At 35.8% G+C, this 72,089-nt stretch overlaps 1 protein-coding gene across 1 annotated transcript; it reads left to right on the forward strand.

Annotated features, from left to right (window-relative positions):
• Positions 1-14,925: 14,925 nt before the first annotated feature.
• LOC101889491 (myophilin) lies at positions 14,926-35,556 on the forward strand. The gene is made up of 3 exons (XM_005187230.4): positions 14,926-15,064; positions 34,611-34,931; positions 35,005-35,556. The coding sequence occupies exons 1-3, from the start codon at positions 15,059-15,061 to the stop codon at positions 35,185-35,187; spliced, it is 510 nt and encodes a 169-aa protein (XP_005187287.1). The 5' UTR covers positions 14,926-15,058; the 3' UTR covers positions 35,188-35,556.
• The last annotated feature ends 36,533 nt before the right edge of the window (positions 35,557-72,089 follow it).

Raw genomic sequence — 72,089 nt, forward strand, 5'->3', positions numbered from 1 at the left:
TTCTGGAAGGTTCTCAATAAAATGCTTTTGTACGCTTGTAAACAATATTTTGAGCTGTCACTGGAATAACAGCTGTCGGACGAGTGGCTTAGAAATGATAGCAGCCTGCATTTGGTTGCAGTTTTTTCATGTCACCCAGTAGACATGTAAATTCCGATAGAATGCTGTCAAATACTTTGCACTATTGGCGATATCGCACCTGTCAGATTGTATTTTCGGAATTTTCGAAACATTTTTTTTTTAATGCCTGCATGCAAAAATTAGTGATGTTCGTCGTCCGTTGTTTTTTTTTTTTATTTTTCGCTCATTTTCAATGAAGCATTTTTTGTTTATTTTATTTTGAAAATTTAGTGCGAAAACAAAAACAAAACCCCCAAAAAAATAAACAAACAAAATATTTGAAATTTAGTTTTAGTTAGTTATCTTCTGTGGATATAAACTTGCAATTTCATTCACACCTTCACACGTCCTCTGTGGCGATGAGATTTGTTTGTTTATTTATTTAGTTTGGTGTTCGCATCTGAGCGCGTATGTATGTGTGTGTGCGTGTTTGGGCATTTTTATTTGGTGGCTGCGGTGATTTTGATTTCACACACAATGTTTTTGTTTTTTTATTTCTAATTTAATTTCACATAAAATTGTTAATTAAATTTAGACTAAATTAAAACATCTGTCGGCATTTTTTGGCAAGTGTCATTGCAGCCATTTGTCAGCAAAAGTGAGAGGCTTTTAAGACCAAAAAAATGAAAATCGATAACACTTGCCACAAAAATCAAGGTCGCCATACAATTTATATTATTTATTATCAAGGAATAAACATATTTATGTGTTTGGTCATAGCCATTACCCACTGTCTGTCTGCCAGTACCCCCCAGTGGGACCATCACGCCAGCCAGCATCAAAGTCAACCACCTACAAGAAGCAGGCGTTGGCTGATATAGACTCATGACCCCAAACTGATATAGCCAAATGTAGATCACCCACATCACTTGCTCGCACACACACACCCGTACGTACACATAAACTCTACAGCGTGTGTATGTATCTCGGGCGCTGCTAATGAGCGAACAGATTGGACACGTAACCAATGAATGCTACAAATAAAACACTTTCATCGTCATTTGCTTTCGTATGTTTTTGTTTTTCGTATTTTGTTGCTTGAATTTTGTTCGTTTCATTATTTCGAGAATAAATTTAGATGATGGCAACACAACCGAAATGCTGTGCGTTCCGTTTTTTGTAGCTGTGGGTGATTTTGTCGTATTTGTGTACCCTACAGGAGCATGATATATTGTAAGAACGTCGTGGCAAGTAAAATATATTTTCTTTAATTGGAACACAACACCTGTTCTCATATTCCCACCCCAAAGAGAGGTTTTAAGTTTGTCTTTCTATTTGACAGATGTAGATGGAGTAGGTTGCGAAGGAATGGGCCAATATTGTCCATTTCGTATCGGACCTAAATAAATATTATGTAAATATCGCGACATGCCAGGTTTGGACTGTATCGACTACTTTCTTCACATTATTTGAGATATGTGATAATTTTTAGAAAATCTTAAAATATGAGTGAGGTACCAGATATAGTCAATCGAATTATTCCGAAGCATTCTTCATCTAATACTACTAAAAATATTGGTATGAGAAAAATTACAAAAAAAAAAAAAAAAAAAATCGAACATTTATATCCAATTTATGCGAAATCATAAATTCCATATTTATCTTAAGTTTCTGGTTGAGAGAGAAAGTGTTGAAAATTGTGACCCTTTGTGGGCGAGGTACCAGAAGGGGTTCGCAGCTATATATACCATCTTCACAACAGATTATTATTTCGTTTTCCTTGAGAGTTTTTAAAAATCTTGAACCCTATGTGAGGGAGGTACTATAACCAACGGTCCGATCTATACCATGTTTATAACAGACCTTGCGTTGATGGAAATATTGAGATGTACCAAGTCTGTATGGAATCGGATGTTAATTTCGAGATTTATGAGCTTCATCGATATTCAAAATGTTGATCCTTTGTGGGGAAGGTACCAGAAGAAGTGGACCGATATATTCCATCTTCACACCAGACTCTGGGTTAATAAAAATATTGTGATGTGTGTAATTTGAAGACAATCGGACTTTTACATCGCATTTTATAAGAGTTATAATTATTCAAAATTTTGAACCTTTGTGAAGAAGGTATCAAAAGGAGTGGACCGATATATCTCATCTTCATAACAGATCTGGTGTTAGTACGAAAAAGTAGAAAACATTAAGTTCGGCCGGGTCAAACTTTTAATACCCTCCACCTTAGGGTAAAAGAAACATTAGAAGAAATGTGGCAAAAACCGTTAAAAAGTCGAATATCGAGAGGTACCGTTATATGGGGGCTACACCAAAACGTGGACCTATAATTACAATGTTTCAGGACCCATTATGACCCACAAATACCAATTTTAAGATAAATCAGTGAAAAAATGCGGCAAAAATCATCAAAATACCGAATATCGGAAGGTACCGTTATATGGGGGCTATATCAAATCATGGATCCTTGCATGCAATGTTTCGCCACAGGAGCTGGAACCCATTATGACCAACAAATGCCAATTTTCAGACAAATCTGTGAAAAAATGTGGCATAAATCATCAAAATACCGAATATCGGGAGGTACCGTTATATGGGGACTATACCAAAACGTGGACTATACTTACAATGTTTCCCACACGAACTAGGACCCATTATGACCCACAAATACCAATTTTTAGACAAATCAGTGAAAAAATGTGGCAAAACCATCAAAATACCGAATATCGGGAGGTACCGTTATATGGGGGCTATACCAAATCATGGACCCATACATGCAATGTTTCGCCACCGCAGCTGAAACCCATTATGATACACAAATACCAATTTCAGACAAATCCGTGAAAAAATGTGGCAAACATCATCAAATTACCGAATATCGGGAGGTACAGTTATATGGGGACTATACCAGAACGTGGACCGAAATATCTCATTTTCAATACCAACCATCCTAGACACAATGCAAATTGCTCTGCTAATTTTTGGCGCTCTACGTCAAATAATGTGGGTTGTATCGTGATTTCAACAGACAGACGGACATCGTTAAATCGACTTAGAATTTTATGCTCATTATGAATATATATACTTTATGGGGTCTAAGACGAATATTTAAGGATGTTACAAACGGAATGACAAAGTTAATATACCCTCCTTTCCAAGGTGGAGGGTATAAAAATGGAATGTGTGAAATATGAAGAGAACCGAATGGTTATTTCGGCTTTCGGGGTAGGTGACCGAAGGAATTATCTGATCTCTACCATATTTAAAAAAAATCTTATGTTGATAGAAATATTGAGATGTGCTAAGTTTGAATGGAATCAGATGTTAATTTCGCGTTTTATGAGCTTCATTAGTATTCAACATTTTGACCCTTTGTGAGGGAGGTATCAGAAAGAGTGGACCGATATATTTCATTTTCTCAACTGACATAGCAGTGATGCAAATACTAGGATTAGCAAAGTTGGAGCAAAATCGGATTATCCTTTTTTGGGGAGAGTTACCAGAAGGAGGGGACCGATATTGCCCATCTCCGAACTCGATTTAGATTTGATAATAATATTATGATGTACCAAGTTTGGACTAAATCGGATACTCCCTTTGAGAGTTATCGTTCGAATCAACCAGATAGATAGACGTAGGGACGGACATCGCTGGATCGACTACAGATATCATGAAGCGTATTTGGTCCAAGGAGATCTTGGGACTAAAAGCATTATTTCGATGAGGCACGTTTTTTGCCCTATGCAATGATATATACTCTCCCGAGGCATATGGCTGAGGTTATAACAAGTAGAAAAAACAGTAAGTTCAGTCGGGCCGAACTTTAAATACACTCCACCAATTGGAAGAAATTCGCAATTTTTCAAAAAAAAAGTCAGTTGAATAATACTGCTTTAATCGTAAAAATACCGAATATAAGGAGCAACCGTTATGTTGGGCCTATACGAAGACCAGGACCTGTAAATGGAATTTTTTTGTCACAGGCCATTGCGATATTCAAATACGAAACTTGAAACAATTCCCGAGAATTATGTCACTAAAATCATACTAATACCGTATATAGGAAGGTAGTGTTCTATGGATCCCATCCGAAGATCTGGGCCTACATATGCATTTTTCTATCATAGGTTGTAGTACTCATTAGGAGCTTCCAATACGAAATGTGATACAGTTCCGGAGAATAGTGTCGCTCAAAACATCAACATATCGAATATCTGGAGGTACACATATGTGCGGGCTATAGGAAGACCTGGAGCTGCATATGTAATTTTCGGCAACAGGCTGTAGCACCCATTACGAACTTCAAATTCCATATTTGAAACATTTCCGGTGAAGAGTGTCATCAAAATACCGAATATCTGGAGGAAAAGATATATGGGGGCTATAGGAAGACCTGCATATGTAATTTTCGGTCACAGGCTGTAGTACTCATTAGGAGCTCCCAATACGAAATTTAATATAATTCCAGTGAAAAATGTCGCTAAAATTATCAAAATACCGAATATAGGGAGGTACTATATACCAAAACATGAACCTATATTGGCAGTTCTATACAAGGATGTTTCTTACATAATAGGAACGCACGAGGCAAACTTTCAACAAATCCGGGTTTAAGCCAGTAAGGAAAAGTCATAAGTCGGACGGGGCTGTTTATATGGTACCCTACACCACTGTGCATATTTAGTAGAGCTCCTGTAACAAAGAACTTATTTCAAGTAGATAATATCACCTATCAACATTTGGCTTTAGAGCAGTTATAGTTTGCCATAGAGTGCATGATATCACTTGGAGAAGGATTATATTAAAAAAATGTATATCGGAGCCAAGTTGAACAAAATGGAAACGTACGTCCCGAAAATCACTCCATTTGGGCTGATATTAGCCATTATTTGCACAATAAACCTGAAATTGGATTAAGGAGCTATATCCAAATCATAGCCGTTCTCGATTTTTATCGAATGCATATTACAAATGAGAGGACTTAAACACCAAATCGGTTGAAGATATATATATATGGAACCTACTTCCAAATCTGAACCGATCTTGATAAAATTTGACAGAGTTATTTCCGAGCTCTCTAAGATATCTGGTACCAAATATGTTATTGTTTCGGAGCTGTATCTGATATTTTGTACCAAAGATCATTGTTGTGGAATGGATATTAAACTTGTGATAAAATATATATATATGGGAGCTATAGCTATATCTGAACCCAACCAAATTTCAAGTATTCATTTGGTGCACAATTAACCTGATATCGGATAAATATATATATGGAAGCTATATCCTAATCTGAACCGACTATTTTCTCCAAGTTTGACGTACTTGCTTCTAGACTGAATTCGGTAGGATGTACCAAAATACAGGTCATTTTGAGTGATATTGGTCATTTGGTGCACAATTAACCCGAAATCGGTTGAAGATATATGCGGAAGCTATATCTTTTTTTTCGATTATCTCCAATTTCAATAGGGTTCGTCCTTGGACCAAACAAATATTGTTTGCAAAATTTCATCTCAATCGGATAATAAATGCGATCTGCATTTTGTTCACAAGAATACATGGACGGACTGACATGCCAAAATCGACTCAGGAAGAGATCCTATGAAGATCCTTTAAAGTAACTATGGGTCCGTCTCTCTTCCTCCTCCATGTTACAAACAAATGCACAAAGACATAATACGCTTATTATTATGACTAAGACATCTAAAAAACCCTTAAATTTTTCGATACCGTTATATTTGGGGCCATATCAAAATCTGGACCTATATAGCCCACTTTCAATGCTGAAAGTCTGTTTATCATTTGTAGGTTATGCTTTCCTTGGTAGGGCATCATACAGTCGACCATAACATGTCCACATTTGTTTCAATACAACAAAATGAATATCTGTAAATAAAAATGAAAATCGTCCACTAGACAAATAGGACCACAAACCGACCAAATAGTTGTTGTACATGATCTGTCACTGGGACACAAACACACACGGACAAACAGACCAACAGACAGCCTCTCTTTATGTTTCAATAAAAACACAAATGATTTTATATCGTTTCATTTGGCTGTCTGATTTGCTGCTGTCATTTTCGTTTTTTTATTACAATTTCATTAGGGCCATTTTGTTAACAGACGACGGAAGAACGCACCGAGGGCAAACATTTGTTGATAATAAATTAGCCAACAAATACACAATCACACATAAAAAATTATGTGGACAAAACAAAAAATCATAATAAAAAATTGGATTTTTGTTACATTTTTTATTTAAAATAAATTAAAAATAGCAATCCGGTTGCCGCTGATGTCAGCGATGATTGAATGTTTTTTTTGATGATATTGAATTAGCAAAAACCAAAATCAGTGTTGAAAAATGATGTTTGATTAGAAACAATGCCAGTGATTTATGGTTTGACAACAATGTGTGTGTGTGTGTGTGTGTTTGGTACAGATGTGTGTGGGCATAATTGACACAAATTAGCTAAAGAATACAATAAATTGGAAAATAGATGTTTAGGAAAATACAAAAGAATACTGTGACCTATTTTTATAGGATATAAACAGTATTTGTTGGGTCACTTTTTATATCTTTGCAGAATATATCCCATTTCAAGATACTTCTAAAATCCATTTATTTCCAACCAATTAATTTTAATATTTATATTTTAATCCCCAGCATTTTGTTCTGTGCTAATTAGAGTTTTATTTAAATGCAATTCAAAGGAAAATGTAAAAAAAAAAATAAAAAAGCAAAACAGCTGTAAGTTTGGTCGGGCCGAACTTTGAATACCCTCCATCAATTGGAACCAGTTTGGCAATTCTCAAAAAGCGGAAAAATCCTTTAAAAATTCGGTTAAAATCTTAAAAATACCAAATGTAGCTGTTGTATTAGTGTCTATATGACGACGTTGGCCCGCATTGGTAACATTTGTCACAAGCCATTACAATATTCAAATGCGAAACTTAAAAAACCAAGTTAAAAAGCAGCAAGTTCAACCGGGCCTAACATTGAATACCCTCCACCATTTGGAACTAATTTGGAAATTTAAAAAAAATTAAAATTATCAAATCCTTAAAAAATTCTGTTAAATTTTAAAAATACCGAATATTGCCGTTATATTGGGGTCTATACGACGTGGATCAACATAGGCATTGTTTGCCATTAGCCATTACCATATTCAAATTCGATACTTGAAATAATAATGGTGAATAATGTAGCTAAAATCATCAAAATATCGTATATAGGGAGGTACTATTATATCGGAGCTGAGCGAAGACCTGGACTAGCATAGACAATTTTCTGTCATAGGCTGTAACATCCCTTACGAACTTCAAATACCACATCTCAAACAATTTCGGTGGGTATTGTACCTAAACTCGTCAAAATACCGAATATAGGGAAGTACTGATATATGGGGTCTATACGAAGACCTGGACCTACATAGACATTTTTCTGTCACAGACTGTAGTTCCCATTACAAACTCTAAATACGTAATTTAAAACAATTCCGGTGAATAATGTCGCTAAAATCATCAAAATACCGGATATCGGGAGGTACCGTTATATGGGGGCAATACGACGACGTGAACCTGCACAGACAATTTTCTGTCTTAGGCTGTAGTATTTATTACGAATTTTAAATATCAAATTTGAAATAATTCCGGTGAATAAATTGACTTAAATCATCAAAATGCCGGATATCGGGAGGTACCGTTTTATGGGGGCTATACGAAGACGTGGACCTGCACTTAAAATCTCTTGTCGTAGGCTGTAGTATCCATTACGAACTTCAAATGCCACATTTGAAACAATTCTGGTGAAAAATGTCTATAAAATCATTAAAATACCGAATATCGGGAGGTACCGTTATATGGGGGCTCTACGAAGACATGGACCTGCACAGACAATTTTCTGTCGTAGGCTGAAGTATCCATTACGAACTTCAAATATCAAATTTAAAACAATCCCGGTGAATAATGTCACTAAAATCATCGAAATACCGAATAATGGGAGATACTGTTATATGTGGGCTATACGAAGACGTGGACCTGCACAGGCAATTTTCTGTCTTAGACTGTAGTTTCTGTTACGAACTTCAAAAACCAATTTTGAAACAATTCCGGCGAATAATGTGACTAAAATCATCGAAATACCGAATAATGGGAGGTACTGTTATATGGGGGCTATACGAAGAGGTGAACCTGCACAGACAATTTTCTGTCTTAGGCTGTAGCATCCATCATGAACTTCAAATATAAAATATGAAACACTTCCGCTGAATAAATTCGCTAAAATTATCAAAATTCCGAATATCGGCTGGTACCGTTATATGGGGGCTATACGAAGAGGTGGACCGGCACAGGCAATTTTCTGTCTTAGACTGTAGTTTCTGTTACGAACTTCAAAAACCAAATTTGAAGCAATTCCGGCGAATAATGTCACTAAAATCATCGAAATACCGAATAATGGGAGGTACTGTTATATGGGGGCCATACGATGAAGTTGACCTGCACAGACGATCTCCTGTCATAGGCTGTAGCATCCATTACGAACATTAAATACCAAATTTAAAACAATTTCGGTGAATAATTTCGGTAAAATCATCAAAATACCGAATATCGGGAGGTACCGTTATATGGGGGCTATATCTAAACGCGGACCTACATGGCCCATTTTCAATACCAAGAGTCCTGCAGACATAACATACATTTGAGTAAAATTTTATTAATCTACTTCAATTCGTACGGAAGCTAGTGTGATTTCCACATACGGACAGACGGATAGACGGACATCGCTAAAACGACATAAAATTTTATGATGATCAAGAATATATATAATTTCTGGGGTCTAAAATGTATATTTCGAGGTGTTACAAGCGGAATGACAATCTTAATATACCACCCATACTATGGTAGAAGGTATAAAAAAATCCTATAATTAATGTAAATAAAATTTTAATGAAAATTAAATATATTTTGCTTCGCTGCCAAGTTTTTATTTTTCTCTCCATGTTTCTGTTAAATATGAAATGAAACATAAATATAAATTTTATTTTTATTGTGTGTGTGTTTTTTTTTTGCTGGCTTTGCTGGAACATTTGTACAATTGTGTACATATGTTTCACAGCGACATTAGCACACACACACACAAACATGTCAAATTAATTACAACCTGAAACCAATAAAAAATGGTCGGCTATTGACATTAAATTGTGACTTTTTTGCCCAAACGATACAGGCACAAACACACACAGAGACAATTGAGTGGAATATTGTAATTGTTGTTTTCGATTGCAATTTTTATATATCTTTCTAAAATAAAATCTGCTTTTGTTCATTTCGCTTCAATGGATTCCATTTATCGAAAATCATAAATTTACTTTGAATACGTGGTGTTTGTTGTCTATGTTACAAAATATTAAGCAATGAGGGTGGGGTACTGTATGCTTTGTTCAAGTGACCGGGAAAACAACATCTTAATGAAAAGCAGCCAATATCGGCTAATTTGGATTGCAAAAAATAAAAAAAAATAAATAAATAATAAAAATGAAAATAAAAAATTAAAAACAAGTAAAGAATATAAGTCGGTGTGCCGTCAGATGAATACCCCCTGCCTTGAGTTATGATTATTCAAACTATTGAACCTTTATGGGGGAAGTTCCGAAGCAGTTCGACAATATTGACCGATTCGTATCTGACATAAGACTGATATAAATATTACAACGTGCCAGATTTGGACCATATCGGCTACTTCCTATACTTTATATGCGGTATGCCGAATTTTTGGAAAACGTGGAAATATGCGAGAGGTAACATATTCCATTTCCACGTATGTATCCAATTTTAATACTTCATCTAATACATATAAAAATATTGGTATGGGCAAAATCTGAAGGAATTCGAACATCCAATCATATGCGAAATCGTAAATTTCGATAAACCATATGTTCATATCTGATATCTGTTTAAAATAAATTTTTAGATATAGTAACTCGTAAAGAATCGCTAACTTGTTTCGCAGGTTATGACAGATATAAGCATTGGAAGTTGTGGCCCTTTGTGGATGTGTGAAATTTGAAGAGAGTTGGATGCTTATTTCGCTTTCTTTGAGCGTTGTGTTTTTCAAAATTTTGAACCCTATGTGGGCGACGTACCAGAAGAAATGGCGCAATCTCGACCATTTTTATAGCAAGTCTTGTGTTGATGAAAATATTAAGTTGTAGTCTGAATGGAATTGGATGTTAATTTCGCGTTTTATGAGCTTCATGGATATTCAAAATTTTGACCCTTTGTGGGGGAGGTATCAGAAGGAGTGAACAGATATATCAGATACCATCTTCTCAGCAGATCTTGTGTTATTAGTAATAATGAGATGTGCGAAACATGAAGAGAATTGGGTGTTTATTTCAGATGTTATTATCGTATAGGTTATTCAAAACTTTGACCTTTTGTGGGGGAGGTACCAGAAGAAATGGACCGATCTCTACAATTTTTATTCCCTCCACCTTGGAAAGGAGGGTATATTAACTTCTTCATCACAACACTAAATATTCATCGTAGACCCCATAAAGTACACATACATATATACACGGAGATATATCGGTCCAAGTTTTGGTATAGTGGTCTTATAATTGTACCTCCGAATATCAGGTATTTTGATGATTTTTACCACAGTTTTCAACGTATTTGTCTAAAAATTGGTATTTGTAGTTCGCAGTGGGCTCTAACGCCGGTGGCGTAACACAGTATATATATATATATATACAGGGTTGCCCATATTCGACGGAATTTTGGGCCCTTTGGGCCCATTCCAATCGACGACGCTTGTCCGCAGGCAACATTCTTTGCGTCAATTGAATTTTGTACGGGAACAAATGCAAATCAATGCGAATAATCCGTTGTAAAGTGGACCGAGCCATGACCAACTGCTGAGAACGCCGTACGGCAGCGATATTCTCGGCCGATCGCCTTGGTCGACTTTTATATGGCCTCTTCGGCTTAGAAAGAGCCTTACCAGTCGAAAATTTTTCGTATAAACGCTTAATGGTGTTCTTAGAAGGCGCACTTCTCACATTTTTTAATGTTTTAAAAGCACGTTGAGTTTTCACAGTTGACTTCTTGTAAATTTCAACTATTTCAGAGCGCTCGCGTGGCGTGTATTGGTTCATGGTAAAAATCTGCTTGGACTGACGCTTCAAACGCGGTATGTCATTAAGGGATGTGACATCTCTGTCAAAAGTTATGGCGTTGCCAGATGGGTCCGTCGAATATGGGCAACCCTGTATAGGTTCATCTTCCGATATTTGGTATTTTGATGATTTTCGCCACATTTTTTCACAGATTTGTCCAAAAATTTGTATTTGTAGTTCGCAATGGACTCTAGCGCCGGTGACGGAACATAGTATATATTTAGGCCCACGTTTTCGTATAGCCCCCAGATAATGGTACCTCCATATATTCAGTATTTTAATGTTTTTACCACATTTTTCCACGGATTTGTCTAAAAATTTGTATTTGTAGTTCGCAATGGGTTCTTGCTCCGATGGCCGAACATAGTATATATAGGTTCAAGTTTTCGTATAGCCCCCTTATAACGGTACTTCCCATAGTCGGTGTTTTGGGAATGCTAGGCACATTTACCCACGAAATTGTTTCAAATTTGGTATTAAAGAAGATTTGACAATCCTTGAAGTATAAAATTGTCTATGGAGGTTCTCGTTTTGGTATGGACTCACCCACTTTATGGTTTTTTGAAAAGTTTAAAAGCATTATCCAAACGGTCTTACTGGTATTTGTAGTTTAAAGTGGAACACGTTTGAATTCAGATACTTTCATATAAAAATGTTTTTTTTTTTTATCTAAAGGTGAGGGGTATTAAAAGTTCGGCCCGGCTGAACTTTATGTTTATTACTTTTTTTTCTATTATTTAGACTCTCACAGTGATCATCATACCCAATTTCATAATTCCAGCTCTATTACTACACTCTTTTCGACATGAATTTAAAAAAACGAAAGTCATTGTCTGAATTCTATAAACCCGCAAAGACCTTATACATAAATGCAGAAGTATTTGTATATTTTAAATTCGGACTTGTATTGTCCATTTGGTGCACAATTAATTTGAAATCGGATAAAAATATATATGGGAACTATATCCAAATCGGAACCGATCTCGATAAAATTTGGCAAAGATATTTTTGAGCTGTATTTCATATATTTTCCTGAATGTCGTTGTTACGGAGTGCATATTACAGCTGTGGGTAACAAATATAACAAATCGGATGAACATGGAATGGAAGCTATAGGTATATCTGAAGCTATAGCTATATCTGAACCGATCTTCACCAAATTTGACATACTAGCTTCTAGATTAAATTCGATCGTAAGTGCCAAATTTCATCCCATTTGGGCAAATATTGGACGTTTGGTGCACAATTAAAGGTAAATCGGACGAAGTTATATATGGGAGCTATATCAAAATCTGAACCGATCTCGATAAAATTTACAAAATGTATTTCTGAGCTGTATTTGACATATTTTCCCAAATATTGTTGTTACAGAGAGCATATTACGGCTGCGGAGGAAAAAAAAATGACAAAACGGATGAACACTATATATGGGAGCTATAGCTATATCTGAACCGATTTCGATCAAATTTGGCACACTTATTTCCAGGCCTAATTTGGTTGTATGTGCAAAATTTCATACTATTCGGTCTGATATTACACGTTAGGTGCACAATAAAAGGCAAATCGGACGAAGATATATATGGAAGCTATATCTAAATTTTGATTAGGATTCGTCTTTGGGCCAAACAAATGATCTATGCAAAATTTCATCTGGATAGGGCAATAAATGCGAACTGTACTTTGTTTACAAAAATACATGGACAGACGGACGGACGAACGGACATGCTTAAATCGACTCACAATGTGATTCTATGCAGATCATCAAAAGGAACTATGGGTCTACCTCGTTTCCTTTTGCCTGTTACAAACAAATGTACAAAGACATAATACCCTGACCACATTGTGGTGTAGGGTATAAAAAAGAATTGGCATGCCTGCATTTTCCGATATTTTTGAATTCTCACTTTTTATATGTTTACTGTATAATTTATATAAAACGTTGAGGTTTTGGTCAAGACAAATTAATTTGGAGCTAAGATGAGTGCACAAAAATGTTAGGAATCAAGGAATAAAATATTTGAGGTTCCTAGTGTATATTATTATCCCTTTTAATTATGTATAATAATTTTAATTCCCAAACATTAAATTTTGTTTGCCAAAATTCAAACGAACTCAAAACGAAATATACACCCTCCAATTTTTATGTTTGGTTGACTTCCGAATATTAATGAACATTTCCTAGCAATTTAATGAAATTGAACTATTTCATATTATTTCAAAAGATTTTACATTGCAACAATTCTGTGATGAGAAATGCTCACTTAACCATGGAAATTAAAAAAAAAAAAAAAATACAAAATATAGAAAAAACAATGTTTTAAGTGAAATTAATATACATACGTACATATTTACATGCACTTATGTACATATACAATATATTTGAATGGTATATATGAAAATACAAATGAAAATTGTAAATGAAATTTTTGTGTCTACATATACGATCAATATTTGCTTTATTCCAAAATTAAAAATGACATCAATTCGTTAATGAAAATATCAAAAAGAACAACAACAACAAGTTGTAGCAACAAATTATGCAATGAATGTTCAAAAAGAAAATTTTACATTGCCAGATTTTTGGATGAGAGGAGAAAACGTAAAATAATGAAAAGAAAAAAAAAAAACAAAAGAGAGGATACAAAACAAAATTAATTTATTAATTCTATTTTTTTTTTTTTTTCAAAAATTATTTTCACTATTTTTGTTGTGACGACTGGCGGCATTTTGTGTGACACTAGCATTGGCTGTTTTTTTTTTTTTTTTTTTTTTTTTTTGGTAGGCATTGTTTGCCACCCACTGGACATGATATAGCGGGTGGCACCCACGCGCCAACCACCCATGATCATTAGAAACAGCTGAAAGTATCGCAGCAGATCGGATCATTGCCACAGAAAAGCCTTCAACTTGTACGAACAAAGCACCGAGCATGGCACCTTGTCTTCAAAGAGATTATGAATGAAACTCAGCCAAAAAACCAACAACATGAACATGAAAATGAAAACATTGAATTAAGGTGAAAAAAGTTTTGAAACAAATTTTCGGCATAACGTAGGCATTGGACGTGAACTTGATTTTTTGTTTGTTTTTCTGGCCTTCGTGGGAGATAATTTTTTTTTTTTTTTTGGTATTGGATGGGCAAGAATTTTTATGGAGTCTGTGGGAAAAAACAATTACTTCCGCTTAACGATCGCCGGTTTCGCATCTATACCACATAGTTAAGAATTTCCTCTAGAAAATCTCTGAGCAGCCAACACTATTTTCAGAGGGGTGGCGGGAGGTTAGCAACAAATTAATGTAAAACGCCTACACCACTTAACGCCTTGTTCCGCTGAGGGAAATTCAGTGTTTTTTGTTTTTCGTTGTCAATTGACGTCATTATTCTTCCCTGCCTTGGTCCTCCCCCAGCCCCTCAAGCAATCTCCCCAAAAAAATGTTTTTTGAGATTTTTGTTTTTGTAAATTGTTTCTTTTTTCCCACGAACATAAGAATATACGGCCAAAACAACACCACCACCAAAAACAACTACGACAATCTAACCAAAATTTTGTTGGTACGCTTAGCCTAATATTGGATGAGAGTGTATTGGTATTGTATGTTTGTTAGACTTCTGTGTGTGTATGTATGTGCTCCTTTGCATTTTCGCATCAACATAGGAAAAATGGAAAATCTGGGCGCGTTTTTGCGTCAGTTGAAATTTTCATTTCGATCGTTAAAGACAAAAAAGCCAACAAAAGCTTTTTTTCCAAAAAATTTAATTTTTTCCAAACTAATTTAACAAAACACAGAAATTATAAAAAATGGCTGTAAGTGTTATAAAGAAATTTAAAATTTTAAAATTGATGTTGAAAAAAATAGAAAATAAACACTCAAAGGACATGTGGTGAATATCAGCTGGAGATTTAGAAAACCTGTTGAAGTGTCAATTAAATTTTGGTTTTTAAGAAAATTGAAGAGATATACATTTTACAACTGGAGTGTAACTCTGACATTAAAAACGAGAAATGTGGAAAATATGACTAAATAAAAAAAAAATACTTTCAAAATTTTGAAACAAGAGAGAAATTGAAAAATTGGGATTTTAATATTTTTCATAGTTCTGAATAGTAATAATCCCAGTTTAAAAAAAAAATATTAAGTGATCGGGAAGTCTAGATATCTGAAATTTTTTATCCAATGTTTGTTTCCGTGACTTGCCATAGGTTTCAAATTTACAAATGATTTTTTTCTTGAGAGGTACCGAAGGATGTGGACTCCTATGTGGAAATTCCTACTGGAATAGTGTGAATATAATTGTATGCAATCTTTTGATCACATTAGAAAAAAGAAAACGACAAGGGAGAAATATGTATAGGAGTAATATTTGAACCTCATTATTTTAGCGTATTGAATATTTATAGAGAGGAAGGTATTGGAAAAAAAGAAAAGGTCAATATTTGAGTTTGACAGAAAAATTATATCTGGAAATATTTGATGTATCGAATCAGTTAGTCACAGGACTGAGGAGTTGAAACCAAAGCTAAATTTTGGTGAAGATGAAATTAATATGTGTGGCGAAAAGTTAACTCTACAGGTAGATCTAATTTTTAAAAAAATCATCAATTTCTTGTGAAGCAAATGATGATTTCAAATTTTTTAATTTTTTTTTAAGAATATTTTTTTCAAAGACTTCCTGACCATACTCGTGTGTAAAAATATGTTGCAATGGCCGCACATATATTTCAAAAATTGTCGTCAATTCGGGCAGAATCTCTTTGTAAAATGTTTTTTCTTCATCTTGCGAGATTGTTTACGGCTTTCTGTAAAAATGTGCATTTTTAAATCCTTTTTGTTTTTTGGTAAGGAATCTAATTCCTGAAATGGATTCTAAGCAGAAATCCTAGTTTGTTAAAACAAAAAAAAATCAAGGGCTTCCTGTCCAAGCATCGTGAATTCTCAGACAGATTTCAGGTCAGGATACGCGGATCTCTTTCCTGACCAAGAAACGAAGATTTTTCAAAACTACTTTTCTTGTTTCTCTTTAAATATTTTCAATGGTTTCCTAGCAAGGAAAAGTGGATCCAGAAGTGAAAAATTTGTTCCAGAAACGTAGCCTCTTTTAAAATATTTTTGGGTTTTTTTCCTGTCCAAAAATCATAGATTTTTTACCCACAGCTACATGGCTAGAGAGGAAATAACGATATAACGGGGTCTCTATGGACCTTTGGAAACGATCTAACGATGTTCGTCCATCCATCAGTCCGTCCGTCCATCCGTCGACCGATTTGGTCCAAACTTGGTACTTCGTAGTATTATTATCAAACTTAAATCGAGTTCGGAGATGGGCAATATCGGTACCCTCATTCTAGTACCTTCCGCCAAAAAGGTCGAGATTTTCAAAAAAAAAAAAAAAAAAAAAAAAAATAAAGAAAATACTGCACTGAAAGAGAAAGTATAATCTGATTTTGCTCCAACTTTGCAAATCCTAATATTTGCGTCAGTGCTAGGTCAGGTGCGAAGATGGAAATATCGGCCTATTTCATCAAGTATCTCCCTCACAAATGTGATATAAGGATCCGTCTCATTACACACATCACAGTATTTTTATTAACACAAGGTCTGGTGTGAAGATGGAATATAACGGGTACCTCTCCCTCAAAATTTCGAAATTTTCAAGAAATATATTTTTTGCAAAGAAAGAGAAACGATTTTCCGATTTTGATCTAACTTTGCATATCCTAATATTTGTATCAGTGCTAGGTGCGAAAATTTAACATATCGGCCCACTCCATCCAATACTTCCCCCCAAAAAGGGTCAAAATTTGAATAATTACAACTCTTATAAAATGTCATATAACAGTTCGATTGTCTTCAAATTACACACATCAGAATATTTTTATTAATCCAAGATTTGGTGTGAAGATGGAATATATCGGTTCACTCCTTCTTGTACCTCCCCCACAAAGGGTCAATATTATGAATATTCATGAATAATAACACACGAAATTAACATCCTATTCAATCCGGACTTGGCACATCTCTATATTTCCATTAAAACAAGATCTGTTATAAATGTGAGATCGGACCATTCCTTCTGGTACCTCCCCCACAAAGGGTGAAAGTTATGAAAAACAAAAACACACATAAAATCCGAAAAAAAGAATCTGGATCTTTTCAAATTACAAATATCACAATATTTTTATTAACCCAAGGTCTGGTGTGAAGATGGAATATATCGGTCCACTTCATCTGGTATCTTCCCCACAAAGGGTTAATATTTTGGATATCCATGAAGTTTATAAAACCTGAAATTAATATACGATTCCATACAGAATTGGTACATCTCCATATTTCCATCAACACAAGACTTGTTATAAAGATCACAGAGATCGAACCATTACCTCTCCACAAAGGGTCAAAGTTTTGAGTAACCAAAACGATTATAAAACCCGAAATAAGCATTCGGCTCTCTTCATATTACACACATCCCACTATTTCTACTTACACAAGATCTGCTGTGAAGATCGGTTTTCTGATCTGATACTTTCCCCACGAAGGATCAAAACATGGTACAGCTCTATATTTCTATCAACACAAGTTTTGTTGTAAAGATGGTAGAGAACAGACCAATTCTGGTATCTCTCCCACATAGGGTTAGAGATTTTTTTCAATACTTTTATTTGTCATAACTTGCGAAACAAGTCAGCGATTCTTTACAACTTGCTATATCTTAAAAATAAATCTCTCAACAAGTAACCTGAGATGAGTATGGAATTTATGATTTCGCATAAAATTGAAAATAAATATTCCATTTCCTCGATGGAAATCTTCGGTCGGCTAGATCTAGTACCTCATATAAATTTTAATATTTCCAAAAAAAAAAAACAAATATCTAAAAAAATTATGTTTTTTTTATTCGACCTTTTTATATTTTAATAAAGCCAGTGTTGTTCGAGCTTGAGGTCTTTGTTGTTGTTTTTATTTTATTTTCCAATATTTCGAAATTCGGTGAGTTTCATCTTCTGGGAAATTTAACAATATATTTCATATAAAATGAAGTCGATTTGGTCCAAACCTGCCACGTCGCAATATTTATATCATATTTATTTAGGTCCGATACGAAATGGTCAATATTGGTCCATTCTTCGGAACCTACTCCATAGAAGTTCAACAATTTGAATAATCATAAATAATCGGACATTGACTGAGAGTATTTATCTGTCGGCAAAACTGACTTATATTTTTTAAATTGTTCAAATATATTTTAAAGAGTTTCGATGGTTAGACTTCCTCGAAAAATTTTGTCTGTGGAGAAAACTTTTGACAGAAAAGTTAAAGTATTCCTGACCAAAGTCGTGTTTCAAGGTCCTCCAAACCCAAGACCGTTTTTAGTTCCTCCTCAATGACAGGAGGACTAACCGACTCGTACTTAACTTGTTAGAATATTTCTAATTGTCTCTATATATACCATTATACACCTCTGTATGTACCATTATACACCCCCTCTTCAAATCCTCCCCTCTTGTCTACTACCATTTCGAATTGGCAGTTTATCAATTTTACACGACTTAATTAAATCACATTATGTACACCTAGCCGATGCACATACACACAAACGAACATATAATGTATAGTAAAAATATGCATATTATTGCAATTTATCTGCAATTATTTTTATTATTATATTGATGTCAATCGGATAAATATTATTTTTGATTGACACGCTGATTGTTGTGCTATGGTGGGGATTATCAATCGGAAATTAAAATATATAAATATAGACATTACAAATAACAATAATAATAAAAACAATAATGATAATGATAATCATTATACAAATTGAATTAATAAATGTGTTGCTGCCGCAGCATTTGGCAGGTGAAAGGCATAATTAGGCGGTGGTGGGTTGGGAAGTTTTGTGATGAGTTAATAAGATATTGGTAATAAGAAATATATTGAAAAAAAAAAAAATCAAAAAAATTAAAATTTATTTAGTATTTAGGAATAAAATCTTAGCATTGTAGAGTTATATACAAATAACCCATTTTCAGGCTTGGAGTCCAATTATATAAATTCACAGACAGGGTGAAATAAAAAACTGCAAAAAAGTCAAAAGCCATAATTTTTAAATTTTTTTAATTTTATGGAACAAAAGCAAAAATGTCGGAAATAACATGAAATTTTAGAATAAGTTTAGATTTGTTCGAATTGGTCACCTTTGGCACGAATTATGGCCTTCAAACGGCCAATGAAATTGTGACACGCTGCCCGAATGTTGTTCTGCGGTATTTTGGCCAATTTCCGGCGAAGTGCTCGCTTGAGGTGATCGACACTTTGGTATGTTTTAGTGCCAACCTTGCTCTCCAAAATACTCCAGACACAACAGTCCAACGGATTGGTATTCGAAGATTTTGGTGGCCATTGTTCGCTGGAAATAAAGTGAGGAACCTCATTTTGTAACAATTCCTGGATGGCGAATGTCCAAGGTCTGCGGCCAAAACTATTGCATGCCCAAGGCTTTAATACACCCTCCAGAATATTTTTGAGATAATATTCGGCATTTATTGTGATGCCACGGTCGATTAATACGAGTGGAGAGCGACCATCGGCTGTTATGGCTGGGTCTTGTTGAATGTCCAGGATATGCGGCCAAAATGTGTGAGTGCCCAAAGCTTTAATACACATTCTATAATATTTTCGCGATAATATTCGGCATTTATTCCGATGCCATGGTCGATTAATACGAGCGGAGAGCGACCACCGGCTGTTTTGGCGGCCCACACCATCACCATGGCCGGCGTTTGAGTTCTGGTAGCCAATCGAAGGTGTACATTTTCGGCTGACCTCTTTGGCAAGTAAACACGATTATTTTGTTTGTTTACAAACTGCTGGACAACGAGTGTTCTCTCATCTGAGACGAAGAAACCCAAATTCGGCAGTTCACCACTTTCGGCCAAGCGAAGAAACTCTTTAGCTCTTTTGAGTCTATTTTCTGTTATTTCTGTTGCGGTGAAAGTTCTTGCACTTTTTGGAATTTCAATGGCTTCACCCCGAGTTAATTTTTCAATATTTTTGGAATGGAATATTGCGATATGTTCAGATCACGAGCCATTTTTCGGCCTCTGCGACGCGGGTTTCGATCCAGTTGCTTCTTTACTTTCCGAACCATTTTTGCTGATGTTGCTGTTTTCTTTGGATCACTTCCTTGACGTCGGGCTACGTATCACGGTAACGAGCGATGGTACGAGGCACAAAACATTTATTCACATTTAAATGCAGGAGTGCTCTGACGATAGCCACTTGTGGTTCTCCAGCCAAATATAAAGAAATCACACTATCAGGAAATCACACTTCAATTCCGACACAAATAACTTTTCTTCTGGAAAATTCTCACCAAAATGCTTTTGTACGCTTGTATAGGATATAATGAGATGTCACTGGAATAATTTTTACAGCTGTCGGACGAGTGGCTTAGAAATGACAGCAGTCTGAAATTGCTTGCCGTTTTTTCATCTCAACCTTTAGAATTCCAAAAATAAATTTGATATGTGCGCTCTTAAAGCCATTTTTCCTGTTTAGAATTTCCTAGGCATCTGCGGATTTTTCTTTAAGTCCTTATGAGTTTAAAGACAAATCTTACCCAAACTTTATTTCACTGCTTGTTAACCACCCCAAGGGCAAATAACCCATGAATAGAAAACCATCTCCATTCTCTGCGAACGCAGTTCTCCATCCCTCCTCCCACTCCCCATCTGTAGCAAATTCCCTAATTCCACACCATATTTTCAAAAATAAATTTAAACCTATAGCAGCATCCTTTCAACCTTATTTCGGCTAATGTCTGCTAATGGCACAAATGATTATGCTGCGTCTGTTATTTCTATCATCCGGATTCTATTTAAACTATAATTTAATTTCAATATTTGTTGTTAACCTAACTAACATTGAAATCCTTTATATTTGGCTGAGGGAGCCTGGGGCAGCTTAACGAAAAAAATTTATGTTGTCGCAATAATTTGTGGTTATGTACATTTGGGGTTTTTTGTGTTCGCTGTCTGGCTAAGTGGAAATCGTAAAATGAGGAGAAGAGGTAAAGAGGAGAAATTTAGTGGAAATAGGCTGGGTTAATTTTACAGTGCCAAATAAAGGATTGAATTTGGAGAATTTGGTTTATTTTAGGCCATTTATGGGGTTGTATGAATAACGAGGAGGTGGCGAAACTTATTTAAATCGAATATGCTTCAAAATTTTCGAGGAAAAAAAAGAGGGATTTCAGCAGACAATAGAGGCTTTTTAAAGGAAGAAGTAAAAAAAGAAATCTCAAATCGATGTAGGCTTTTTCAAATTTATTTTTCAATAATATTTTTCTTTTTTTTTGGAAAAGGGGGTTTCCCTTCCCCCACACTACGCCCCTGCGGCAGCCCAAAAATTATAACCAAATTCCATTGAAAACAATTGTAAATAATAATTGCATTTTCATGTTGTATTACACTTCGCCATAAATGTCGTGGGTCTCACTCGGCCTCTGCCTGCCTGTCCGTTAGTCTGTTTCTATTGTTTTCGACAATTATTTACTTATTGAAATTAATTTATATTGAAATTCAAATTAGAATGGTTTATATTAATTTCTATATGGCTGGAGTACATATCGAGTGGTCCTTAATGTGTATAATATATGGTTGTGGATTTAATTTAGTATTGGCATAGACAAGGATCGATCCTGAAGTGGGAAAAGGAGAATAAAAATAAAAAATTAAATATAGGAAAGAGGCTTATATTTTGGTAAAAATCTAGCTCTTCTCATAGAGGTGGTAGAACTCTGAGATGCTCTTCCTCATAGAAGACCAGAAAGACTTCCTCATAATAGACCAGAAGGTCTTCCTCATAGAAGACAAGAGGGTCACCTCGCAGAAGACCAGAGAGTCTTATCATAGAAGACCAGAGGATATTCTCATAGAAGACCAGAGGGTGTGAATAGACCCTCTGGAGGTCTTCCCTATAGAAAAGCTTAAGATTTTCTCATATAAGAGCTTAAGGTATTCTCATAGAAGAGATGGAAGGTCTTCTCAGAGAAGTGCGATGGGTCTTCTCATTAAAAGACCAGAAGGTCTTCTCTTGGAAGACCAGAAGGTCGTCTCTTAGAAGCTCATAAGGTCGTCTCTTAGAAGTTCATAAGGTCGTCTCTTGGAAGACCAGAAGGTCGTCTCTTAGAAAACCAGAAGGTCTCCTCATAGAAGACTTCTCATAGAAGACCAGAAGGTCTTCTCATTGACGAGCTGGAAGGTCTTTTCATTAGAAGAGCTGAAGGTCTCTTCTCATTAGAAGAGCTGAAGGTCTCTTCTCATTAGAAGAGCTGAAAGTCTCTTCTCTTTAGAAGAGCTGAAAGTCTCTTCTCATTAGAAGAGCCGAAGGTCTTCTCTTAGAAAGGCTGAAGGTCTTCTCCTAGAAGAGCCAAAGGTCTTCTCATAAAAGACCTGTGGAAGTCTTGTCATAGAAGACCTGTAGAGGTCTTCTCATAGAAGGCCTGTGGAGGTCTTCTCATAGAAGGCCTGTGGAGGTCTTCTCATAGAACACCCGTAAAGGTCTTCTCATAGAAGACCTGTGGAGGTCTTCTCATAGAAGACCTGTGGAGGTCTTCTCATAGAAGACCTGTGGAGGTCTTCTCATAGAAGACCTGTGGAGGTCTTCACATAGAAGACCTGTGGAGGTCTTCACATAGAAGACCTGTGGAGGTCTTCTCATAGAAGACCTGTGGAGGTCTTCTCATAGAAGACCTGTGGAGGTCTTCTCATAGAAGACCTGTAGAGGTCTTCTCATAGAAGGCCTGTGGAGGTCTTCTCATAGAAGGCCTGTGGACGTCTTCTCATAGAACACCCGTAAAGGTCTTCTCATAGAAGACCTGTAGAGGTCTTCTCATAGAAGGCCTGTGGAGGTCTTCTCATAGAAGGCCTGTGGAGGTCTTCTCATAGAACACCCGTAAAGGTCTTCTCATAGAAGACCTGTAGAGGTCTTCTCATAAAAGGCCTGTGGAGGTCTTCTGATAGAAGGCCTGGGGAGGTCTTCTGATAGAAGGCCTGTGGAGGTCTTCTGACAGAAGGCCTGTGGAGGTCTTCTCGTGGAAGACCTGTGGAAGTCCTCTTCATAGGAGACCTGTGGAGGACTTCTCATAGAAGACCTCAAGGACTTCTCATAGAATACCTCAAGGACTTCTCACAGAAGACCTCAAGGACTTATCATAGAAGACTTCAAGGACTTCTCATAGAAGACCTCAAGGGCTTCTCATAGAAGACCAATGGAGGTCTTTTCATAGAAGACCTGGGGAGGTCTTCTCCTAGAAGACCTGTGGAGGTCTTCTCATAGAAGACCTGTGGAGGTCTTCTCATAGAAGACCTGTGGAGGTCTTCTCATAGAAGACCTGTGGAGGTCTTCTCATAGAAGACCTGTGGAGGTCTTCTCATAGAAGACCTGTGGAGGTCTTCTCATAGAAGACCTGTGGAGGTCTTCTCATAGAAGACCCGTGGAGGTCTTCTCATAGAAGACCTGTGGAGGTCTTCTCATAGAAGACCTGTGGAGGTCTTCTCATAGAAGACCTGTGGAGGTCTTCTCATAGAACACCTGTAAAGGTCTTCTCATAGAAGACCTGTAGAGGTCTTCTCATAGAAGGCCTGTGGAGGTCTTCTGATAGAAGACCTGTAGAGGTCTTCTCATAGAAGGCCTGTGGAGGTCTTCTCATAGAAGGCCTGTGGAGGTCTTCTGATAGGAGGCCTGTAGATTTCTTCTCATAGAAGACTTCAAGGACTTCTCATAGAAGACCTCAAGGTCTTCTCGTAGAAGACCTGTGGAGGTCTTTTCATAGAAGACCTGTGGAGGTCTTCTCGTAGAAGGCCTGTGGAGGTCTTCTCATAGAAGACCTATAGAGCTCTTCTCATATTAGACCTGTGGAAGTCTTCTCATAGAAGACCTAAGAACTTATCATAGGAGACCTAAGAACTTATCATAGGAGACCTCAAGGACTTCTCTTAGGAGACCTGAAGGATTTCTTACATAAGAACTCAAGGACTTCTCATAGAAGGCCTATTGAGAACTTCTCATAGCAGACCCGTTGAGGACTTCTCACAGAAGACTCGTTCAGGCCTTCTCATAAAAGACCGGATGATCTTCTCATAAAACATCTCAAGGACTCCTCGAAGAAGACCTCAAAGACTTCTAATAGGAGACCTCAAGGACTCCTCGTAGAAGTCCTCAAGGACTTCTCATAGGAGACCTCAAAGACTTATCATAGAAGACCTCAAGGACTTTTCATTGAAGACCTCAAGGACTTCTCATGGGAGACTTTGAGGACCTCTTATGGAAGTCCTTCTGAATGTGTGGCCATCTGGCCTACATTCCTGAACGATATTCCAGCACACATGATGGAATCATATTATCCCCAATAATTAAATTCCATTAATTTTTCAAAATTCCTCTCCATTAATCCCTGCCACTGAGGAAATGTAATAAAAATCCTCACTCCGCTATCTAAGGCGACCATTTTGTCGCGTTTTAGTTTTTTTTATCATTTAACATTTTTTAACACCCATGGTGTTTGTTGTGTCCACCACCACAACTATGACAACAACAAAAACTTGGCCCTCACTGTCTATGCCAAGCCCCGAGCATCATCATCTATCCATCCATCCATCCATCCAAAAGGCATAATGATTGATGGGATTTTGTTGTGGCGACAAGTGGTCACAAGCACTTGACATTTGTATTTTTTTTGTTTTTTCATTTCGTTGTGGCGTTCAGTTTTCAAGCGGAAAGCAGAAAAAACAATTTGTTGCTGTAAAATATTTTCAAAAAAAAAAAAAGAAAGAAAAAACTATGAAATATATCCGTACAAACACACACACAGAAACCACTAAATTGCCAAAAACAATATTCGGCAAAAAAAAACGAGCTATTTTGAAGTGGAACATAATATTAAATACCGCTGTTGTTGTTTTTTCCTATGTTTTGAAAATGGGTCACATCGGAACAAGATCACGCATTCGGCCATCAATTTATATGGGTTAGTGAAATTGCGCCAGCACTAGGTTTTAGCCAATATAATAGCTTTTATTACTTCCGTTCAAAGGCCCAAAAATCTAACTGGACGTCATAAATATCTTGGATATCGCTAGACTGAAAATTTTTAAAATAAAAAAGTTCGAAAGTCTTATGTCTAATGAAATCCAAGACCATTTGTTGAATAGTCCTTGGACATAATTTTTGGCCTGATATTCCTCCAGAATCATTGAAATAATTTCTATAGAATATAAATTGCAGTTATATATATCTCTAATAATTGATGCTGGAGTACTATTTACCCTAACAAATGTTAATTGCCCAAAAATATCTTTTGGTTTTTATATATTCTACACTATATTGCATTTTTCATATGCAAACATATTCCAATAAATATTGACTCAAAAAAAGGGTTCATGTCTACATATATGTCTACATATATACATATATATTTACATATACCGATATGGCATTTAACAATATACAAATTTACATATGGAGATATTGTCAAGGTACATTCATGCATATAAATGTCTCTATTGGAACACACGAGAAACGGAGATTGAACATTTTCATGTGCAAATACCAGAATATTTTTATATCAATGGCGAACTTTTGGTGACAATTTTGAAACCATAAATGGGAACAAATGGGTACGAAGTTTTTTTAATAAATTCTCATATTTAATTTTTTGAGGAGATTTGAGATTTGTACATCAATTATAAATTGTGTTATAAAAAATTCAAATTTTTATAAATTATGAAAACGGTAGGATGTAATTTCCAGCAGACTATTGAGAGGTAAATCGTTATTTCAATATTTTCTGTAAGTATTCTGGTGGCGGGTTATATCAAACGAACAGATTAAATATAATATCCCCGAAACTTCCCCACTTTAAATCCCGAAAATAATGTATATGAAACAATCCGGGCTGAACTTTCAATACCCTCCACCATTTGGAACAAATTTGGAAATTATCAAAATAAAAGAAAAATTAAAAATCCCTTAAAAATTCTATTAAACTCTGAAAATGCCGAATGTAGCCTTTTTATTTGGGTCTATACGAAGACGTGGACGTGTATAGGCAACATTTGTCGTAAGCCATTACAATGTTTAAATACGAAACTTGAAAAAAAAAAAATCCGGTGAATAATATAACTAAAATCATCGACGCACCGAATATAGGGAGGTAAGATTTTTTTGGGGCTATACGAAGATCTGGACCTGTATAGACAATATTCTATCAGATTGTAGTACCTATTGTAAATACAGAATGTGGGAAGGTAGATTTGGACCTGCATAGACAGTTTTCTATCATAGACTGTTGTTCTCATTACGAACTCTAAATACGACATTTGAAAGAACTCCGACGAATAATTTCGCTAAGGACATCAAAATACCGAATTTGGGGAGGTACTGATATATGGGGCCTATACGAAGATCTGGACCTGCATTGACAATTTTTTGTCGAGGTGCATATACAGTTTTCTGTCATAGACTGTAGTCCCCAGTACGAACTCTTAATACGGAATTTGAAACAACTCCGGTGAATAATGTAGCTAAAATCGTCAAAATACCGAATACAGTGTGATATGGGGGATATCTAAAGACCTGGGCCTGCATACGCAATTTTCTGTAGTTCCCATTACAAACTTGAAATACGAAATTTGATACAATTCCGGTAAATAATGTCACTAAAATCATCAAAATATCGAATTTATGGAGGTAGCGTTATATGGCGGCTATACGACAGACTTGAACCTATACATATGTGCAATTTTCTCCCATAATATGTAGTACCCATTAGGAATTTCAAATTGCAAATTTTAAATGTTTTTGGTCAAAAGTGCAACACAAATCACCAAAATACCTATAATGGTGAGGTACAGCTATATGGGGACCATATCAAAATTTCGACCTATATGGACAATTCTATGAGAGTATATTTCTTACATAATGGGAACATATGCTGTCATTTTACAGCAAATTTGGGTTAAAACTGCGACTAAAGCAGCCAAAAATGTTAAATCTGTCGCTACAGATACATGGGAGCTATATCAAAACGTTTATCTTTTTAACCGATTTTCATTACGAGAAACTTTGAGTGAAGTTTCATCAGCCCACTTCATTTCGTTCGAAATTTCAGGACATCGCAAAATCTATGTAGAATTTTATGCTGATCAAGAATATCTATACTTTGTGGGATCTAAAAATTTATATTTCGTGTTATTACAAATGAAATGACAAACTCAATATACCCTCCATACTATATGGTGGGGGATATAATAAAAAAATCATGCTTTTGTTGTTGAAACTCCCCCTTTAAAAATCCCGAAAATATAATAACATCGTTTTTTACTTCACTTTTACATAGTTGGCTCATAAAATAATTAATTTTAATTTGTTGATAGTTTTATTACAGCACTAGCACTTTTTTGTGGTTATTTTTCATGCTAGGTGTCCGCATGTTATAAATATGGCTAACAACTTTTATTTTCGTCTTTTTTTCATAACGAGAGCATAAAAGTACGGCTTTGTAAAATTAGTTTACATATAACCATAAAATAATTTGTTTTCATATTAATGTGTTAAACACTTAGTAGGGAAATGTTTTATGACGGAAATAAAAAATAAGAGAGTGTGAAGCAATATGCTTCCAAAAGAGGTAAGGTATCGGTATCAGCGAACTCGATCTAAGTTTGATATGAATATTTCAAAGCACGAAGCTTGAACCAAATTATAAACATCCATCAGAAAACATGATGAGCCCAGACTAATAGGCGCATGGACATCACTATATCTATTAAAAATGTCCTCAACAAAAAGTTCGTTCGAATCATGTAATGTAATTTTCTTAAAAACTTTTAGATTTTTATGTATAGTTAATATTGAAACTTATAGTAACATTTTGAGTAGACTCTTTCTTCTTCTGACGTTTTTCATCTAACTCGAATTTTTGTGTCACTTTCATGCATAAATTCGAGAAAAGAACCAAGGAAAGAATTATACAAATTAAAAAACAAATATTTTCGGAATTATTATTATTATTCAACACATTTTTCTAGGTATATAATGGAAATATAAATTTCGTTTCTTTTATAAATTTTGAATGAATAATTGTTCTTGCCTTTGACGTTGTTCTTTTAGAATGATGTTTTGTAGAATAATTTTGTATAAACTCATATGAAGTACGATTTTAACTCGAAAATATGTTTTTTACGATTGCAGTTTTATTAAAAACTATTGTACCTAGAAATAATATTTATTCCAAGATTTACAGTCAAATTGTATGCAAATTATTTTTTCTTTTTACAGCTTCAGGCCAGGCCAGGAAATATTTTCGGGTTTTCTTGGCAAAAATGTTGCAAACATTTTCATGGTATATAATGGAAATTTATATTTCTTTTCTGTGGTGACTTATAGGACAATTCGATGAAGATTATTTTTGTCTTTAAGGCCATTCTTCTAAAATGATATTTTATCAGCATAAATTCACATAAAGTATGCATGTGTTTAAAATATTTATGGGTTCCTGTCGTATAAGTAAGATGATTTGACGTCTACTAGGATCTATAGTGGAATTTTATGACAAATACATTTGTGGAATATCAACTTATTGTGATCTCGTTTAAATGTAGTTTTTTACCATATTTTTAAGTCATTAAAGAAAGTCTTAAGGCCGGCCGGGCTGACTTTATGATACCCTACCCTTCATATAACAAATAAAAAATATGAAAAATCATATAAACAATATATATGGGTGCTATAGCTATATCTGAACCGATTTTCACAAGATTTGACATACTTGTTTCTAGGCTCAATTTGGTCGTAAGATCGAAATTCCATCCAATTTGGGCCAATATTACAACTTTGGTGTACAATAAAAAGCAAATCGAGCGAAGATATATGTTGGAGCTATATCCAAATCTGAACCGATCTCGATAAAATTTGGAAAAGGTATTTCTGTGCAATATTTGATATATTTCTCCAAATATCGAAGTTACAGAATGCATATTGCAGCTGCGGAGGAAAAAATATCAAATCGGATGAACAATATATATATATATATGGGAGCTATAGCCATATCTCAACCGATTTCGATCAAATTTGGCATGTTTATTTCCAAGCTTAATTTAGTCGTACTTGCAAAATGTCTTAATATTTGTGCTGATATTACACGTTTGGTTCGTCCCTGGGTTAGACAAATAACTTGTGCAAAATTTCATCTGAATCGGGCAATAAATGCGACCTGTAGTTTGTTTACAAAAATACATGGACAGACAGACAGACGTAAATGATGCATAATCGACTCAAAATGTGATTCTATGCAGATCATCAAATGAAACTATGGGTCTATCTCAAGGACATAATATCCTGACCATCATGTGGTGTAGGGTATAAAAAGGTGGTGTAGGGTATATAAAGGTGGTGTAGGGTATAACAAGAAATATCCCTTTGTTGATTCTCTTGATGATTACAAATTAGTTACTTAAACTGTAAGGATTCAAAAACAAAAAAAATATATATTTGAAAATCTCAAAAAAAATAGAAGGGGTAAAAATAGGGGTAAAGGGTATGCAAACTATGTAAACTTTTGCGATGTAAATTATATTCAAGGGTTTTCTGATTTTCTTTCCTATTTATTATTAGCATTATTATTATTATTACTATAATTATTAATTTTTGTGATTTTTTGTGTTGTCTAATGTAATTAGTAGAATATTTTTGAAGAGTTCTTCAAGAAATACTTCCATAACAAAAAATAAGATATATTTGTGAGAATTTTAGAAATTCTTTGAAATATCTGCTAAACATAAAAATTTTCCAATGGACAACCTATAAGGGCTAATAAACCCCTGACAAATCTGCAAGAGCGTTTAGAGGGGCCTCTGGCAAATTGAGATACTTTAGTTTGTACTTCCTCCTAATATTATTATTTTTTACTACCCATTCTTATTATGATGTACATTTTAATAAATTTACTACCCTTTATATTCCTCTAAATTAGCCCTCTAACTATTTGAACTGGAAAAGCCTTCAAAAATGCACCATAATTGGTGATGAGTTTTTAGTAATGGGCAAACCATAAATGATCTTATGAGCCTAAACGGCATAAAGCCACAAAACAAAACCGGCAACAATATAATTATTTTGCGAACATTTAAATTACACAATATGGGACAGTGGAAACTCTAAATAATGGACTTCTAGTAATAACTGCAAATAGCTTGAAACGAGCAAAATTTGCCGGAAGGATTTTTTTTGGGAGAGGCCTCAATATAAGTATCATTTATCTCATTTGAGTCCCTTTTCTCCAAGAGAGTACAAGCGTTCCTAACGTTTTTCAGAAATTTTCAATTGACAAGTTCTTGTCCTGAATATTCTGATTTGTGATCATTTGAATAATCAGGTGGTACAGTGGAACCTCTCATTACTCGACGTAATTCGACAATTCCAAGCGTCCATATATATTTTTTTTTTGTAATTTCCTAAAGTTTTTTTTTTTTGTTTTTTTTTTTTTTTTTTTTTGAAATGTTCCGCTTTACTTGTTTCAATCCAAAACATCCTCCATACATTGTCAAACAATGAGGGGAATGAGGAATTTATTTTAAGAGCCAAAAAAAACTAACACAATAAATTTCCCCATAACAAAATTTATAATAAATTGGCAAATATGACAACTGGAATATTCCAAAAGCGAAAAAAATTACAGATGCCAAGAAAATAGCTAAACAAGAGACATTAAAAAAAATAAATAAATATGTATGTGGCAAATTTCATTGACATAGTAAAATATTTCTCTGACATTGAATTCAAGCCAAAAAAATATTGGCCAAAAAATAAAAGGAAATCTGAAATATGCAGGTTACGTTTAGCGATTTTTTGCAATGTTTTATTGTTCTTTTTTTCTCTTTTGCATGTGGAATTTCTGGAACAATTTGTATTACATTTTTGTTCTAGATTTTTGAAATTTTGCTTCTTTTTTTTCGTTGGTTAGAAATCTGGGGTTGCCTTACTGACAAGCGCGCATACATACACATGTGCGCGTATTTTATCGCTTACGTTTGTTTTTTCTCAGAGTTAAAAATCTGTTTAATTTAATTAAGCCAATTGGCCAAATGCCAAAGACCTAAACATTGCAAAAACACTAAACAACGACAACAGCAACAAAAAAAAAAACAAAAAAACGCCCACAACGCACAGTCAACCAACGAGGCAGTCAAACATTTAGTTTATTTCTAAAACCGGACACCCCGAAACAACACAAACAAATAAATAATTGAAATAAAAGGAGATTGCAAAGTGCAGCACAGCATCACATCATCCACGGAAATATCGCGCCAACAAAGTGCAGGAGAAACACAATTTGTCTATGGCGTGAAATCATGTCACAAAAAAAGTAGACAGAAATGTTTTGTTTTGAAAAGTTTTTTTTTTTTTTCAATATCATCAAAACATTTTGAACTTTTTTTATGGTATTAATTTTTTCCTTGAATGAAAATTGGAAACAAATTAATATCGAAATTTTAGTTGGAACTTTTTTGGATGTTAGAGTAGTCTGAACTTAGATCAACACATATCGGACACACAAAACTAATTTTATTAGTGGAAAGTTTTAAAGTTGATTTGTGGAAAGTTTCTACACAAAGAAAATTTGCTGCTGTTTTCCATAAAGGACTGTAAAAGGGCTTGGAAGAAATAATAATTTCTTAATATATCCTCCTTTTCACAGAAGATCTGAAAAGTAATCATATGTCTATAGAATATCTGCAAAATCATATTATCAAAGCAAGGAAGGTCTTATAATGCGTCTTTCGAAAAACGTCGGTAAATTGAAAACCTTGTAAAGCTGTTCCACCTGTAGACGATACGGTGAATGTCTTTTGTCTATAGAAATTTTTCTAAAGATCTTCTGTTGATAGAAACCCCTTTGAAGGCATTTTAATGATCTTGCCACTGTCGGAGATTTATTTAAGCCCTTAAGCAGACCTCTAGACATATTTTATATAAAATTACTTTAGAAGCTTTTCTCTCCAAAAAAGTTTCCTCCCCAGAAAAGGTATTTTGAAGTTCTTTTTTCGGGCTTTTTACTTATAGAGATCTATACCACGGTCTTCTGTCTATAAAAGGCATTTTTAAAGCTCTCCTACCTAGAGAAGATCTTTTAAAGCACTTCTGCTTTATAAGGAGCTATAAAAGCTTTTCTAAGTTTATGGAAGTTCTTTACATTTATTCTATAGGTAGAAGACCTTTTAAAGCTCTTCTGTCCGGGGCATATATTTTAAGGTTATTTGTTTTTGAAAACCTCCCAAAAGCTTCCGGCCTTTAAAAGTCCTTTCTGGCCTTTTAAAGATATATTAAAGCTCTTTTAGGAAATTCTCTGTATAGAAAAATAAGCAATTCTATCTAAACACGCTTTTCATAATTCTTCTGTCTATAGAAGATCTTTAAAAGCTCGAATGCCAACAAAAAAATCATTTAAGGCTTTTCCATCTAAAGAAGATATATAAAAGATTTGTCGTGTAGAAAAGGCCATCGTTGAAAGCTCTTCAGTTTAGTGAAGAACAATTGCAGCTCTTCTGTCTACTAAAGTCTGTTTAAGCTCTTCTGTTCATGGAAGTTGTCTAATATTTTTTTTTGTTTGTATGAGGTAGACATCTTTAAGCTCTCATATCTGACTATAGAAAACCTCCCAAAAGCATCCCGTCTATAAAAGTTCTTTCTGTTCTTTTGAAAATATATTAAAGCTCTTCTGCCTAGAAGATATCTATTTAAGGTTTTCTGTACAGAAAATGTTCATTAAAGCAATTCTATCTATAGAAGCTTGTCATAATTCTTCTGTCCATAGAAAACCTTTTGATGCTCTGATGCATAGAGGAAACAATTTAAAGCCTCCCATCAATAGCAGATGTCACTTTTAAGCTTTCCTGTCTGTAAAAGTTTTTTCAACGCTTTTTTTTGTCTAAGGATGTATTTTTAAGGGTATTCTATATAAGAATCGCATCTCAGATCTTCTCTATACGAAAACTCTTTCAATGATCTTCTTTAACTCGCTATCTACTCGCTACTATCTAAAAAAGTTCAATTAAAGCTCCTTTTACAGGAAAGATCATATAAAGCTTTCCTGTTTGTAGAACGTCTCTTAAAGCTCTTCTGTTTAAAGACTAAAGCTCTTGTGTATAGAAAATAAAATAAAGCTCTTCTGTTTATCAAAGTTATTTGGTATAGAAATAAAGTTATACTGCTCAATGAATACGTTTAAAAGTTCCTTTATACATAACACTCTGTAATCTATCGAAGTTCAATAAAAGCTAGCCCATATAAGAAAGATCAATTAAAGCTCTTCTGTCTAAAGAAAATCAAATAAGGCTCTGCTGTAATGCTGGTAATGAAAACGTATAGAAGAAAAGGTCAATTAAAGCTCTTCCATCTAGGGACGAAAAAATAAAGCTTTTCTGTTTATTAAAGGTATTTAAAAGCTCTTCTGCGTAGGCATGGTATATTAAAACTCTTTTGTCTAGAGAAAATTAAATATAGCTCTCCTGGTTACCGACGAATTTGGTTCATCGATGAGCTTTCAAAGCTCTTCTGTGTGTAAAAAGCCTTTTTAAGTTAACCAAGTCTATAACATACCTTTAATCGTTTTATTTCTGAATTAGAACCTTTAAAGGTCTTCTTTAGAGAGAACTTGTTTAACGTTTCCATTAAACTCCTCTTCCAAGAAAAAAAGTATAAACATCGTATTTTTGAAGGAGACCTTTTAAAAAAAATGTATTTCAAAAGTATTTTAAAGGTCCTACGTTTATAGCAAATTTTTCAAGGATCTATAATCTTCAGAAGAATGCTTTATAGAGAATGCTTGTTAAAATCCTCTTTTATATAGTAGGTCTCAAGAAGTTCTCATGTCTATAGAAGATCCTTCTGAATGCGATTTCTCAACGATCTTTTCTATGGAACTCTTTTTTGACAATTTTCTATTGGTCTGGATAAACCCTATTAAGCTCCCCTGCCTAGGTACCAGATTAAAACATTTTAGATTTTTCTTTTAAAGTCGAGAGTCTGTAAAAGATTTTCCAAATATATTTTGACTACATGACTTTTTTAAATCCCACCATTTTGCAATATTTTCTGAGCATATTGCATCGAAAATACTTTAGAACTCTTTTCCCTAATGAAAAATATTTTAAGGTCTACAGTTGGTGAAAATCCTTCAATCTTCTTTCTTAGCAGCTGATATTCCTATATTTATTTTTCATAATTAAAAAAATAAATAAATAAAATTAATTTAATTACTAACCTTTTTCTCTTTTTTTCCATATCGTTTAGCCCCGCAACAAGGAACAAGAACAAGAAGTCTTGAACTGGATCTTCGAAGTTTTGGGCGAAAAAGTGCCAGCTGGTCAATATGAAGATATCTTGAAGGACGGTGTTGTTCTCTGCAAACTGATTAACAAATTGGCTCCCGGCTCCGTCAAGAAGATCCAAGAACGTGGCACCAACTTCCAATTGATGGAAAACATTCAACGTTTCCAGGCTGCCATCAAGAAGTACGGTGTACCAGAAGAGGAAATTTTCCAGACAGCTGATCTCTTCGAGCGTCGCAATATTCCCCAGGTCACTTTGTGCCTGTACTCTTTGGGACGTACCGTAAGTTTGCAACAAGAGGGAAAACATAAAATAGATTAATTACAACAATAATGTGATTCTTTTTTCATTTCAGACCCAACACCATCCCGAATTCACCGGCCCCACATTGGGACCCAAAATGGCCGAGAAGAATGTACGTGAATTCACCGAAGAACAATTGCGTGCCCACAATGCTGAACTCAACTTGCAGATGGGCTACAACAAGGGTGCCTCCCAGTCTGGCCATGGTGGTTTCGGCAACACCCGTCATATGTAAATAATTTCCAGCCGCATCCATCCTTCTATCCATCTGCCGTAGATTTTTGTTACTCTTTACTATGTATTAAGTCAGCGTTTTTTCGTTTCGTTTTGTTTGTTTAATTTTCTTTTTTTAAATTTAACTGCAAATTTTCATAAATTTTTCGTTCTTTTTTTTTGACGTCCATTGTCGTCGTCGCTCACTCATCGTAATTCTTTTTGTTTCTGTCATTTTGTTTGTTTTCCTATTAAAAATAAGTGAGGTCTAGCTAGAATAAAACAAAAAAAGAGAAACGTTTATGTATTTTTTGTCGCTCTTAACATTTTTTAATTAAGTAAAATAAATATTAATTCTAATTCTAAAATAAACAAGAAAAAACACAAAGAAGCAACAGTGGTTTTATCTTCAAACAGGTAAGGAGTGGTCGTTCGGTCGGTTTGTTGACCGGTCGTTGTTCAAATAAATCTTGTGGGGTTATTCGGCTAATGCCATGTTTATGTTAGAACTTTTTGTAGGGTTAACCTACTTTGAGAGGATTTATTTGAAGTAAAAGTAATGGGTATGACAATTTAAATCCAAATCCAGTGGGTTAACCCTCATATATATAAACGTACTATAAAGGTACTCAAGGAGAGATAAAAAATATTATGACAAGAGAGGATTTTTGGAATGAGAATAAATTGTAGCAAAAACGGGTTAGATGTTTGATATGCATTAGGGGGCAGAAAGGATAATTTTGCAGGAGGTTATGTATACATTTGTGAGATTTGTGGGATACATATACCCATCAACATTAGTTTCTGGATCAAAAACGCAATTCTGGTTTATGGGAGGCCCCAAATGACAAATATTCTTCTCTTCTGGGTCACTTCGTGTACACCCAACAATCAGAATTAGAATTTTAGAAGAACTGCGTATTTATACCCTACACGACATATTGCTAAGGGTATTATGCCTTTGTGCATTTGTTTATAACATGGACAAGGAAACGAGAATCACATCCAGAGTGGATTTATGCATGTCATTCCGTCTGTCCATGTATTGTAACATGTGAACCAAATGCAGGACGCATTTATTATCCGACTAAGGCGTAATGTTCCAAACAATATTTGTTTGGCCCAAGGGCAAACCCTATTGAAATTTGTCAAAATCGGTTCAAATTTAGATATAGCTCCTATATATATCTACAACCGATTTGCATTTGTACAAATTGAATTTTTGCATTTTTATACACAAATGTTATGGTCCATTTCAATCTGTAAATATTATAATCGATGACCACATAAATTGGTAGGCTTCAGCCCAACACAAAGCTGTAACCCCATGTAAAATGGCTCTTAGAGCAACTGCAAAATAAGCATTTGGTCAATTTCAACGACAAAAAATATTGCGATCCTCACTAAAAATAATAGGTTTATATTCTGACCTTTCTATAAAAAATCCTCAGAAACGGGACCCACGTTTCTTATAAAAAATCCTTGACTTTTCCAAGAAAAAAAATGATGATTTTTCAAAAAGATTTTTTTTTTCTTTCAGAATATTCCTGAATTTTTTCCACGATTTTCGGAAGGAATCATTGAACAAATGTTTTATATTTGAGATATTGAACACATTTTCTAAAAATATCTATGATTAAACCAGTAAAGAAAGGCCAATAGTCGGGCGGAGCCTTCTGTAGTCGAGCTACCCAAATTTAACCAAGGCAATTGTACCTCTCCGAACAAAATAACATTGCCATAGAATGTATGATGAGACTTCAAGGTTTAAACTAAACAAATAAAACATTCGGAAGGAACTGGAAATTTTTCAAAAAAAAAAAAATAATAATAATAATAATAATATTAATAATAATAATAATAATAATAATAATAATAATAATAATAATAATAATAATAATAATAATAATAATAATAATAATAATAATAATAATAATAATAATAACAATAATAATAATAATAACAATAATAATAATAATAATAATATTAATAATAATAATAATAATAATAATAATAATAATAATAATAATAATAATAATAATAATAATAATAATAATAATAATAATAATAATAATAATAATAATAATATTAATAATATTAATAATATTAATAATAATAATAATAATAATAATAATAATAATAATAATAATAATAATAATAATAATAATAATAATAATAATAATAATAATAATAATAATAATAATAATAATAATAATAATAATAATAATAATAACAATAATAATAATAATAATAATAATAATAATAATAATAATAATAATAATAATAATAATATTAATAATAATAATAATAATAATAATAATAATAATAATTAGAAGTCCCTCTATGTCCAAATGCATATTGGGAGATTTCGCTATTGAAATTAGGATTTTGGACTAGGGACATTTGTCCAATATTTATGCACTCCGTCAGGCTGTTAGTTGCTGTGGTCCATTTTAAAGCTAAATATAATCTAATGGTCATCCAAAATGCGAGAATTCTCCTCTGTCCTTAACTCTCTTCACAGGCGTGTTGATTGGCTTCAATTGTGTGATCGAAAAAACATTTCTGTTTTTGGTTAATTTGAACCCCTAAATATTTTGCAATCATCTCCAAAAGCAAGATGCCCAAGCCCAAGGATGATTTGCTTCTCTACGATATTTGGCTATATTCGTCAACGAAATCAGCATAAAAAAGCCAGTAGTTCGCCTTTTGTGTATTTCGTATATCGCCTGCGAGTAATGCTGGTATTTTTTCACACAAAATTAGTGGTCCATTTTACCCGCTGTCCTAAACTCTAACAACTATTTGTGACCTTTATAGCGGCTGCAAAAACAAGCAAATTTTTAGTTGTTGATCCATTTCAACCCCTAATATATTGCGGACATCTTTGAAAACAATAGGCCTAGCCCTTCTGAGCCTAACCCTACCCTTGTGAAAATGTTCGTGAGGATCGGACGATATTTGGAATACTAATATAATATCTCCAACCTGTGTTGTAAGGTGAAAAAATATTACAAAATGTACACTTCAATATTATAAGTCAAATTGAAAAAATCGCATGCGATAAAAAATATGAAAAAATAAAAAAATGTCACAAAATAATACAATTTTTTTAGATTTTTTTAGATTTTTGACTATTATGTCAAGAGGGCATTCTGAATTGACAAAATTTCTCAACATCGGTCCAGCCATTCTTAAGATATAATCATTCTAGCTACCATCCCCTTCCTTTGTATATATACATTGTACATATTTCGCAATATATATCCGATATATTTACTATCGGCATCTACGTAACGGTCAGTTCATCTATTTGTGATTTCGCCGGGACTAAAAATATTCGCGGTTTAAGGAAAATTTGACTTTTATTTAACAAATATATTATAGTCTATATCACCCACTAAATATTACCCGATGACCTTCAAAATTGGAAGGCTTCTACCCAGCCTTAAGCTCTAGCCCCATGCGTCGATAGGTCCATTTCGACACCTAAATATTATGCGATTATCTCTAAAAGGAATAGAGTTCTAGTCTGACCATAACCCCACCTCCGTTCTAAATTTCGTGAGGAGCGGGCCATAATTGCGACCTGTAGAGTGATTACAAATTAACATGGACAGACGGACAGAAGGACAAACGGACGGACGGACATACATAGCTAGATCGACTCAGCTCGGCGTGATAGAAATATCCATATATACTTTCCTATGTAGGAAACCAATATTTCGAGGTGTTACATAATTTTTGGCCCAATCAAACTTATAATACCCCCAACACATAGTGTTATACGGTATAATGAATTATTTAAAAAAATGTGAAAATTGTGGTGTTTGACTTTCTTGTATTTTTTTATACCACCCTGTATTGTTACACAGGGTACCTGGAAAAGATATTTTAAAAAATCAGCACTTATTTCTTGATTCTTAACCAGTTAGTTTTAGTTTTTAGTTTATATAAGGCTAATTGGGAAAAATATTACAAACGCGATTCTTCGTCGGGAAGTCCTTTAAAAATTCTGAATTTAGGCCAGGATTTGCTATTGGACAACAACACTTGAGCAATTGAACTTAATCGGAAATTCTGTTCAAAAAATACGAGATTCATGATTTTTTAAAAACAAATATGGCTTTTTGTGGGTGATGAGTTTTTTTTTTTTTTTTTTGAGGTGAATTTCTGGTACCTGTGAACAATTTTGTACACTTATATGAAATATGTAATTTTGAACTTTTGTTGGGTTATTATCCGGGTTTTCCTCATCTCCAAAGTTGATGTAAGTTTTGCATAACTCCTTCGACTCCCACTGTTATAAATAAATCTTCACTCAATCTTAAAAAATTGAGTTCGCTCAAAGAAGACATTGGATCACCAACCGACTATGCATTTTTTCAGCTAAAAGCTGAAATTTCTAAAATTTTGACACCCGCTATCTTTCAAGCATGGCAGTGAGTCCTTGCACTATTTAACACATCAGATTGCACAAATAAAAGTCACTTTTTATTAACATCATCAAATAAACCCAATGGAAAGCTGTAGTTTTGCAACAACTGGAAAAATATTACGAAGCGTTTAATAAATATTACTGAGAATGTTTAAAAATCACCATTTCCCAATGAACAGAAGTCGTATGCATACTTATGCACAAACATTCACACACGTGTCTACTTTTCACATGCCATACCTTTAATACCCGATGAATATCATTTTTCCCCCCCTTCAAAAATTAGTATTTTTTCATAAACTCCTCTTGAATAATAAACAACTTAGATTGTTTGTTTTTCTCCGAACAATGTTCTGTATTTATTCTCTCCATTCATCTCCGTAATAAGCACTCAATTTATCTAACATGAATAATGATTTTATTATTATTATTATTTTTAATATTACAAATGAATGCATCCAATTATGAATTTGTATAACAAGTTTCATTTGGGACTTAACATTTCACTGGAAACCGACGCAGCCGGAATAATTCGCTCGGAATGCCAAATGAAAAAATCAAAGTCCACATCTAACTTGGTTGGCTTAACTCATCAGCGAGCACAAACACACATACATACAAACACACACAAGTATATGGCATATGTTGATAGCTAAAAACAAATGTATTTATGTTTATTTATAAATATTTTTACAACTTTGTATAATGCAATGTGTGAACGTGACATAAGTACGTGTGTGTGTGTGTGTTTGCGTTGGTGTCCCTCCCACAGTTAATAGTCGAGTCAAGCGAACAGGTTTATATTTCACGCATCGTCGGCTACAGTTTGCAATTAAATACCGAAGCTATTGACTAATAAGTAATAAATTAGTTATTTTATAATAATTTTTATATAACAGTAAATAAGAGAGAGAGAGAGAGAGAGAGAGAGCGTTTTTGTGGAAATGTATTTTGTAGAATAGAGATGTCGAGAGGGATTGACAATTTTTCACAGGGGAACTCAAAAGGGATATCGAGAGAGATGGGCAATTTTTAAAATGAGAAATCACTTCATTAGACTTTTTTAAGGAAATGTTGAGCAGAGTATCTATAAAGTACCTTGAGGTCTTATATTACCCATAGGAGACTTTGATATCCTCCACAGCCCACAGGAGACCTTGAAGTCTTCTATTGCCGATAGGAGACCTTGAGGTTTTCTATTGCCCATAGGAGACCCTAAGACCTTGAGGTCTTCTATTACCTATAGGGGCCCTTAAGGTCTTTTTTTTTTGCTTCTGGGAGACCTTGAGATCCCCTAGTGCCAATAGGAGACCTTGAGGTCTTGCATTGCTTATAGGAGATATTGAGGCCATAGAAGGTTTTTTTCTCCCCATAGAAGGTCTTGTGGTTTTTTGCTCGCCGTAGAAGAAATATTTTTTGTCTTTAGAAGACCATTGAGGTCTTCCATTCTCCAAAGAAGTCTTCTATACTCCGTACAAGACCTTGAGACCTTCTACTGTCTATTGGAAATCTTGAGGTCTTTTTTCTTCTCCACAGAAGACCTTGAGGTCTTCCATACTCCATTAAAGGTCTTAAGGTCTTCTATTCTTTATAGAAGACCTTCAGGTCTTCTATACTCTATAAAAAACCTTAAGGTCTTCTGTACTCCATAAAAGACCTTGATGTCTTCAATACTCCATAGAAGACCTTGAGGTCTTCTATACTCCATAGAAGACCTTGAGGTCAATAGAAGACATTGAGTTCTTCCACGGTCTATAGAAGACCTTGAAGTCTTCTGTACTCCATAGAAGAAGTTGAGGCCTTCTACTCTCTCCAGAAGACCTTGAGGTCTTCCTTTCTTCACAGAAGACCTTGAGGTCCTCTACTCTCCAAAGAAGACCTTGAGGTCCTCTACTCTCCACAGAAGACCTTGAAGTCTTCTAACCTCCACAGAAGACCTTGAGGTCTTCTACGGTATATAGAAGACCTTGATGCCTTCTACGGTCTAGAGAAGACCTTAAAGTCTTTTACGGTCTATGGAAGACCATGAGGTCTTTACGGTCTATAGAAGACCTTGAGGTCTTCTACGGTCTATAGAAGAACTTGAGGTCTTCTACGGTCTATAGAAGACCGTGAGCTCTTCTACGGTCTATAGAAGACCGTGAGGTCATCTACGGTCTAGAGAAGACCTTGAGGTCTTCAATTGTCTATAGAATACCTTGAGGTCTTCTATTGTCTATAGAAGACCTTGAGGTCTTTTACTTTCTATAGGAGTCCTTGATGACATTTGCTTACTATAGGGGACCTTGAGGTCTTCTACTCTCAATAGAAGACCTTGAGGTCTTCTACTGTCAATAGAAGACCTTGAGGTCTTCTACTGTCAGTAGAAGACGTTGAGGTCTTCTACTGTCAATAGAAGACCTTGAGGTCTTCTACTGTCAATAGATGACCTTGAGGTCTTCTACTGTCTATAGATGACCTTGAGGTCTTCTACTGTCAATAGAACCCCTTGATATCTTCCACAGTCTATAGAAGACCTTGTGGTCTTCTACGGTCTATAGAAGACCTTGAGGTCTTCTACGGTCTATAGAAAACCTTGAGGTCTTCTGCGGTCTGTAGAAGCCTTGAGGTCTTCTACGGTTTATAGCAGACCGTAAGGTCTTCTACGGTCTATAGCAGACCGTAAGGTCTTCTATGGTCTATAGAAGACCTTGAGATCTTCTACGGTCTATAGAAGACCTTGAGGTCTCTACGGTCTATAGAGGACCTTGAGGTCTTCTACGGTCTATTGAATACCTTGAAGTCTTCTGCGGTCTATGGAAGACCTTCTGGTTTTCTACGGTCTATAGAAGACCTTGAGGTCTTCTACGGTCTATAGCAGACCGTAAGGCCTTATACGGTGTATAGAAGACCTTGAGGTCTTCTACGGTCTATAGCAGACCGTAAGGCCTTCTACGGTCTATAGAAGACCTTGAGATCTTCTCCGGTCTATAGATGACCTTGAGGACTTCTTCGGTTTATAGAAGACCTTGAGGCCTTCTACGGTCTATGGAAGAGCTTGAGGTCTTCTACGGTCTATAGAAGACCTTGAGGTCTTCTACGGTCTATAGAAGACCTTGAGGTCTTCTACGGTCTATAGAAGACCTTGAGGTCTTATACGGTCTATAGAAGACCTTGAGGTCTTCTACTCTCCACAAAGAACCTTGAGGTCTTCTTTTCTCCACAGAAGACTTTGAGGTCTTTTACAGTCTACAAAAGACCTTGTGGTCTTCTACTGTCTATAGAAGACCTTGAGGTCTTCTGTGGTCTATAGAAGACCCTGAGGTCTTCTGTGGTCTACAGAAGACCCTGAGGTCTTCTGTGGACTATGGAAGACCCTGAGGTCTTCTGTGAACTATGGAAGACCCTGAGGTCTTCTACGGTCTATGGAAGACCTTCAGGTCTTCTTCGGTCTATTGAAGACCTTGAGGTCTTGTACGGTCTTTAGAAGACCTTGAGGTCTTCTACGGTCTACAGAAGACCTTGAGGTCTTCTACGATCTATAGAAGATCTTGAGGTCTTCTACGGTGTATAGAAGACCTTGAGGTCGTCTATGGTCTATAGAAGACCTTGAGGTCTTCTACTTTCTATAGAAGGCCTTAAGGTCTTCCATTGTCTATAGAAGACCTTGAGATCCTCTATTGTCCTTGAGGTCTTCTATTTTCTATAGAAGACCTTGAGGTCCTTTATTCTCTATAGAATACCTTGAGGTCTACCACTCTCTTTTTCTTATATAGCCTTTATTCACTGTAAGTCTTCTTCACATTCATTCCAGTACTTTAATATTTGTTTTTGAAAAATTAATTTGAAATTCAATTCAAGTACTTGGCGTTTGTCTGAATTGTTTGGGAAGCCCTTAGGTCTGTAATCCTCTCGCAGAAATAGAATCATCTGCATTAGTTGTAGCATTTTTGTGGTTTTGGTTACCGAGAATTTCGAGTTGATCAACCTAGCCGCATGAATAAAGATATGAGCAAATATTTTGGGCCTCAGGGAGATTTAGGGAAAAAACAATACACACACACACATACAAAAACACGTCCAAGTAATACATACGCGTTAGAGTGTTCTTATTTTCTTTACACGAAAATTCGTGTTAGGAATTTTCAAAAAATTACTGCAGACTTTCTTCTCTCCGTTACAAATGTGCTGATTAGTGAGCGAAGAGAGAATAACAACAAACATATAAACTATATTTAAAAAAATGTGTGTTTCTAGGGTATGAATGTGCAAAAGTTTATTGTGTCGTACTTTTTTCCTCAGTACCACTTCTATGTGGAGTTCAAAAAAGTAACTAAACTTTGCATGGCTCTGCCGGTGAGTAGCTACAGATTATGCCCCTGAGAAAAAAATATTTCTTAAATACCGAAACAATTCTTTGTCGGGAAAGTAACAAATGACCCCCTCAAAATTTGTATCTTTCTAAGACAGGGAGAGGGGGACAAACAGCGTTGCATAGCATTTTTGTTGGAGATGGATTATAAATAAACCAACCAAATAAATACAACAAACATGTGAATCCAGTCGAGCATGTATGCGTATCATGTGTAAATTGTAATAGGAGTCCAGTAATATAATCAGATACACATAAAGCACATACTCATTTGTCGTACGCGTGAGAAGTTTGGGGCCAAAAAATACAGTGTCCGACTAACGATGTGGGACAATATGGGATGAATTTATTGAAAGTAAAGAAATATCAATCAGGTCTACGTGAATAAAAATCCACAACCCACTTTTTTCCCTCAAATTGTAACCTCCTATCCTAGTTCCCAAAATATGTTCCTTCCATCCATCGGACATAATTTCCTAATCCCATACTGTCCCACTATTGAATTTATTGAAGGTAAAGAAATATCAATCGGATCTACGTGAATAAAAATCCACAAACCACGTTTTCTTCCTCAAATTATAACCTCCCATCCTAGTCGCCAAAAAAATATTTTCCTTCCATCCATCCGACATAATTCCTAATTCCATACTGTCCTACTACCTAGAAACTATATATTTGCTCTCTTAGTTGCCCTGATTTCATTTTTATTCTACCCTCCAAGCTGTAGAACATAATTTATGTTCACACCTCAAACCCGACGCCGTGCCAAGATTTATTTTTGCCGGTCGGCATTTTTGCATTGTGGTCGCCGAGTGTGGAAAAGGAAAATCTTAAGCAAAAGCATAATGAACGAACGATACACGGCAAAGGAAGAAAAATCTTACATAAACGTGTTTAGCTCGAAGAGATTTAATTAAGATGTATGCGAGTGTGTGTGTGTGTGGAGGAGGCTTGAAGCTGGTATACCCACACATGTGGGCAGCCAGATAAATTAGACAATATCCTAATTGAAAAGAGGAACTAAACAAAAGATAACTAAAAAAATCATGAAAAGAATAACAACATTTAATAAAAATCAAATGTATTCTAGGTATATGTGGTCTCTACTTAATGGATGGAAGACCTCCAAGAGTATACTTTAAAATATCTAAAACTGTCTTCAATTGATAATAAATCATATCGGGTATTCGATTTTCCTGGTCAAAGCTCATATTATTGTTTACGAGATGAGCGATTTTATTGGTCTAAGACTACTAAGAGCAGAGATTTTTTAAGGCATATTTTTTAACCTCAGCCATATGGCAACAGAGGCTATATATTTTGATACGGCTAAAGCGGCCTAGTCGAATTAACCGATTTAGACCCTAGGTCTCTTTAGACCGAATCCGTTTCAGGACATTTGGAGGCGATCTGGCGATGTCCGTTTGTCCGTCCGCACATCGTAATATTATTGTAAAGCTTAAATCGAGTTCGGAGATGGGCAATATCGGTCCACTCCTTCTGGTACCTGCCCCACAAAACTTTGCAAATCCTAATATTTGCATCAGTGCTAGGTCAGGTCCGAAAATGGACAATATCGGCGCACTCCATCAAGTACCTCCCCCACATATGAAAACGTGGACCTACATGACCCATTTACGAACATAACCTGCCTACTGGCAAAATAAACATGTGTGCAAAATTCTAGCCTTCTATATCAATTCTATCGAATGATAGCGTGATTACTACAGACAGACGGGCAGACAGACGGACATCGCTAAGTCGACATTAAATTTTACGCTGATCAATAATATACACTGGTGGCCAAAACTAAAGATTAAGAAAATGAGAAAGTTTTTCTAGTTTTAAATTAGGTACTTTATTCACTTTTTAAAAACCTAAAACAAAAAACCAAAATTCATTTTTATATAAAAAATAATGAATGGTAAAGTCAATTAACCAGATTTTGCCTTGGACAAAACAAAGCAACTCTGTTGTACATTCATATGACCGCTGCAATTTCAGCTGTTTTTACTGTTATATTTATCGCTTTTTTGCTTCCTTCGACAATTTCGCTTGTCATAACTCCTTTTTGAGAAGTTTTTTACAACAGCATGTGTTTTTCTTTTCGTTTTTTAATTACTGCCCAAAAAAGTACATGAATAAAACAGCAAACTATCAGTGACTATGAAAACAACATATCGCAGAAAATGATTTCCGAGAAATATTTCTGTGATTTCATAAATATTTATGTATACTAAGTCGGTTTTATGAAACTGGATCAGTAGTAACAGTCTATAACGGATGAAGGCCGTGAAAAACTTCAGCCCGTACTGATCAACAAATTGTGATAGAAATAAAAAAACAACCATTTAAGAGCTCAACTGGATTGGTAAGAGAGCAATCATTGGATATAAGCTCGAGATCAGTGTGTAGACTAGTAGTGGTAGCTGGTCTGCATGCCCGTAAGCCATCAAAAAAGCCATTTATATCTGAAAAAATCAGAAAGGCTTTCGGAAACGATAATATTAAGTGGAATCCAGCTCAATGGAAAAACATTATTTCTGGGATGAGTCTATGTTTAATGTTAAAAGCTCAGACGTGAAAAATGTTACGATGAGAAGACCAAAAATGAAAGACTCAAGCCGCAGTGTTGCAAAAGTAGAGTGAAGCATGAGGGAGGGTCAAAAATGGCGTGGCGCTGTTCTATGGACTTGGGCCTATCCATAAAATAAAGGAAGTTATGGATCGGTTTGTTTACAAAGATGTGTTGGGCATCACGTTGTTCCCTGACGATGAGTAAAATATTCGGCTCATTTGGGTGTTTCAGCATGACAATGATCCCAAACATGCATCAAAACTTGTCAAATATTGGTTGCGGGAGTCAAAAATCGATGTTTTGTTATGGCCGGCACAATCACCTGACCTAAACTGCATAGAAAACCTTTGCAGTATCGTAGACAGGAAGATCAATAGAGATTCGGAAAGAAATAAGCACAACATTTTCCAAAGAATTCGGGGTGCCTGGGAAAGCATACCCAAGGATCAAATTGAGCGTGTTATAGTTTCAATGACTCGTAGGTGTGCAGCTGCTATCAAAAGTAATTTAATTAATTTAAATTAAAAAATCAAAAAGTTGCTTTAGTTTTGACCAAGCAAAAATTGGATCATTTTAGTTTTCCATATATTATTTTTCGTTCAAAATTATTTTTGTATTTTTATTTTTAGTTTCTTAAAAGTGAATTAAAGACCTCATTTAAAAGTGAAAAAATAATTACGTTTTGTTTATTTTTGTAAAAGTTACAGGACCTTTATTGTCTTTGCGATTGTAGTTGCTTTAGTTTTGGCCACCAGTGTATATACTTTGTTGGGTCTGACATGAGTATTTCGAGGAGTTACAAACGGAATGACAGAGTTAATATACCTTCCATAGAATGGTGGAGGGTATAAAAAATCGAATATGAATCAGATAGACGTTGGAAAATATTCTTCATCAAATCCCCGACTATAGCTCAAATGGTCCTAAAACATATTCTTAAATCTCGTTTGGTCGTTCGATAATAGGTCTCTTGGTACTTAAACATTTTTTTTTAAACATCCTTTATCCCTTTAAAACTTTGCTACTATTCTTAGTTATGGTTAGTTGGTCATTCCGGGTATTTTTTAAAAATCCTGGTTTTTATCCATTTTGGTCCTTGAAACAATTTCTTTCAAAACAGACTTTTAAAGGAGTGGTAGTCCTTAAAAATGTTTTTTTTAAATCCATGAACAAGATATTAAGACCAACTATCTCAAATGAAGAAAGGAAGTGGTCGCAATAATGATATCTGACTTAGGTCACATGCGAAATTGAAAATATTGGCCGACCCCTTCGGTACCGCACCATTCAGAGTAAATATTTTAAATAATCAGGTGAAAATATATTTTATTTTCAGATATAAGGTGAGGTTATATAGCTGTCGACCAAATCGCCTGATACTTTTTGAATTGTTTAATTACAAGTCTAACGTTCCTAAAATCTTCTATCCCACAAAAAAATATTGAAATCAGATTTTTTACCCATAAATTTAATTAGGAACTTGAAGAGCTATATTTAACCTTAAAGTCCCTTCAAAATCCCCGTGGACATTTATCGAGTTTTTAAAATTTTTGTTTGGGTCTTGTTTGAACTCTTTATTTGAGTTGTTGAGTTTTTTTTCACCATTTGAGATGCTGTTGTTTGCGAACTTGTATCGTGTAACTCACCAAGTAGAGTTAGCCAGACTCCAATGTCCGCACTTGGGTACACACAGACAAATCCACTCACACATACGCGATATGCTCGCTGCAGTTCCAAATGGGGGCCAAAGGTAATAAATACCCTAAAAAGGTACTTTGTTTACCTGTCTAAAGCTCGAACCCGGTGTGTGTGTTGTAGCTGCCACGTTACACGTGAATGGATTTCGGCGAGCGAATTTATGGTGTATGGCGGACATGTTCAGCGTCACGTGATGGCTCAAACATTCATACTTACACATATGTTTGTGTTACCCTTGTGTGTGTGTGTGCGTGCTGGGTAGATGTTATCAGGTTTGTTTTGATTTTTCTGCACTGGATGTTTGCTTTTGTCTAGAGAGAGTGAGAGAGAGAGGGAGGAAAAGGGGGTAGGGCCATGCTAAAGCATAAAATGTCCCATGGTGGATATCATAATATATGTATGCGCATAGATCCGCATGCATTTACAAATACTCACATGCAGGCATACAATATTTCCTGCAAGTTGTAACTAATTTATTCTGCCAGCATGATAACCCCTCTAGGGCAATCTCTCGCCACCAAAAACATATGACCCGTTGGAGGCACGTTTTGCCGTATCGAAATCAGCAGCAGACGCTCCCATCATTATCATCATTGCCATCAGGAACCTGAGTGGCATCATCATCATCATCATCGCCGTCGTCATTACCCCGAGCGCAGCCATCAACTCTGATCAATGTTAACATCATGCATTCAGGTGGTAGTAGTAGTAGTAGTGCATCAAAATCCCTTTGGTACCTTGTTTGTGTTATTCCGAATATGTATGTGTGTACTTTTTTGCCGTGTGGACCTTTCCGACATTTGTTGTTGCTACTGCTGTTGTTTAACAATTCATGCAAAACTTTAATGAAAAGCCCCGAGAAAAACCGGCTGGCATTACATGCTCACAGTGTTGCCCACTGATGCTGCCGCCGCCGGTGGTGGTTCCGTCTGTATCTCAGCGGAAATAAATGAATTAAAATTATGTTTTATTTATTGTCGGTAATTTTCAGATTTTTCAGATCAATTTTCAGTCCGTCAAAAGGCATACACAAAAAATTAAATAAATTATGTTTGCATCAGTGATAATTTGTATACTTAATGAAGCCTCTCGAATCGAATCGGGTTCATTATTTTCCATTACGCGTAAAAAGGGCTGGGGAGTAATCGAGTGAGCAGTAATTGTTGAAAATTTAAATAATTTCAAGCAAATACGCAAGAATAACAAACTTAAAAGTATCAATCGATTTTGCCTACAGATGCATACCCTCAGCCTATGTCCTCCTTGTTCAATTATATCTTGACTTGAGTAATGACCCTTTATGGGTGAGTTTCCGAAGTAGTGTGAAAAATATGAGATCTCTCGTTGACATAAACAAATGGATACACCAAATTTAAAAAATCGAAGACTTGCCTCCCAAGTTATGAGAGATATAAGTATTGAAAATTGTGAACCTTTGTAGGTGAGGTACCGGAAGGAGTGGATCAATACCTACCATATTGCCACCAGATATTGGGTTGTTAAAAATATAGGGATGTGAGAAATTTGAAGAGAATTTTGGGCTAATTTCGCACTTTGTGAGAGATATATTTATTTCAAAATTTTAACCCATTGTGAGCGAGGTACCAGATGGAGTGGTCCGACATATTCCAACTCCACACCTGGTTTTGCGTAGATGGAAATATTGGTATGTGCCGAATTTGAAAGGAATCAGATATTTACAGGATAGATAAAACAAGTTAAAAAGCAGTAAGTTCGGCCTGGCCGAACTTGGAACACCCCCCACCATTTGGAAAGAATTTGAAAATTAAAAAAAAAATAAAATCCGTTAAAAATTCTGTTAAAATCTTATAAATACCGAATATAGCCGTTATATTGGGGACTCTACGACGTGGACCTAAATAGGAAACTTGAAATAAACGCTGAATAATGTAGCTAAAATCATCAAAATATGAAATATAGGGAGGCACCGTTATATCGGAGCTGTGTGAAGACCTGGACCTGCATAGATAATTTTCTGTCACAGGCTGTAGCATCCATTACGAACTTCAAATGCGACATCTCAAACAATTTCGGTGAGTATTGTACCTAAAATCGTCAAAATACCGAATACTGATATATGGAGCTTACACGAAGACCTGGACCTGCATACACAATTTTCGGTCACAGACTGAAGTTCCTATTACGAACTCTAAATATGTAATTTTAAACTACTTCGGTGAATAATGACGTTAAAATCATCAAAATACCGAATATTGGGAGGTACCCTTATATGGGGGCTATACGAAGACGTGGACCTGCACAGACAATTTTCTGTGACAGGCTGTGGTGTCCATTACGAACTTCAAATTTGAAACAATTCCGGTGAATAACGTCTCTAAAATCATCAAAATACCGAATATTGGGAGGCTATATGAAGACGTGGATCTGCACAGACAATTTTCTGTCACAGGCTGTGGAGTCCATTACGAACTTCAAATACCAAATTTGAAACAATTCTGGTGAATAATGTTTTTAAATCATTAAATACCGAATATCGGGAGGTATCGTTATATGGGGGCTATATGAAAACGTGGACCTACATGGCCCATTTTCTGTTTTAAGCCGTTGTATCTATTACGAACTTAAAATATTAATTTTGAAACAATTCCGGTAAATAATGTCGCTAAAATCATCAGAATACCGCATATCGGAAGGTACCGATATAATGGGGCTATACGAAGACGTTGACCTACAAGGCCCATTTTCAATACCAAAAGTCCTGCTGACATAATACACATTTGAGTAAAAGAAGAAGTGAACCGATATATTCCATCCTCACACTGGATCTTTTGTTTATTAAAATATTGTGATATGTTGAGTTTCAAAACAATTGGAAGGTCAATTCGCATTTCATGGTCGTTTTGGTTAAGCTAAATTTCGAACCCTTTGTGGGGGAGCTACCAGAAAGGATGGATCAATATGTATCATATTTACACCAGGTCTGGAAAATTAGAAATATTGAGATATATGAAATTTTAAGAAAATCTGATGCTTACTCCGTATTTTATGAGAGATATAATTATTTCAAAATTTTGACCCGTTGCGGGAGAGGTACCCGAAAGAGTAAATCGCCATGTTATATTTTCACACCTGGTTTTGTGTAAATGGAAATATTGGGATGTGCCTTGTTTGAAAATAATCGGATACTCAGTTTACAATTTAACCTTCCTTTGTGGGGGAGGTACCTGAAGGTACTAGAAGGAGTGGTCCGACATATTCCATTTTCACACCAAGTTTTTGATTGACAGAAATATCCGGATATGTGAAGAGAATCTGATGCTTATTTCGTATTTTATGAGAGATATAATTATTCCAAAATTTTGACCCTGTGTGGGGGAGGTACCAGAAAGAGTCCACCGATATATTAAATCTTCGTGCCAGGTCTTGTGTTATTAAAAACATTTTGATGTTTTTAATTTGAAGACAGTCGGACTCTTTTTTCGCATTTTATGAGAGATATAATTATTCCAAAAATTATTCGGTTTTGTGTTGCTAGCAGTATTGGAATATATGAACTTTGAAGATAATCCGATGCTTACTTCGTATTTTATGAGAGATATAATTTTTCCAAATTTTTGACCTTCTGTGGGGAGATACCAGAAGGAGTGGTCCGACATATTCCATTTTCACAACAAGTTTCGGGTTGATAGAAATATCTGGATATGTGAAATGTGAGGAGAATCTGATGCTTATTTTCACGTCAGATCTTTTGTTATTAGCAACATTTTTATGTTTGAAATTTGAAGACAGACGGACTCTTTTTTTCGCATTTTATGAGAGATATAATTATTCCAAAATTTTGACCAGTTGTGGGGTAGGTACAAGAAGGAGTGGACTGACAAATTCCATCTTCACACCTGGTTTTGTGTTGCTAGCAAAATTGGGATATATGCAATTAGAAGAGAATCCAATGCTTACTTCGTATTTTATGATATGAGATCTATATTTATGATGAGAGATATATTTTTTCCAAAATTTTGACCCATGGTGGGGGAGTACCAGAAGGAGTAGTCTGACATATTCGATTGTGAAGCCTGGTTTTTGGTTGCTAAAAATATCCAGATATGTGAAAATTTAAGAGAATCTGATGCTGATGATTTGATGAGAATTCGATGCTTACTTCGTATTTTTTGAGAGATAATTATTGAAAATGCTGACCCGTTTTGAAGGATGTACCAGAAGGAGTGGGCCGACATATTCCATCTTCACACCTGGTTTTGTTTTGCTAGCAAAATTGGGATATATGAAATTTGAAGAGAATCTGATGCCTACGAAGTGTATTTTATGAGAGATATAATTTTTCCAAATTTTCGACCTTCTGTGGGGGAGATACCAGAAGGAGTGGTCCGACAAATTCGATTTTCAAACCTGGTTTTTGGTTGATAGAAATATTCGAATATGTAAAATTTTAAGAGAATCTGATGCTGATGATTTGATGAGAATTCGATGCTTACTTTGTATTTTTGAGAGATAATTATTGAAATTTTGACTAGTTGTGGGGGAGGTACTTGAAGGAGTGGGCCGACATATTCCATCTTCACACAAGAACTTGGGTTAATAAAAATATTCTGATGCTTACAACACAATTGAAAGTGGTTATAATTATTCAAAATTTCGACCCTTTGCCAATATTCTCCATTTTTGCACCCGATGTAGCACTGATGGAAATATTAGTATTTGCAAAGTTGGACCAAAATCGGATCATCCTTTTTCTTTCTGCGCAGTATTTTTTTTTTTTTTTTGTTTTTTTTTTTTTTTTTTTTTTTTTTTTTTTTTTGAAAATTTCGACCTATTGTGTGGGAGTTACAAGAAGGAGTGGGCCGACATTGCTCATTTCTGAACTCAATCTGATTTTGTTAATAATTTTACGATGTATGAAGTTTGGAAAAAATCGGATACTCCCTTTAAGAGTTATCGTGGAAAGAGAGAAAGAGAGTCGGACGGACGGACATCCCCAGATCGACTCCAAATGTCCTGAAAAGGATTTGATCCAAAGAGACCTAGGGGCTAAAACCGTTGTTTCGATGAGGCACGTTTTGGTCGTATCAAATGATATGTAACCTTTGTAGACATATGACTGAGGGTATAAAAATTGCACACATCCCCCCAAAAAAATGTTGTGGATGATAAAGAGAGCTGAGGGGTGATAGTTACATAATTTAGCTACTTCCATCCCAGCCGCTTTTACACTAAACCCAAAAAAAGTGATATTCTCATTATGATCTCTGTCACAGATGAGGGCAATTTATTTGATATTCCTGATGGCAAAACGTGGCTCTTTAGTTTTTACCAATCTCCTCTTTTTGTTTTAACCCCCCCTGGCATTGTCAGTTTCCAAAAAAAAAGAAAAAAAAAAAAAAACTCCCTCCACAGCAAACAAAGCACACGAATATCTAACTATTCACAAATTTATACTCTATCGCTCTGTGTGTCACTGATAATCCTCATAATCACTTCACTAAGTACGTGTTTTGGCCGCCAACGCTGGAATACATGTTAAATAGCTGTCTCAATATTCACCGCTGCCGTTTTCAAAAAAGAAATCTTTTTGTTTTTCAGCATTTATTTGGCTCATTGGAGTTTTTGCAGGATGAGAAAAAAAAACAATCACGAGTGGAAACTTTAATATTGGGCACAAAATGACAAAGCTTGAAAAAAAGTTTAGGGCAAAAACATGGGAAATCAGTAAATAATATTTAGGTAGACATGGTGAGAGGGCGGAAGTTGGATGAAAGTGAAATATTTGGACACTAGGATACACTTTATAAAAAAATAAAAAAAACTTCAATAAATAGCGACATATTATAGAATTTTACCCCAATCAATACCACCAAAATTAAATCTGAATATGAAAATCTCTAGAGGTGTCAGACAGGTAGATGCTTGCTATAATATAAGGTTTAAGAAGTTTCCTAGGTATCGGAGATATTCAACATATTAAAGCGTCCGCGAGTACACCTCTTGATAGAAGACGTTATAGGGGTCTCCAAAGATAGACCTTTATAAAGGATAGGTAGCTAGTTAAAGGTCTCCTGATAAAGGACCTCCTGGAAGTCTTCCAATATGAAATAACCAACTAAAAGTCTGCCAAGGGAGGAGGACTTCTAGAGGACTCCAATAGATAAAGGATTTTGATTTCTCTAACAGATGGGAGACCTCCTGCTGCTTACCTATAGATAGAAGGATGCCCTGTTGAGAAAATTAGAGCTTATACAGGTTTCCTTAAGCTAGTCGACTTGCAAGGGTTTTCCATTAGATAGAACCTTCCTTTTGAGTTCTCTAAGAAATATCACACTTGGTGGTCTTCAACAGGCAGGAAATCTTCTAGAGGTCTCCAATAGATAACAGGCCTTCCCCTTGAGTTCTCCAAGAAAGAACATGGTTTTCTTTAAATATGATCTTCCTCTAGAGTTTTCCAAAAAATATCAGACCTGGAAGTCTCTAACAAGCAGAAGTTACCGAAGTCTCCAATAAATAAGAGGACTTCATCGTGAGTTAATCAACAAATAGTAGACATTTTACAGGCTTCCTGTATGTAGAGTACCTCACATTTTTCCTCTACATAGGACCTTTGTCTTGAGTTCACCAAGAAATATCAGGCCTGGAGGTCTCCAATACATAAAAGGTCTTCGGTCTTGAGTTCTCCAGGCTTTACAGGATTCATGTAGATATGGGACCTGCAAGAGGTTTCTTTTAGATAGGAACTTCCTATTGAATTTTTCTAATGTTTCCTCTTGAGTTCTCCAAGAAATAGTTGACCTTTTACAGGTCTCCTGTGGGTAGGGAACCTCTAAGAAATTTCCTTTAGATAGGACCTTCTTCTTGAATTCTTCAAGAAATGTCAGACCTGGAGGAGGACTTCATCTTGAGGTCTCCAGGAAATACTAGACCTCCTGCTAGACCTCCTAAGTTTTCCAAGAAATATCAGACCTGGAGGTCTCTAACAGGCAGAACAACTTCTGCAATATATAGATAAAAAATAGATAAGTGGACTTCATCTTGAGTTCTCCAATAAATAGTAGACCTTTTGCAGGCTAAGTGTAGGACCTTCCTCTTGCGTTCTTGCTTAGGTTCTCCAATTGATAGAAGACCTTTTTGGGGGCTTTACACTTAGGAGTGCTTCTAGAGGGCTCTTATATATAGAAGATCTTCTTAAAGTTCGAACAGATATATATAGAAGACTCCTTACAAGGCTCCTCTTAACGGAAGGTCTCCTATTAATGGAAGTCCTACTAGAGCACTCCGACAGAGAGAGGACCCTCCTGAGATTTTCAAAAAAGATCTCCTGTAAGTAGGAAGCCTTCTAGGGGTGTTCTATAGAAAGAAGATCTTCTTGAGATCTGCCATAGATAGAAGACTTCTCAGGATATCTCTGAGAAGAACACTTTCTAGACTTCTCCTATAGATAGACAATTTTCTGAAGAACTCGTAAAGTCTCCAAAAAGTTAGAGAATTTCTAGAAGTATTCTATTGATATGAGAACTTGTAGAGATATCCTATAAACCTTCTAGAGGTCTTCTATTGAAAGGACACTTTCTGCGGTTCGCCAAAGGGTAAGAGATTTTCTAGAGGTCACTTGTAGAAAAAAATTCTTTTGAAGATCCTGTTCAGATAGCCCCGCAAGCGGTCTACTATTGATAGCAGACCTTACAAAAGTTTTCTATGGAAATGAGACCAACACAGATATCCTATAAAAATATGACATTCTAGAGGCCTCCAAAAGTAAGAGAACCTTTAAAGGTCTCCCAAAAGATGGAAGTCTTACTATATGTCTCTTATGGAAAGATGACTTTCCGGAGGTCTCCAAAGATAGGTAAGATCATCCAGTGTTCTCCAAAGGAAGGATATTTTCTAAAGATGTCCTGTTCTAACTTTTTTCTATAGATAGGAGACTTTTTTAAGGACCCCCTGTGGGTAACTTAGAAATGTGTTTGATAGATAGGAGATCTTTTAGAAGTCTCCAAAAAATTTGAGAGGTATCCTCTGTATAGAAGATTTTCTAGTGACTTTCACCAATGGGAAGTAGATTTTGTAGAGGTCTCCTTTAGATAGCAGATCATTCGAAAGTCTCCTTTAAATAGACTTTCTAGAGGTCTACTATTGAGGCCTTATAGGAGTCTCCCAAGGAGGCATTATAGGAGTCTCCCAAGGAATAGAGACATTCTAGTAAAAAGATCTATTTGAGGTCTTCTATAGAAAAATGACTTTCTGAGGTTTTCTAATAAAAAAATACGACTTTGTAGAGTTCTTCCATAGATAGACGACCTTCAAGAAGTCTCTAAACGATTTTCTAAAGATCTCATATAAAAAAGAAGATTTCCTAGTGGTTTTCTATAGATAAGATTTCCGAGTGGTTTTCTATAGATATGACACTTTCCCGAAGTCCACTATAGATAGGAGACTTCTAGAGATCTCCTACATACAGAAATATGGACCTTTTCTTTTTATAAAAAAGACCTTCTAGAGGTCTCCTCTTGATAGGAGATCTTCAGGATTTCTTTTAGAAATGTATTGTATATCGAACATCTTATAGAGGTCTCCTATAAATATACACCTTCTGTTGGTCTCCTACATATATATAGGACGTATCTATATATTATTGACCTCGCTGAGAAAACCAGCCAGAGATCTGTTATATGAAATACCTTCAAGATATATTCTAAAAAGAAATTAAATTCTAAAAGTATCCTCAAGATGGAAGAACTTTTAGAGGCCTTATTTAAATAGCAACCTCTAAAGAGGTCTTTGTTGAATGGATTAAGTTCAAAGAGCCCATTGTTAATAAAAAACTTTTTCGAGATTTTTAGCTGAGATAATGCTATCCATAGTTATCCTATTGGTAAACAACTGCTGAAGAACTTCTATAGACAAAAAAGCCTACTTTTAATCCACCTTATATCTCATATCTCCACCCGATGTATCCAATATACATTTTTAAGGTCTCGCAAGACCGCGAAAGATATTTGTTATTTGAGCAAACTTTCAGTTCATTTCATTCCATATTCCGCACATTCCTGACCACCACATTCACATTTCTAAGCTGTCCTTTGACATTGTCAGCTATTACCGCCAATGGTGGCAGCGGTTCGGACCAAACATGTGAACCAATGCAACCCTAGCCACCACCATCACTCTCTTTTCAGGTTAGTTCGCCAATGGTGGCCTGACATTATCTATGAATAATCAACGAAGCATGCCTGCCCATTGGGAATAGCAACCGACCAACAGACAGACAGACAAACAGACCGACGGATAGACAGGCACGGGCATGACTTGTTAAAATAGTTTTAACCTCAACGTTTACATGGCGAGTTAGTGGTGTTGTGACCCATTTCATTGTTGTTAAAATTTAATCATATTTTCGTTGTTGTTTTTGTTATTGGTAGTCCTCTGTAGCTCAGTTACCTAGTTTGCCCATCAAATTGTCTGGCTTAGAATAGTTGGTTTTGTTTTTCTCCTTCTACTGCTGGAATGAAGATTATATGGCATTGCTAAGCTGATAAATGATGAAAGCGCTAGAATGACATCGGCAATAACGGCGATTATGGTTTCTTTCGTGGCTATTTTTTTTTTCTTCGAACATTGTAATTTTGTTTGTCTAACCGGTAATCTGGGGAAGGGCGAATAAGGATGAAGGAGAGATCGAGACACAATGGAAGGAGATGATTTTTCTCCAATGACTGGCTATTAAATATGCATAAAAATATAAGCCATGCTGTGGCTGGGAATACCTAATGGAATGAATTTAAAAAAAAAAATATTTTGGAAAATTACTGTATGCCTCGGGGTTTTTAATGAACAGCAGACAGTTCTTGAAAAAATTATGATAGGAATTCGAAGATGTGTTGGGATGCATGTGGATGGAAATGAATTCGAAATAGGATTATGTAAAAAACTTCAATGCCAAAGAACTTCCAAATTGTCTTACATTCGTAGCATCGACTATAGGTGACCTGAGGGACTTTTATCGACTATAGGAGACCTAAAAGTCTTCTATCGTCTGCAGGAGACCTGAAGATCTTCTATAGGCTATAGGAGACCTGAAGGTCTTCTACCGGCTATAGGAGACCTGAAGGTCTTCTATCGGCTATAGAAGACCTGAAGGTCTTCTATCGGCTATAGAAGACCTGAAGGTCTTCTATCGGCTATAGGAGACCTGAAGGTCTTCTATCGGCTATAGAAGACCTGAAGGTCTTCTATCGGCTATAAGAGACCTGAAGGTCTTCTATCGGCTATAGGAGACCTGAAGATCTTCTATAGGCTATAGGAGACCTGAAGGTCTTCTATCGGCTGTAGGAGACCTGAAGGTCTTCTATCGGCTGTAGGAGTCCTGAAGGTCTTCTATCGGCTGTAGGAGACCTGAAGGTTTCTATCAGCTATAGGAGACCTGAAGGTCTTCTATCGTCTATAGGAGACCTTCTATCGGCTATATGAGTCTTGAAGGACCTGAAGGTCTTCTATCGGCTATAGGAGACCTGAAGGTCTTCTATCGGCTATAAGAGACCTGAAGGTCTTCTATCGGCTATAGGAGACCTGAAGGTCTTCTATAGGCTATAGGAGAACTGAAGGTCTTCTATCGGCTGTAGGAGACCTGAAGGTCTTCTATCGGCTGTAGGAGACCTGAAGGTCTTCTATCGGCTGTAGGAGACCTGAAGGTCTTCTATCGGCTGTAGGAGACCTGAAGGTCTTCTATCGGCTGTAGGAGACCTGAAGGTCTTCTATCGGCTGTAGGAGACCTGAAGGTTTCTATCAGCTATAGGAGACCTGAAGGTCTTCTATCGTCTATAGGAGACCTTCTATCGGCTATATGAGTCTTGAAGGTCTTCTATCCTCAATATGAGCCCTGAAGGTCTTCTACCGGCTATAGGAGACCTGAAGGTCTTCTATTGTCTATAGAAGACCTGGAAGTCTTCTTTTGTCTATAGAAGACCTGGAGGACTTCTATTGTTTATAGAAGACCCGGAGGTTTTCTATTGTGTATAGAAGACCTGGAGGTCTTCTATTGTCTATAGAAGACCTGTAGGTGTTCTATTGTCTCTAGACCTGGAGCCTTTTATTGTCTGTAGAAGACCTGGAGGTCGCCTATTGTCTATGGAAGACCTAGAGGTCTCTATAGTCTTTAGAAGAAGACCTGGAAGTCTTCTATTGTCTATAGAAGACCTGGAGGTCTTCTATTGTCTATAGAAGATCTGGAAGCTTCTATTGTCTATAGAAGACCCGGAGGTCTTCTATTGTCTATGGAAGACCAGGAGGACTTCTATTGTCTATAGAAGATCTGCAGGTATTCTATTCCTATAGAAGACCTGGAGGTCTTCTGCTGTCTGTGGAAGACCTGAATGTCTTCTATTGTCTTTTGAAGATCTGAAGGTCTTCTATTGTCTGTGGAAGATCTGGAGGTCATCTACTGTCTTTAGAAGACCTGGAAGTCTTCTACTCTCTATGTAACGCCTGAAGGTCTTCCATTTTCTATAGAACGTCTGAAGGTCTTCTGTTGTCTCTAGAAGCATTGGAGGTCCTCTGTTTTTTGTTTCATATATTTTTAGTAGGTTATTAGGTAGGGCCATACCTAGTGGTACCTCCCCTGCAAAGGCTGAACACTTGGGATATATAACTCTTATATATGAATTATCGACATTCTTCCAAGGTTGCGCATTCCAGCATCGCTGTAAACAGCAAATAATAGTCGAATGTTGGCCATTCCTGCTGGAGCATCTTCATGTCAATATATTGAAAAAAATTGTAAGGACCTTCCACTTTCATTAAAACTTACCCTTCCGGAGACAAAGTGATATCTTAAAGAGGATATTTTTTTATAAAAATATGGAGCTGCCGTTATATTGGAGCCTATACGAAAATTATTTCAAGTATATTCCGGAAATGAGGAAAATAATTAAACACCTTTTGTTAAGTTGAAAAAATGAATTCCCCTTTCCAAAATTTTAAATAGAACTGTTATTTGCAATTATTATGCATTTAAGTTATGTCGCTGACATTAATTGACCCCAACAATAAATAAATACCACAATTAGCTGGAAGAGTGCGGCGGCGGTGGCAAATACGATTTCGGGTCAGGCTTTGTGACACTGGCACACATAAACTTAACCACACATGCTTGACACACCATGCAATGAGTTCTGGAGTAAACTGAAGTGCCACTCCATCAGTGGGAACCCCTAACATTCGGTTCTAAACCACAAATACTTTGTTGAAGATGGCCCGACACTTATACACAATAATAATTAGATAAAGAGGGAGAGAAAATTACAAACTCACGGGGTTGGGAGAGAAAGAGAGTAAGAGTCTGTGTGTGGGTGTGGGTGTCTGTGACTTAACTTTTGTGTCTCTGTCTCTGTCCGTGAGTGTGTGTGTCTGTGTGTCCGTGTCTGTTTGTCAAGATATTAGTGTTATTAGTTGTCATCACATTATTAAAGCTTCATCGAATAAGTTGACATTGATAGGGGCACCGGGCACCCTCAACTCGGTTGTGGGCCACAGTTTCCCGCTACATTCAAAACGACAAATAGAGACAAACAAAGGGATTGAGATAGGAAAATGCAAGAATTGTATGAGTGTGTGCGTGCTTACATAAGTATGTTTCATTGGTCCGGAGGTGGTAAAATGCGATAACGGTCTGGATACAATGGCAAATTATAGTGCACACATGGGTGTTGGTTGGCCGGTTGGTTTCCTTTGTCTGTGACCAATTGTTTGTTTGAGTATTTTATCGTTGATGTAAAATATCCCACCATGTACTTGTGTGAGCTTATGTGTGTGTGTACATGCATGTGTCAGCACTCACACAAATACCCATTAATACAGCTTACCTTTGGGGAATCAAGATGAGACTAATGAATATTTAAGTATCATTTTGGGGTGATGTGGTCGTGGTTGTCTCATCACAACTACATCGACATATACATACATGGATAATTGTTAAATGCATACACGAGGAGTGCATGTGAGTACGTGTGGAGGAGAAGTATTTAAGTTTCAATAGAAATTAACAAATTTAAGAAGGAATCGCAATAAGTAGTTTTCTATGGATCTTTTCATGAAAGGTCTTCTAGAAGTATTTTATGTCAAAAGACTTTTTCAAGGTCTTTTAGGTCAGAATGCGTCTCAAAGAACTTCAATAGGTCTATACTGCATGCTAAAATTGTAGTGGCCTTTTATGGCTAGTAGGTCTTAAAGAGGTCTAAATGCATGCACGAGGAGTGCATGTGCGTATGTGTGAAGGAGAAGTATTTAAGTTTCAATAGAAGTTCAATAATTTAAGAGGGAATTGCAATAAAAAGTCCTCTGTGGATCTTTTCATGAAAGGTCTTCTAGACGTATTTTATGTCAAAAGACTTTTTCAAGGTCTTTTAGACCAGAATGCGTCTCAAAGAACTTCAATAGGTCTATACTGCATGCTAAAATTGTAGTGGCCTTTTATGGCTAGAGGGTCTTAAAGAGGTCTTCTGCAAGGCGACTATTACATGATCTTTGAAATCAGAATGCGTCTCAGAGAACTATTTTGGCTTCTTTTTTTAAAGGATCTTAAAAAGGTATATTCTGCCTACAAAAATTGTAGAGGTCGTATGGTAGATCCTCATTCAAATACTTTTCTATGTCAAAATTACCTTTTATAAACCCCTACATAGATCGAGGATATCATGAGACCTTCTATGATTGAAGTCCAAGACATTTTTTCTGAGTCTTAAAAATATTTCAGAGGTTATTTAAGGCTAGAAGGGTTTTCACAGGTTTATAAATACATTTCAGACATCTCTATTGCTAAAAAACTTTTCAGAGTTCCCCGGTGACCTTAAATAGGCTTTTAAAGGCCTCCTACGGCTAAAAGATATTTTAGACATCTTCTGGTCTAGTAGGTCTTTTGGTGTCCTTCTAATCCCATTAAACCTTTCATAGGTCTTATGCGTCTAGGAGGCCTTTTAAAGGCCTACTTTCCATAGCTGGAAAACACAGAGGTTTTCTATGGACTTAGAGGGCTTATATGGCTTTGACTTCGACTTTCGGACATATCGACCATTTTAAGGCCTTCCACAGCTATATAACCTTTCAGGCTTTTTCTGTAGTGGAAGAAGTTTAATGGTCTTAAGGACATTCTTACAGAAGTCTTCTATGCCAAAAAAAAAAAAAAAAAAACATATAGCTTTCCAGAGGTCTCCTGTGCAAAAAAGTCCTCTTACGGTTATTATATGTCTTTAAGATCTGTCAAATGACGTCTGGGTATATAGGCCTTTAGAAGACTTTTTTTATAAAATACCTCTTTAAAGCCCTTTATGCTTAGCGGAAGCAAAGATAAGACATCTAGAAAATCTTTATACATAGAAAAAAATCTGTGTCAGATGACCGCTGGGTGGCCTTCCCGATATGGAAGAACTTTGAAAGTCCCTTCAACAATAGATGTTCCTTGAAAAAGTCTATCCAATGAGAGAGTTGTTTTATCTTTAGATGACCTATAGAAGGTGTTCTATTCTTTGAAGACATCTCCGCGGTCTACGACATCTACATCTACGCGGATTCTAAAATGTCTCGTAGTAGTGGAAGGTCAAGAAAATGTTTTCTTTTCCTAGGGGACCTGATGGGAGTCTTCTATCTACAGAAGTCCTCCAGAAGGTCTTCTTTTCTTAGAAGTCTTCTGAAAGATCTTCTAACCAAAGCGAACCTCTGGGAATTATTCTCTCTGCAGAACTACTCTAAAAAGATCACCAGCCACAAAAGAACTTTAAAACGCATCCAAGAAAAAGACGATCCTGAAAAGATTTTTTTTTACTAACTATAACAAAAAAGTTTTAGGTCCTCTCTCTAGAAGTTCCTCTCTTCTTAGACGCTCTATATATGGACTTCGAGCCACTGTAGACTTTTGAAGGTCTACTTTATATGGAAGACTTCTAGCAGAATAACTGGGAAAGCCCTTCTAGCAATAGAAGTCAGTAGAAAACCCCCTCAATTAGTAGTGGAAGGTCTCGAAAATTTATTCTAGTCCCAGAGGACCTGCCGGGTGTTTTTTGTCTACAGAGGTCCTCCAAAAGGTCATCTATTTCTAGAAGATTTCTAAAAGGTCTTTAAACCAAAAAGAACCTTCTATCGAGTCTTCTCCCCATAAAAGTTATTTAATAAGTCCTCCAGTCAGAGAAGATCTTTGAAAGGTGTCCTGAATCCTCGGCAGGTCTTCTTTATCAACTATAAGAAAAAGTTTTCCCATCGCGGGGTCAAGGGATTCTTAACAGAAATTTACTGCAATAAAATACTTTGGGGTTTTGAAGGATTATTCCGACTCGTCACATTGGCGAGTATTCGAGTCGATCTTAATAAGTAATCAACGAAGGCTATATGGAGATATACAAGAATGCTATTGTGAGAGACCTTGATTAATGCTCCAGTTTGGCTCGAAAAAAGGATACAGAAGACCTTTTAAAGTTCTCCTTGCAATCGAAGACCTACGAAGGAGCTCTCGTCATAGACGTCCTCCATATGGTCTTCGAACCACACTAGGCGTTTGAAAGTATATTTTATGTGGAAAATCTCTAGTAGAAGAACTTGGAAAATTCTACCTGCAGTAGAAAATTTTCTAAAAGGTAACTTAGTAGTGGAAGGTCTCGAAAATGTATCCCAGTTCAAGAGGACCTGGCGGGAGTCTTTTGTCTGCAGAAGTCCTCCAGAAGGTCATCTATTACTAGAAGTATTCTAAAAGGTCTTTAAACCAAAAAGAACCTTCTATCGAGTCTTCTTCCTATAAAAGTTATTTAATAAGTCCTCCAGTCAGAGAAGATCTTTAAAAGGTGTCCTGAATCCTAGGAAGGTCTTCTTTATCAGCTATAACAAAAAAAGTTTCCCCATAGGTTAATAGAAATTTCGCGGGGTCAAAGGATTCTTAACAAAAATTTACTGCAATAAAACACTCTGGGATTTGAAGGATTATTCCGACTCATCACATTGGCAAGTATTCGAGTCGATCTTAATAAGTACTCAATGAATGCTATATGGAGATATATAAGGATGCTACTGCTAGAGACCTTTATTAAGGCTATAGTTTGGCTCGAAAAAAGGATACAGAAGACCTTTTAAAGTTCTCCTTGCAAGCGAAGACCTATGAAGGAGCTCTCGTCATAGACGTCCTCCATATGGTCTTCGAAATACACTAGGCGTTTGAAGGTATATTTTTTAGTGGAAGATATCTAGTAGAAGAACTTGGAAAATTCTACCTGCAGTAGAAAACCCTCTGAAAGGTAATTTAGTAGTGGAAGGTCTCGAAAATTTATTCTAGTCGCAGAGGACCTGACGGGGGTCTTTTGTCTACAGAAGTCCTCCAGAAGGTCATCTATTTCTAGTAGTATTCTGAAAGCTCTTTAAACCAAAAAAAAACCTCCTATCGAAGACTCGATACAAGTTCTCCAGCCAGAGAAGGTTCCTGGATCCTAAGAAGGTCTTCTTTATCAACTATAACAAAAATTTTTCCCCATAGGCTAATAAAAAATTCGAGGGGGCAAAGGATTCTTAACAGAAATTTACTGCAATAAAACACTCTGGAGTTTGACTGATTATTCCGACTCGTCACATTGGCGAGTTTTCGTGTCGATCTTATAAGTACTTAAGGCTATATAAAGCTGTACAAGGTTGCTACTGCGAGATACCTTATTTAATGCTCCAGACGGGCTCGAAAAAACTATACTACTGCGAAAAACATTTTTCTTTAAATGATTAAAATTATTTTCCCTGAAATTGATTTTCCACAGAGGGGTAGGCCAGATACTAGAAAAAGTAGACCGATACTGTCCCTCTCCGAAATTTATCTTGATCTTTTAAAGATTTTCTACATTTCTAAGTTAATATTTCTTCTATTTATAGTATTCCCCTTCCTTTCAACACTTTCAAATTCCCCTACCATATTTACTAATGATTGCCCTCCCCTTTTCCCCACTTCTTCGGTGTTGAAGGTGCAGAAATTAACTCTTGCAGACAGACACATTCATTGAACTTTTCTGGTGTTGTTAACTTTTTGCGGGTTTATTCCTGAATTTCTAACAAAACTGGCTTGTTAACAATTGTGTTTGCTCCGTGAAAAAGAGAGAGAGGGAGGTGGGGGGAATGCGGGGGAAAATGCCACAAAGTCTCGTTAAGAAGTTCGACTTTTTGAATCCATTGAGACATCAAATCTGAGAAATTTAATTAAAGTCGCACCGTACCACAGCATCCCGGGGGTGATGGTATGCCACACATGTCTGTGCAACGTGGATAACCACAGTTTTAGACAACTGCCAAACAACATCCACCCAACCCAACTCGTCATCGGCATCATCCTTATCATCTTCATTCTGCTCATCAGTGTCATCAGCTCAACATTCCACCGTTTGATATACAATGGCAACAGAATTTCAACAAAAATACAAAAGAGAGCTCTGCAAGGACGAACTTCAGCAGCGAGAACTGAAATGGTGAGAAAAACGATTTAAAACTATCACATCATTCGGTTTTTCCCTACCCCCCTCTCTATCCCGATCTGAAATGTAAAATTGTGCTGTGACAGTGCAAAAGTTTTTAATGTCTTTATTGAGGGGGAGGAAAGGCTTTGTAGAGCAGATTTTTCACTTACTGTGAGAAAAATAACGAATTAAATATTTTTGTCAGTTTTTTCATTCGGCTGTGAAATTATTTTTTTTTTTTTTTTGGCGGTTTGGCTCCGGTGGCATAGAATTGATGCTTGGCTAATTGAATACCTGGGATGAATAGTACAACAATAGAGAGACTCAGAGTGGATTTGGGATTTTTTTTTCATAATTCTTCTTCATTTTATACCCTGCGCCATAGGGCTCAGGTTCTCTTCATATCATTTGATAAGTCCAAAATTTGCCTCGTCGAAATAACAGTTTTAGACCCTAGATCTCTTTGAATCAAATTCATTTCAGGTCATTTGAGGTCCTGATGTCGATCTAGCGATGTCCGTCCGTCCGTCTGTCTCTCTATCTGTCTGTCTGGTGCGCACGATAACTCTCGAAGGGAGTATCCGATTTGCTACAAACTTGGTACATCGTAATATTATTGTCAAACTTAGATCGAGCTCAGAGATGGACAACATCAGTCCACTCCTTCTGGCACGATTTGTTTACAAATGGGAGAGATCAGACTATTCCTTCTGTTACCTCCCACACAAAGGGTCGAAGTTTTGAATAACCAAAACGATCATAAAATCCGAAATAAGCATCCGGTTCTCTTCCGATTTCACACATCCCATTATTTCTACCTGCCCAAGATCAGCTTGGAAGAAAGAATGTATCGGTCCACTTCCTCTGCTACCTCCCACACAAAGGTCAAGATTTTGAATATCCATGAAGCTCATAAAACGATAAATTAACATCCGATTCAGACCTGGCACGTCTCAATATTTCCATCCGTACAAGATCTGTCATAAATATTGTAGAGATCGAACCATTCCTTCTGGTACCTCACCCACAGAGGGTCACAGTTTTGAAAAAACCAAAACGATCATAAAATCTGAAATAAACATCCGGTTCTCTTCACATTTCACACATCCCATTATTTCTACTTACACAAGATCTGCTTGGAAGAAAGAATGTATCGGTCCAATTCCTCTGCTACCTCACCCACAAAAACTGTCAACATTTTGAACACCTATGAGGCTCATGTGACGTGAAATTATCATCCGATTCCATTCAGACTTGGCACATCTCAATATAATCTATTAACACAATATCTGTTATGAAGATGGTCGAGATCGGACCATCCTTTCTGTTACCTCCCCCACAAAAGGTCTAAGTTTTAAATAACTAAAACTATCATATAATCCGAAATAAGTATTCGTTTCTCTTCACATTTCACACATCCCATTATTTCTTCTTACACAAGATCTGCTGTGAAGATGGGATATATCGCTTCAATCCTTCTGGTACCTCCCCCATAGAAGGTCAACATTTTGAATATCAACGAAGCTCATAAAACCCGAAATTAACATTCGTTTCCATTCAGACTTGGAACATTCGAATATTTCTATCAACACAAGATCTGTTGTAAAGATGGTAGAGATCGGACCTTTTCTTCTAGTACCTCTCCAACAAAGGCTCAAAATTTTGAATATTTAAAACGATCATAAGATCTAAAATAAGCATCCGGTCCTCTTCATATTTCACACATCCCATTATTTCTACCCACCCAAGATCTGCTGTGAATATATATATCCCACTATTGGTCTACCTCTCCTCGTACCTCCCCCACAAAGGGTCTAAATTTTAAATATCGATGAAGCTCATAAAATGCGAAATTTACATTCGATTCCATTCAGACTTGGCACGTCTCAATATTTTCATCAACATAAGATCTGTTATATAGATGGTAGAGATGGAACCATTCCTTTAGGAGATTCCCCCACAAAGGGTTAAAGTTTTGAATAACCAAAACGATTATAAAATCCGAAATAAACATCCGGCTTTCGTCATATTTCACAGATCCGATTATTTCTACTTACACAATATCTACTCCTGCTCACTCACTCCTGCTGGTACCTCGCCCACAAAAGGTCAAAATGTTGAATATCCGTGACAAAAGATCTACTGTGATGAAAGAATGTATCGGTCCATTCCCTCTGCTACCTCCCCAACAAAGGGTCAAAATTTTGAACACCTATGTGGTTTGGAAATTATAATTCGATTCATGTGGAAATTATCATTCGATTCCATTCAGACTTGGCACATCACAATATATCGATCAACACAAGACCTGTTATAAAGACGGTAGAGATAGGACATTTTCTTCCGGTACCTCTCCCACAAAGGCTCAAAATTTTGAATAACGAAAACGATCATAAAATCCGAAATAAGTATTCGGTTCTCTTCCGATTTCACAAATCCCATTATTTCTACCTACCCAAGATCGGCTTTGAAGAAAGAATATATCGGTCCACTTCCTCTGCTACCTCACCCACAAAGGGTCAACATTTTGAAAACCTATGAGACTCATGTGACGCGAAATTATCATCCAATTCCATTCAACTTGGCACATTTCAATATAATCTATTAACACAATATCTGTTATGAAGATGGTAGAGATCGGACCATTCTTTCTGCTACCCCCCACAAAAGGTCTCAGTTTTAAATAACTAAAACTATCATAAAATACGAAATAAGCAACCGGTTCTACTCATATTTCACACATCCCATTATTTCTACTTACACAAGATCTGCTGTGAAGAAAGAATGTATCGGTCCACTTCTTCTGATATCTCCCGCACAAAGGGTCTAAATTTTGAATATCCATGAAGCTCATAAAACGCGAATTAACATTCGATTCCATTCAGACTTGGCACATCTCAATATATCGATCAACACAAGACCTGTTATGAGGACGGTAGAGATAAGACATTTTCTTCCGGTACCTCCCTCACAAAGGCTCAAAATTTTGAATTACCAAAACTATTATAAAATCTGAATTAAGCATCCGGTCTTCTTCATATTTCACACATTCCATTATTATTTCCTAATTAAGATCGACTGTAAAGAATGAATGAATCGGTATACTCCCTCTGGTACCTTCCCCACAGAGGATCGAAAATTTAAATATTCATGAAGCTCATAAAACGCGAAATTAACATCTGTTTCCATTCGGACTTGGCAATCTCAATATTTCTATCAACACAGGATCACACAACACAGATGGTAGAGATCGGACCTCCTCACAAAGGCTCAAAATTTTGAATGACCAAAACGATAATTAAATCCGAAATAATCATTCGGTTTTCTACAAATTAAACACAAGTCATTATTTTTACTAAGACAAGATCTACTGTGAAAATGGGATATATCGGCGCACTTCTTCTGGTACTTCCGCTACAAAAGTTTCAAAATTTTGAAAAAACGCGCATAACCATCCAACCCTCTTCAAATTTTACCCATACAAACATTTTTGCTAACACAAGATCTCTGGTGAAGATGATGATAAGCCAACCCCTTCTGGTACCTCACTCACAAAGGGTCACAATTTCCAGTACATATATCTGCCATAAATTTCCAAACAAGTGGGCGATTCTGTAGAATTAAAATTTCCCTTATAACCAGAAATCTGATATCGGAATTTATGATTTCGCATAAAATTGGATCAATATGTCCGATTTTCTTGTAATTTTGCCCATACTAAAATTTAATCTGAAGCATGAAAATGGAGTCCTTCTGTTAACCATGTCTGGTACCCCACGAACATTTTAACATTTTCTAAAAATTATCACAAATCTCATATAAAGTAAGGGAAGTAATCAAGTAATCCAAACCTGGCTCATCGCAATATTTATATTATATTTATTTAGGTCCGATACGAAATGGATAATATTGGCCCATTCCTTCAAAACCTACTCCATTGAGGCTCAAATATTTAAATAATTATAACAGAAGTCAAAATATATTTAAATAATCGAACATTGCCTGAGGGTATACATCTGTCGGCAAAACCGACTGACATCTTTATTGGAAATTAAATGTTACTTTTAAAATTAGGATACTCGAAATTCATGCAGATTTTCTCCACCCAAAGAAGGTCTTCCATCTTCCAGCTCCTTCTAGAAAAATTCTATTCTGAAAGGACTTTCGATGAATATTTTTACTTCATTGGATCTATTTTCAGAACCAAAAGTTTCCATCACATGTTATATATACCGTTTTTCGCACTAATTTTTGAAACGAAAATTATTGCCATCAACTTTTCAAACAACCATTTATTTTTGGCTGTAACAAAAAACCTAATTTGTTCTTTGATTTCTAGCGAAAATTTCACTTCCACTGAAATTTAACAATTCAACAAAAATTGCCTAGAATTTTTGCTCTCACTCTCTCTCTCTCTCTCTCTCTTCCTCCTCATCCACTTAATCTCTGCGATTATTATTCGTTACGCTTTGCTTTTTAACATGAAGTTGATAAGTTGGCTAACAAATAATGCTACATTCAATGATTGTAGGCCAAAAAGCCAGCTATGGAAGGGGTTAAGGTTGGCTGACTGGCTGCCTGGTTAGAAGGATGGCATTGGTTTGGATGGATGAATGGTAAGCGGTGGTTTGGAATATAGAAATCAAACTTTTGACATAATTCAAAATGTTATGAAAAGTTGTAAAGAACGTCACAAAAAGAACGGAGATTTGTGTGTGTGTGTGTGTTTTTGCACTAAAACTAAAACGTAGCAAATATATAAATCATGATTTGTAACAAACAAAGTTTCAAAATTGATTTACATACAAACCGTGTAAATTTTACATACTAACACACAAATATATATGCGTTTCAAATATTTGTGGATAATTGCAAATTGAATACGGTGGAGGAAAGAAATTTATACCAACTCATACCAATATTGTTGGGCAAAATGAAAGATATGGAATAGCCTTGAACATATTCGTTAAAATTCATAAAATAGAAGGCCCAGGATTTCGTTGAGAATATAATCAGAGAATTTTAAACAAGTAATAAGTAAAAAATCTGTAGGTTCGGCCGGGCCGAACTTTGAATACCTTCCTTCCTTCAAAAGAATAAAATCCGTTAAAAATTCTGTTAAGGTCTATACGACAACGTGGACCTTCATAGGCGAGTTTTGTCACAAGCTATTACAGTATTCAAATGCGAAACTTGAAAAAAATCTGTTTATAATTTAGCTAAAATAAAAAAAAAAAAAAAATCCGAATATAGGGAGGTACCATGTGGCTTATAAAACGTGGACCTGTATAGACAATTTTCTGTCATAGGCTGTAGTATCCATTACGAACTTCAAATGCGAAATTTGACATTCCGGTATATAATGTAGCTAAAATCTTCTAAATACCGAATATCGGGGGGTACTGTTATATGGGGGCTTACGAAGACGTGGACCTGCACAGACAATTTTTTGTCATAGGATGTAGTATTCATTACGAACTTCAAATACTAGATTTAAAATAGTTCCGGTAAATAATGTCTCTAAAATCATCAATATCAATCAATATCAGGAGTTACCGTTATATTGGGGCTATACGAAGACGTGAACCTACATGGCCCATTTTCTGTCTTAAGTCGTAGTATCTATTACGATCTTTAAGTACCAATTTTGAAACAATTCCGGTGAATAATGTCGCTAAAATCATCAAAATACCGAATATCGGGAGGTACCGTTATATGGGGGCTATACCAAAACGTGGACCTACATGGCCTATTTACGAACTTAACCTGCCTACTGGCAAAATTGACATGTGTGCAAAATTTTAGCCTTCTATCTCAATTACAGACGGAGGAACAGACAGACAGACACAAAGACAGACAGGCAGACAGACAGACACACAGACAGACAGACAGACAGACAGACACACAGACAGACAGACGGACATGGCTAAATCGTCTTAGAATTTTACGCTGATCAAGAATATATATACTTTGTTGGGTCTAAAATGATTATTTCGATGAGTTACAAAAGGAATGACAAAATGAATATACCCTCCATAGTATGGTGGTGGGTATAAAAAATCTGAAAAATATCGCTTAAATTAAAACCGTAAACGTGGACCTGTATTTGTAATTTTTTATCATAGGCTTTATTGCGAATTGAGATCTTTAAATTGAGATCGAAAATTTAAACAATTTCGGTGAATCAACGGCCACACCACTCGGCTGAAGTTAGAACCCTGAAATTTTGCACGAGGGTAAGTCTTGGAGCATAGGTGTGTGATAAAACAGGGTTTTTGGAAATTCAAAGTAAAAGGGTACGAAAAGTTCTAAAAATTAGTAAAGAATGAGTACTTTGCATTGTACAAACGGAATGAGAATCACTGATTGAGTGATGGAGGATAGATGTACCAAAGGGTTCTTTGAAAAT

This window comes from Musca domestica, unplaced genomic scaffold, assembly GCF_030504385.1.
Source record: "Musca domestica strain aabys unplaced genomic scaffold, Musca_domestica.polishedcontigs.V.1.1 12, whole genome shotgun sequence".
Classification (NCBI taxonomy): domain Eukaryota; kingdom Metazoa; phylum Arthropoda; class Insecta; order Diptera; family Muscidae; genus Musca; species Musca domestica.

Excerpts from the sequence above, each read along its gene's own strand:
- LOC101889491 (XM_005187230.4), top strand. Across the intron at positions 34,932-35,004 it reads TGTACTCTTTGGGACGTACC|ACCCAACACCATCCCGAATT; the intron begins GTAAGTTTGCAA and ends TTTTCATTTCAG.